The 66,335-nt window shown below is 50.4% G+C and overlaps 2 protein-coding genes across 3 annotated transcripts; both read left to right on the forward strand.

Annotated features, from left to right (window-relative positions):
• The first annotated feature begins 17,140 nt into the window (after positions 1–17,140).
• On the forward strand, positions 17,141–19,308 carry HPCAL4 (hippocalcin like 4). 2 transcript variants are annotated; one of them, XM_068965829.1, is made up of 3 exons: positions 17,141–17,302; positions 17,529–17,744; positions 19,111–19,308. In XM_068965829.1, the coding sequence occupies exons 1-3, from the start codon at positions 17,141–17,143 to the stop codon at positions 19,306–19,308; spliced, it is 576 nt and encodes a 191-aa protein (XP_068821930.1). The 2 variants fall into 2 exon arrangements, with proteins under 2 accessions (XP_068821930.1, XP_068821931.1); XM_068965830.1 differs by lacking the exon at positions 17,529–17,744.
• A 9,214-nt stretch (positions 19,309–28,522) lies between these two features.
• Positions 28,523–43,366, forward strand: NT5C1A (5'-nucleotidase, cytosolic IA). Its single transcript, XM_068966251.1, has 6 exons — positions 28,523–28,648; positions 36,051–36,218; positions 37,257–37,386; positions 38,823–38,945; positions 41,255–41,439; positions 43,001–43,366. The coding sequence occupies exons 1-6, from the start codon at positions 28,523–28,525 to the stop codon at positions 43,364–43,366; spliced, it is 1,098 nt and encodes a 365-aa protein (XP_068822352.1).
• Positions 43,367–66,335: the final 22,969 nt, after the last annotated feature.

Here is a 66,335-nt window from a genome sequence, read left to right on the forward strand (position 1 = left end):
CACTCACCCCCTTCCTTGTGATCGCTTCTCTGCTGTGAGTCTCAGGGAGGAGGGGGAAAGGAAAAAACAGGTTCCTCATGTGACTGCCCATGGTGAGTTTGGGCAGGCCTCTTCCTGTGGGTCATAACCGCCCTTTCCCTGCACAAGTAACCACACAGCAATTGCTGCACTTTCAGTGTACTACACCAAGGGTGATGTTCCAAACATCTAACAACCTCAGTGGCACAGGCACCAACCCACTGGAACAATTGCTGGCGAGTTGTCAGTTCTGAAAGCCCCCTTCTGTGTCAGGCCAGAGGCAGACAGGCAGGGCTGATTCCGCTTGGTGGTTCAAAAGTCCAGGGAGTCCTACTGGCGTTGGGGCAGGGTGGAAGGGGTGGCAGCTGGCACTTGAGAAAATGGCTATTTACCAACTGATGTGGAAATGTCTCAATATTTTAATGATTGATATATTGTTCTGGTAAATTTCAGCCTTGCCACCACTAACCCAACTCATTGACTATAGCCTCAGAGTCAGTAGTGACATCCCTACAGACTCTGCTGGTGAGAGATTTGACCCTAAACCATTCTCTTGGATATGGATGGACTCTTGAAACATAGTCACATTTTTCTGTTTACCTTTAGCTGGCAGCACACCAGGTTCTTCTCCAATAGTCCCAGCACGCCTACAGCTCCCAATCTTAAGTAGCCTTTTTATCTTGAACTTCAAGGTCTGCAGCAGGTGCTGTCCAATCTAATAACCACAATTTTTATGTGATTATGAGGTTTCCCTCATGGTTCAGCGGTAAAGAATCTGCCTCCAATGCAAGAGATCTGAGTTCCATCCCTGGGTCAGGAAGATCCCCTGGAGAAGGAAATGGAAACTTGCTTCAGTATTCTTACCTGGGAAATCCCATGGACAGAGGAGCCTGGCGGGCAACAGTCCATGGGGGTCACAAAAGAGTCGGACATGACTTAGTGAGTAAACAACAAATGACAATATGCGCTTATTTAAATTAAAATTAAATAAAAATGTTAAATTTATTTCTTCATTAGCACTAACCACATTTCAAGTACTCAACAGTCATGAGTGGCTAGAAGCTACCATATTGGATAAGCATGGAGGTATAACATGCTCATTGTCACGAAAAGTTCAGTGGATCAGTGCTGGACTGCAGGGTCTGTTTTCTGTAATTCCCGGGAATTGACCACTCTAGGGCACACTGTTTTCTCTCTCCAGCTGGCACTATCACGACATCATCTCTCCACAGTGCTTTTTCCTATATTGTCCTACCCCAGCCATGGCAGTAGTGACAGATGACACATTAATTATATTAATACCTTATGGGTCAGCTGAGACAGAACTGAGAAAGGGGTTGACTCCCCTTCCTGATTGTGTGAATTATAATAAATATGTATATTTTCTCTTTGGTGTCCCCCCCCACAGTTTCCAAAGCCCTTGGAATTTCCTAAATAGATAGAGAATGGCGTCTTTCATCGCGTTAACGAGGTGACTTTTAGCATCCACTTGGGTTACCTAAGGATGGAGCTGGTTGCCAGGGAAACCAACTTTTTGGTTGTAAGGCTGGAAGTTTCTGTCCCTCCCTGGAAGGGGAGGGGGCTGGAGGTTGAACTGATCACCAATTACAAAGTTGTTCAGTTGTCAAGTTGTGTCCAGTTCTTCGCAACCCCACGGACACCCAGCTTCCCTGTCTCTCACTATCTCCCAGAGCTTGCCCAAGGTCACGTCCACAATCCAAGCAACTCATCAGTGATGCCATCCAACCATCTCATCCTCTGTTGCCCTCTTCTCTTTTTGCCTTCAATTTTACCCAGAATCAGGGGCTTTTCCAATGAATCGGCTGTTCACATCAAGTGACCAAAGTATTGGAGTTTCAGCTTCAGCATCAGTCCTTCCAAAGAGTATTCAGGGTTGATTTCCTTTACGACTGACTGATTTGATCTCCTTGCTGTCCAAGGGACTCTCGAGAGCCTTCTCCAACACCACAGTTTGAAAGCATCAATTCTTTGGTGCTCTACCTTCGTTATTGTCCAGCTCTCACATCTGTGTATGGCTACTGGAAGGACTAGAGCCTTGACTATACAGACCTTTGTCAGCCAGGTGATGTCTTTGTTTTTTAATAAAAAGTTTAACACATATCTTCCCTGCCAAGAAGCAATCGTCTTCTAATTTCATGGCTGCAGTCACCAACTGCAGTGATTTTAGAGCCCAAGAAAAGGAAACCTGTTACTGCTTTCACCTTTCCCCCTTCTATTTGCCATGAAATGATGGGATTGGATGCCATGAAATGATGGGATTGGATGCCATGAAATGATGGGATTGGATGCCATGATCTTGGTTTTTTTAATATTGATCTTTAAATTGGCTTTAAAAAAATTAATTTGTTTATTTTAATTGGAGGCTACTTACTTTATACTATTGTGGTGGTTTTTGCCATACACTGACATGAATCAGTGTACATGTGTCCCCCATCCCGAACCTCCCTCCCGCCTCCCTCCCCATCCCATCCCCCTGGGTTGCCCCAGTGCACCGAATCTGAGTGCCCTATTTCATGCATCGAACTTGGACTGGTGATCTATTTCACATAATACACAAGTTTCAATGCTATTCTCTCAAATCATTCACTCTCCTCCTTCACCCTCATCAAGAGGCTCTTTAGCTCCTCTTTGCTTTCTGCCATTAGAGTGGTATCATTCGTGTATCTGAGGTTGTCGATATTTCTCCCAGCAATCTTGATTCCAGCTTGTAACTCATCCAGCCTGGCACTTCACATGATGCGCTCTGTGTATAAGTTAAATAAAGCTATTAAGGATGACAATAAATAGCCTTGTCGTACTCCTTTCTCAATCCTGTTCCATATGGGATGCTAACTGTTTCTTCTTGACCCGCATACAGGTTTCTTACATAGCTAATCATGTCTATATAATGAAGCCTCCATAAAAACCCCAAAAGGAGAGGGCTTGGAGAGCTTCCGGGTCAGTGAACAGCTGGAGGTACTGGGAGAGCGAGGCACCTGGACAGGACGTGGAAGTCCTGAGCCCTTCCCACATACCTTGCCCTGTGCATCTCTTCACCTGGTTGTTCATCTGTAACCTTTACCATGTCCTTTAATAAACGGGTAAACCTAAGTATTAATATTTCCCTGAGTTCTGTGTGGCACTAGCAGATTAATCTATCCCAAGGCAGAGATCATGGGAACTGCTGATTTGTAGCCAACTGGGCTAGAAATTGTGGGTGATCTGGGGATCTACTACTTGTGATTGGCATCTGAAGTAGGATGGGAGAAGTTGGTAAGACTGAGCCCTTAACCGTAGAATCTTTCAGCTTCTGTGTCCAGGTAGATAGCATCAGAATTGAGTTAAATTTTAAGACACCCTGCTGGTGTCACAGAGAATTGCTTTGGTGTGGGGACCAGAGAGTCAAAAGTGAAGTCTTCTGGGTGAGTGTGATAGTAATGTGAATGTAAAGGAGACACACAGTGGGGCTCCCCTTAGTAGTCTGTTGGCTGAGATTCCATACTTCCACTGCCAGGGATGTGGGTTCAATCCCTTGTTGGGGAACTAAGATCCTGCATACTGTGCAGTACAGCACCCCCCCCCCAATTTTTTAATTCCACAAAAAGGAGACACACAAGAAACAAAGACACAGGAGGCAGAAAACTGAGGTTCTGCCTTTATACTGAGGATATCCCAAAACTTCATGAGCTAATTTTTGGGATTCCCCCTCCAAGAACTATCAGAAAGGACTATATGAATAGATTCAAAAGGAATGAGGGGCAAGGGCAGTTTGTCTCCCTTCATCTTCATAATCATGGTCTGTTCAGGTCTCAGTCTTCTTTATAGAAACCTACTGGGAGAGCAGCGAGGTTCTCTGGCTAGTTTTGAAGTTGGGCATCTCTCAGCAAACACTGAGGAAGGTGGCTGAAACTAAGTACTAAGTTTTAGTACTTTGAATTTACAATACCAGCCACTTACCTGCTTGCTCTCTCTTTTCTAGTCTTACTATGCCCTCTTCTGTATAGCCAGGGGCTGGAAGCCTATAAATGACATTTCTCAGACTTCTTTATCGACTGGCTTCCCATACAATTCGGTTTAGTTAAGTTGCTCCGTTGTGACCAACTATTTGCGACCCCATGGACTGCAATACACCAGGTTTCCCATTACCAACTCCTGGAGCTTGCTCAAACTCAAGTCCATCGAGTCGGTGATGCCATCCAACAATCTCATCCTCTGTTGTCCCCTTCTCCTGACTTCAATCTTTCCCAGCATCGGGGTCTTTTCTAATGAGTCAGTTCTTTGCAGTAGGTAGCCAAAGTATTGGAGCTTCAGCTTCAGCATCAGTCCTTCCAATGAATAGGCAGGACTGATTTCCTTTAGGATTGACTGGTTTGATCTCCTTGCAGTCCAAGGGACTCTCAAGAGTCTTCTCTAACACCACAGTTCAAAAACATCAGTTCTTCAGTGCTCAGCTTCCTTTATGGTCCAATGCTCACATCCATACATGACCACTGGAAAAACCATAGCTTTGAATAGATGGACCTTTATTGGCAAAGTAATGTCTCTGCTTGCAGCAGCAAGTTGGTCATAGCTTTTCTTCCAAGGAGCAAATGTCTTTTCATTTCATGGCTGCAGTCACCATCTGCAGTGATTTTGGAGCCCAAGAAAATAAAGTCTGTCACTGTTTTCCATTGTTTCCCCATCTATTTGCCATGAAGTGATGGGACCGGATGCCATGATATTTTTGAATGTTGAGTTTTAAGCCAGATTTTTCACTCTCCTCTTTCACTTTCATCAGGAGGTTCTTTAGTTCCTCTTGTCTTTCTGCCATAGGATGGTGTCATCTGCATATCTGAGGTTATTGATATTTCTCCTGGCAATCTTGATTCTAGCTTGTGCTTCATTCAACCCAGCATTTTGCATGATGTTCTCTGCATAGAAGTTGAATAAGCAGGGCGACAATATACAGCCTTGACGTACTCCTTTCCCAGTTTGGAACCAGTCCAGTGTTCCATGTCCAGTTCTAACTGTTTCTTCTTGACCTGCATACACATTTTTCACAAGGCAGGTCAGGTGGTCTAGTATTCCCATCTCTTGAAAAATTGTCCACAGTTTGCTGTGATCCACACAATCAAAGGCTTTAGCGTTGTCAATGAAGCAGAAGTAGATGCTTTTCTGGAATTCTCTTGCCTTTTTTATGATCCAATGGATGTTGGCAATTTGATCTCTGGTTCCTCTGCCTTTTCTAAATCCAGCTTGAAAATCTGGAAGTTCTCAGTTTACATACTATTAAGCCCAGCCTGGAGAATTTTGAGCCTTACTTTGCTAGCGTGTGAGTTGAGTGCAGTTGTGTAGTAGTTTGAACATTCTTTGGCATTGCCTTTCTTTGGGATTGGAATGAAAACTGACCTAGTTTTGTGTGTTTTTATAGTTTAGGAACTTGGAACTGTTGTCCTTGGTAGGAACAGCCTCCTTCCCTACTCTGAATACACATGCTTTAGGAGGAATTACCTCCCAGTTCTAGGGGTGGATAAGTAACTCAGTCCTAGCCAAGGAGAGCACTGGATCCCCCTGTTTCCAAAAACTGATTCTGAGTTTAGCCTGGATCCCAAATCAGGCCAATGAGAACCAACCCAGGTGTTGACTGGCTGCTCTGCAAAAGAGAAACTCTTCTTTTCTGTAGGACTCCCCCGGAAAGGATGTTGGCTAAAGATGATAGCAGGTATCTTGCCTTTATATGGATCCCAAGAACCAAAATTGACACTGACACAGGAGAGCAAAGCCACGCCCTAGAAAGAGGTCAGATATTAATCACATTGCTTAAGCCTCTGAATCAAGTCACCCCCTGAAGTCCAATCTACTTGTAGAGTTTTCCCTTGCTAGAGCTACTTCATCCTATTTTTGCTTAGCCCACTGTGAGTTGGATTTTCTGTCTGTTGCAACCAAGAGTCACAACTGATAGAGAAATATGACAAACACACATGTACTTCCTGCAAGCAAACAAAAGTCACCTCTGGAGAACTTAAGTTTAAAAAAAAGAAAGAAAATAAATTTGAGGGAGGGATGTGAAATGGCTCACAGACCCAAAGGAGAAATAGAAGTAGGTCTTTGGAAGAAATGTGTACCAAAGTGGTTCTGAAGATTCAGATAGCAGTAATGAATTATAGCATCATCAAGGCACTGCTCTGGAATAAACCAGAGCTAATCATTTACCACCCTTGAGTCACTTCACTCAAGATTCAGATTAGTTTGAGAGGAACAGCGAGAGAGACTATTTAGCCTTATTTGAGTCTTATGACCAATCCTTGTCCATAGGAAGGCAGGACACTTAGACTGATAGTTCCACCAAGACTGTATACAATGGGGAAGGAGTGATTCCCCAAAGTGAAATCTGTTCTATGCACTTGGCATGTATTAACTCATTTTAATTCTTAGAGTATCCCTTTGGTATAGGTACTGTTACTATTATCCTTGTTTTACAGATGAGGAGATTGAGACGCAGATAAAGTAACCTGCCTGTGGTCACCTTGCTGGAAAGTGATAGATGCAAACCCAGGAAGCCTAGCCCCAGGGTCTATGCATTTGACCCACTACACCGTAGGGCTTCTCCAGCAGAAAATAAATGAGAGCAGGGCCATCAAAACACAAGGTCCCCTGTAGGTAATGCTCAAGGGAAAGAGTACGGTGAACTTCCACTCTCTTTCTATTATTTTTTAGCTACTGTGTATTAACAAGAGAAAAAAGATAATAGATTTCTATTTTTAAAATTAAAAAAAAAAAATCCTGCTTAGCCAATAGAGAAAAGGAAGGAGCCCAAAGCTGGTGATCTCACTCTCTCCAAGCCACTAAGAAGACTACGAAATATCTAGAACCCAGGGGAATTCCAGCTGTCACCAGGCTACACTGAGAAGGCTGAGGAAACCCAGGGAATCAGGAAGCGTTATTCATCATAAAGGCACCGTTTGGGACCAGCAACGGGAGGAATGCTAGCATTTCGGTAGAGCAAACTGAAGCGGCTGGCCACTGCCTACAAATGTCTGCTCTCACCGAAACCCTACTGGGCTCAGTTCTTCTGTACCCCCTTTTGGGGGTCTCCTACACAACCACACTGTTCCTCTTTCCCTTCAGGCTGCTCCGCCCTCCTCATTCTGCCGAGCCTCTTCCTTCAACATACCTCACAGGTGCTGCCAAGCCTGAGAACAGATCGGTCACAACGAAGCTCCAGAACTTAAACCTCAGTCCTCTGGCTCAGCCTTTAGCTGCAGAACAGTGGAAACAACAGCTCTGTTCTGAACACTCTCTTTTCCCAGGAACACAGCAGGTCTGTTAGTGGTTAACAGCATGCACTTTGGGGACTTCCCTAGTGATTCAGTGGCTAAGATTCCAAGCCCCCAGTGCAGGGGGCCTAGGTTCAATGCCTGGTCAGGGGACTAGGTCCACATGCTGCAACTAAAAGATACTGCATGCTGCAACAAAGATCAAAGATCCCACGTGCCACAACCAAGAGCCAATGCAGTCAAATAAATACATATTTTCATTTAAAAAAGAGTGTGTACTCTGGAGTGGACGGAGGTTGGAATCCCAGCTCGGTCACTAAATGGGCTGTGTTAAAATGGGCAAGTTCTCTAACATTTCTGAGCTGCCATTCACTGTTAAGAAATAAAATAATGATACCAGGACTGAAATTTATTCCCTACACACTGGTACAGCAGGTTGTTAAAATATCAATCTAAATTGATTGGTAAATGTTAGCCATAGCCTTGGGCCTCTATCTTCCTAGCTTCTCTTCTGCCTGCTCCCCTTGATCCAGTAACTAAAGTGTTCATTTTTGGAAGAACAGAGTCTTTGATCTAAAACTAAGGCCAGCATCCATTCTGACTGGTAATGCTTGTGCCTGAACTGGTTGTTAGATATTTTAAATGTCACCTTTGGCAGAAGTCATATTTGGGATGATACAGATAAAGGACTTGGCAGAGTGTCTGGTACATAGTGAAGCAACTCAGTCAATGTCAGTTGCTGTTGCTTTAAACATTGAATCTAAAGGGCAGAGGCAGGACCAAGATCAGGTCTCAAGTATCATAAGCTGGTGAAGATGGGTTATGACTGGCAGTTCAAGAACAGTCACAGGGCCTGTGATGATTCATGGGCAAGGCTGGGTGGATGTCCTGCCTGGTTTAAAGAGCCAGAGCAGGACCAATATATCCCGCTGGGCTTTGCCTTTCTAATGCCTTGGGGGAATCAGAAAAGAATATTCCAATCCAAAGCCCTTCCCATTGAGGATTTGAAGGATCTTAAAGAGAGACAATACTGTGTACTGGCTACAAGTGTGGACTCCGGAGCCAGACTGCTTGAATTTAAATCCCAGCTCTGCAGCTTACCAGTTATGAGAACTTGAGCTAGTTATTTAACTGTTAAATGCCTCAATCTATTAAAAGGGAGTGATAAAAGTACCTGCTCTGGTGTACTTTCCTGGCAGTCTAGTGGTTAAAACTGCCTTCCAATGCAGGGGTTGTAGGTTCCATCCCTAATCAGGGAGCTAAGATCTCACATGTCTCAGGGCCAAAAAACAGAAACATAAAATAGAAGCGATACTGTTAACAAATTCAATAAAGACGCAAAATAGTCCACATTAAAAAAAAAATCTTTAAAAAAATGTACCTGCTTCAAAGAGTTCTTATGAGAAATAAATTAGGCAATACATATAAAGTGTTAGAATAGTATTTGACACAAAGTAAGCTCTCTATCGGAGAAGGCAACGGCACCCTAATCCAGCACTCTTGCCTGGAGAATCCCATGGATGGAGGAGCCTGGTGGGCCGCAGTCCATGGGGTCACTAAGAGTCAGACACGACTGAGCGACTTCACTTTCACTTTTCACTTTCATGCATTGGAGAAGGAAATGGGAACCCACTCCAGTGTTCTTGCCTGGAGAATCCCAGGGATGGGGGAGCCTGGTGGGCTGCTGTCTATGGGGTCGCACAGAGTCGGACACGACTGAAGCGACTTAGCAGCAGCAGCAAGCTCTCTATATGTCATCTATTGTTAAGAAGCTTACAAGTGTCGCAGAGAGCAGTCAGATTCATGCCCACAAAATTCTGTCCAGAATGACAGTCTTTCTTCACCCTCCTAGTTGAAATTCTTCCCCTGCCTCCTGTGTCCCTGGGCCTCCTGGGTCAGCTCCCAATCTTACAGACTGAGGAAGGCACCAGAGAGAGAAGGGTCTTGCCCATGCTCATCTGTGGGCTCCCTGGCAGAGATGGAATTCCATCTGAGTTCCAGAGTCTGCTTCCAGCCATCTCATGCTGCTTCTCCCCGGTTGCTCATGCCTTGGGTTATGATACCTGTTAGCAGGAATGTGTTTTTGCTCTTCTTGGGGTTCCCAGGATCAGGTGCTCAGGACGTGACAGAGTCAGGGTTTTCAACACCTGTCTTTGGGGTGTCACTCAACTAAGGGGCCAGGGACGTGCCAGGTATGCTGTCATTCTGCTAGTAACCCAAAGAGAAGACAAAGCCTGCAGCTGGGAGGATGGGACAGCAAAACAGATTCAAGGGGGAACGGACGCTTCCTAAGGAAAAAGAGAGAACTCCACTGGCTCCTCCCCAGGGAGTCTGGCTCTGAAGTTTCTGGGATCAAGCCTCCACTCTTGGCAAGCTGATCCTCATCCCCTATGGCCCCTCCCACCTCAACGCCCTCAAAATTGGCAAAAAGCCCCTCCTCCCTTTCAGCCCCCTGTCCCCCAACATCCTCTCTCCGATTCAACCAATCCCCAGAAGCCCCGCCCTACTTTTGACAGATCCCTAGACGTCCCTCCCCCGCACGTGGCCCAACTGGAAGCTATCTGCTCCCCTTTCGCCCCCGATTTGGAGTTAAAAGGTTCCTTATAATCGCCTTGGGTTGGAAGCTCTCAGCTGCCAGTGCAGCTGGGGAGGGCGGCTGGGCTTGGCATTGGGGAGACCCCCAAATGAGGGGAGGAGGTGTTCCCAGGGCCCTGAAACCTTCCAGACCCGCTCAGTGTAAACCGCCTCGAGCTTGTGTCAACATCCGAGGCCAGAGACTGGCGGGGGCTGGGGACAGGCTCCGTCTACGGGACGGGAAGACGGGAGGGTGGGAAATGGAGGGGTTCATAGGGCTGGCAGAGAGATACCTCTCAGGGAGATCCCGTGAGGCCTCCTAGGACTCCGTGAGAAGTAACGAATGCCTGTGTGGGGGAAGGATCGAAATTCTAGCGTGGGGTTAGGTAGGGGCTGGGTACTTCGCCATCCTCGCCCACCTGCCATGGCTTGGGGGGAGTGAGTGTGTTGGGGGAGGCGATGAATGATGTGAAGGCGTGGGCTGCTGACCACCTCATCTCTTCCCTCCCCGCTCAGTTCCTCGTGGCCCTCCTCCGATTTTGGGTGGGATGTGCGGGGGAGGGGGATCACATCTTGTGACTCATCCCCTTTTCCATCCCCACCCTCGCTGGGCCCAAGAAGGAAAGGCTTAGAGCCTCTGCTGTGGTTCTTCCGTTCCCATAGCAACCGTGCGGTTGTTTTTGCGAATCCACTTCAGTCGTGGACACTTTTAACCTCAGACGATGGCCTGGGGTCTGAGTCTCGGGGCGGGATACAAGCGAAGGTACAGCCCTCCCCTTTTCCTCGCGACTCTGGGAAGGTCAGGGCGGGCGGGCGAGGCGCGCTCCTGTAGCGGGGCCTCACTGGCCACCCGGTCCCCACCTGAAACCCCGCCTGCCACTCCGCTTCAGCCGACCCAATCAACGCCCAACATGCCAGGGGTGAGGCGGGGCTTATGCAAATCGTGCCGCCTCCGAGAGACAGAGTGATCCAAGAGCTGGGAGGCGGCTTCGGCGCGGACCTTGGAGAACCTGGAGGCCGGCCCGCGAGCCCGTCTCGGTCCCCGCGACCCGCGGAGGCTCAGAGTCATCCAGCGACCCGGCGAGCGGCCTCAGGTAACGCGGGTAGGGCAGGGTGGAGGCACGTATCCCCTCCCCCTCCACTCTCCATTCCCTCGTCTCCTGCACCCTCGGATTCATCTCCCTGACCCCGGATTCCACCGTAGGCGGCAGCTTATGGGGGTCCCGCCCCTGGCCAGGGGACCCCCACTGCAGTCCTGGCCCCACAGGTCCCAGGGAAGGAGGCAAAGAAGCCTCCTTAACCCCAAAGCAACAACTGCTCTGGTCCCCAACACACACACACACACACACACACACACACACCACACGCACAGACACACACACACATCTGGGGATGTGGTGGTGCTGATGCTAGAGGAACCCATCCCCCTCCCCCATGGACAGTCAGCTCAGCCCCATGGCCACCTCCCACCTCCACTGACAGCCCCTAGCCACACCACAGAGCCCCTAGCCACACCACGCAGCCCCAGGAGCAGCTCACTGCACTTCATACCACAGTGTCCCTGTCCCGAAAGACAGCCTTCACCTCCACAGAGAGCCCACTCCCACTTCACACAGCCCCTCAGGCCGTCCCCACCTCCACCTCTCAAGCTGACAGAGCTCACAGCATACCTGGGGGCCACCCAGTTCTCCTCCTCATGACTCTCTCTCAGCAGGCCCCCCTCCCAATGGTATCAGTGAGAGACAGAGGCCCATCTTCCACCTCTTTCACCTGGCTTCAAGATAAACACCACCCCTCAGCAGACCACCCAGACCTGTCAGTCACTGCTGCCAAGGTCCCAGCCTCCTCCATTTCCCTCACCCCTCACAGCCAAAGCACCAGGTTTTCTCATTCCACCACTCAAATATTGTTCTAATTCGTACCCTCTCTGGCCTTCTTGCACCCAGCTGCTCCCTCTCCCGTCTCCCTTCTGCTCAGTGGGAATCGTGCCAAAGCTCCATGGACTGTATGGCTCCTTCCCTAAGGCAGCCTGAGTCTGGAGGGCAGAAGAACTTGCCTTTGCTGTTTGACCAAGTCAAACTTCCCTCTCTGATCCTTCATGAGATAAGAAACAGAGGGTGGATGGGCAGGACAGGGAGTGGATGTGATGAGATGATCTTGGACAACCTTCCAACACTGACGCACTCTGATTCTATGACTGATTATGAGAAAACAGGACCCTTTTTTTCTTTTCCTAAACCTTTAGGACATTTCAGAAAGGAGGTCTGAGGGGCTTTAGACCTCACCAAAAGGACATTGCTTCTTACCCAGGCCTGGGTATGGGCCTCCCCCTTCCTACACACTCTCCAGGCTCAGGCTCCTCCTTAGCAATTAGGAGTCCCTTCTTGACCAAGAGCCCACATGGCATGGGCAGCTCCAAGGTGGAGGTAGTCAACAAGCCCAGCTTTGGTTTGTCATCCCCTGCCACTCACTAATAAGGAGAAGGAGAAGACCTAGCTATTGCCGCCATGGCTGCTGCTTGAAGAGGAGCAAGGGGAGGAGAAGAAAAAAATCTCCTGCCCAGGGAGCTATTGTCACCATGGCAACAGTCTCAGCACCAGCTCCTCTGAAGCTTGGTGAGGGTGTGGGATTATTGCCTCCCTCAGTCCCTCCCACCCTCTCTGCCACCCTCCCATTTGGAGCCCACAACTCTGAGTTCTGCCCTCTGAAAGAAGCCTCTGAGCCCAGAGGCACAGTGTCTTCATGCATGGGGAAGTGCCAGCTTCTTCAGAGCTGGAGGCAGCCCTCAAGAGGAGCCTGCCTACGTTCAGCCAGGCCACAGCTCCAACAGAACATGCCCCCGCGGGTTCTGGCCTTCTTCCTGCTGATGGACTCCACTTGACCTTGGGTGAACTCTTCCTTTCCTCAGATCTAGGTTCTATTGTGTCTAAGTGGGTGCAATGGCAGGAGAACACAGATAAACAAAACAGCCTGATGCTGTTCCAAGGAGAAAGAAGGGGGCTCTGCCCCTTGAATATAATCCTCAAAGGGACATTCGTTGAACATCTCTGGGTTCCAGAGTAGGCCTCTGCAGGGTACTTCTGTCCTGCCAGAGAGGGCAGAATGGGAACCTGTGTGGGCAGCTACAAGAGGGAAAATGGGAGTGAGGGAAGATGACTTTTCTCACTGTCCGAGCTGCTCCCAAGCAGACAGGGTTATATTGGGAGAGGATAAGCGCTTTACCATGGAGCAAAATGTCTGGAGAAATGTTTCTGGCCCAGACAAGAGTGTAATGCAAAACTCTTCCCCAAATCAGGCTCCATTCTGGAATTCTAGAGCACCAGGTGAGGGTCCGAGAGCTCTGGAGTCTATACACCTGTCAGGGTCAACTCTGTGGCCTCAGAGGGTCTACTCATGCCCAGAATGCCAAGTCCAGGCTGCTGACTGTCCACTCTCCAGTCTGGGAGAGGCTGATCATAAGGAATTGGGCTTTAGTCAGCCCTGAAGGTTGATTGTGGCTGCATCAACCCAGAAGAGAAGGAAGGATTATGAACAACAATTGAAGTAGGTTCTGACTGAAGTATGTAGTTGTGAGGGGAGTAGTGGGAGGTAAGGCTAGACAGTTGACTCGAGACATGAGATTCTAGAGGGTTCTGGAGTTTGAGGGGACCCATGGGTATGGCAACCCTTACCCTATATTGTCAGTTCAGTTCAGTCATTCAGTCACGTCCGACTCTTTGCGACCCCATGAATCGCAGCACGCCAGGCCTCCCTGTCCATCACCATCTCCCAGAGTTCACTCAGATTCACGTCCATCGAGTCAGTGATGCCATCCAGCCATCTCATCCTCTGTCATCCCCTTCTCCTCCTGCCCCCAATCCCTCCCAGCATCAGAGTCTTTTCCAGTGAGTCAACTCTTCGCACGAGGCGGCCAAAGTACTGGAGTTTCAGCTTTAGCGTCATTCCTTCCAAAGAAATCCCAGGGTTGATCTCCTTCAGAATGGACTGGTTTGATCTCCTTGCAGTCCAAGGGACTCTCAAGAGTCTTACCCTATATTGTACCTCTGGGCAAAACTAGAAAAGACATTCTGTTGAACAGAGGAATCATAAGGAAAGCCCTGGCAAGCAGTGCCTCAGCTGGGTTTCAGCCCCTTTGGCTGTGCCCCTGGCCCTGACTATGCAGTGGCGAGGTGGGAGTTGGTGGGGAGAGGATGTGGTGTACATTCCAGGAGCACTTCAAAAGAAGGAACAATAGACCTTAGTAGCAAGTGGGACCTAGGGAAAAGGAAGAGGGGAAACTAAATGCAACTATGGTTGTATTCCCTCCCTGATCCCAGGGAGGGAAGGAAGGGTGATGGAGAGAGAAGGACCATCACAGATTGAGGGTGAATCTGGCTATAAGCTGTGCTGAGTCAGAGGCCCTGGTGGTCCACCCCAAGGGTGGATATTTCCTGGGTATCAGATAGTGTGACCTGGAGCCAGCAAAATGGTCCCATTGAGGCCAAGAGGCAGATCAGAGCCATAGATTTACTGTCTGTAGTGGACAAGAGGTGATTCAGAAAGGGCAGGTGGCAGGATTCAGTCCAGGCAGGTGGCATGGATTCAGCCTGGGTGTAACTCTGAGCCAGTTTTCTCCTCTCTCTGGGTTCCAGTTTTTCACTAACATAACGGGATGATCTTAAAAGCTTTGGCCTGCTGACCTAAGAGTGGTAGAAGGAATGAAGAGAGATAAAGCCTCCTTCATAGTCCCTGGTGGGCCAGGAATCAAATGGGGACTGAGAACAGGTATGGCCAGGAGACAGAAAATGGTGGGAAGGCAGCACAGAGCGGGGGAGAGAAAAGGGGCAGAAGGTGAGAGCCACATAGACTCCATCACACACACACACACACACACACGTGTGTGTGTGTGTGTGTGCCTTCTGGCAGATTTGCAGTCTTATACACTGACGTGCTCCCACCCACTCCTACTGCTTACGCAGACACTTGGGCACGTCTCACAGGAGACAGAGGGAGAGGCTCTGCCTCCCCCACCAGACAACACTACCTCTGCCTTCTCGAACTTTCTTGACCGTACCTGAGTCTTCAGTGTGCTTTGGAGGAGGGGGCAGCTGAGGATGGAGCCTGCCTCCTGCCCATGTGTGTTTCAGTTGTGCTTTTGATTCCGGTCCCAGGACAGCTGTGTGGGACCCCCTAGTTCCAAGTTCCTGAAGATGGCGCACCTCCCCCTCCCTGGCTTCCCCTGGGAGCGTGTAGGATTCATCATCCTCTGGGGGTGGGAGGCAGGCAAGGATGTTGCTGCCTCCACTGCTCCTTGATCTTCTTCATGGCCCTGGGGAGGGTCTGAGATCCAGAGGTATTCTATAACTCAGGACTCCCCAACTTCTGGGATCTGATGCCTGATGGTCTGAGGTGGAGCTGACATAGTAATGATAGAAATAAAGTGCACAATAAATGCAATGCGCTTGAATCATCCTGAAACCATCCCCACACCCTGTGGTCTGTGGAAAAATTGTCTTCCATGAAACAGGTCCTAGGTGCCAAAAAGGCTGGAGATCGTTGCTTGAAGTCATGAAGCAAGGAGAGAGGGCATGAAACTGACCAAACTCAGACCTGGCTGTCTAGGGTATTCCCAGCAGTAAGGATTAGAAGTCACACAGGCATGCACTGGGCTGTGGAAGCAGAATTCCTTCTGCCAGCCTGCGGGTGTCCTTTTCCAGAGTGTCTTCATGACAGGCTACCCTGCAGCTGGGGTCTGGCACTCTTCCAAAGAGACTCTGGATGGGTCAAATTCACCTCCCAGGTCATGTCCTGGGGAAGTCAGGCTCTAGCAGGACGTTCCCCCCCATGGAGGTCTGACAAGAATGTCAACTCAGCCTTCAGGGCCTGCCAGGGTCCTCACTCCAGCCAGGCTTACTCGGGAGAGTTTGTACCTCCCTCTGCAAGAACTTCCTCAGGCACAAGATACTTGAGGGGCTCATGGTCCCACTAGGGCCTGACTCTTCACCCTCCCCAAACCTGCATCTCAGAAATACCGCCTCTATCCATTCTATCCATTCAGCCCCGGTTCTGAGCATTGGCTGCAGTCCTCTGTCACTCTCAGCCCCGCATGCATTCAGTCCCCAGGTCCTGCCAGTGCCTCCTCCTAGCATCTCTCAGTCCATCCACATCCCTCTACCACCCCACCCTGTTGTCATCACCTCCCACCTGAACTCTGCAGCAGAGCTGCCCCTCCTCTCCCAACCCAGGTCATCTCGTACACTGTAGCCAAGGAAAAATCTGAAAAACACGTTCCTTCTTTCTGGGTCCCCAGCACCATATTGTAAACAATCTATAAGTATTTGTGTAATGAATGTGGTCTTTCCAGCCTTTGCTTTAAAACCACAGGAGCTTCTGTGCCCCACGCCAGACTCCTTGGCGTGGATTTAAGGTGCTTTATAATCAGCCACTTTGATCCAATTATGAGTTAGTGAAGTCTGGCTCATGTTGACTTTATCCCCATCATCAGCACAGGGCCTGGCACATGGTCAGCCTCAATAAATGCTCAGGGAATGAATGAACTAATGAAAAGGAGAATACAGTCAGGGTTATCAGGGTTACCAGCTAGGATTTCTGTTTGTACAGAGGAAGAAGGGAGAGAAGCTTCTTGCTCAGGTGGCCTGGAAGGTCTTGAGGAAGGACTTGGGAGACAGTGCCAGGGGAACACATGAGGAACCTGCCAGGTAGGAGAGGAGCTTGTAGCGGTGGGCAGAGGCTGAGTGCAGAGAGCTCTCAAGAGCAAGGAGAGGATTACGACTATTCTATGGGTGTAGGGAGCTATGGAAGGTGTAAAGAGGAGAGGAGAGAATGAAGACTGGGATTTGCAAACTGGTCAGTGAGAACGAGGAGAGTTGAGCCCTGGGAGGCTAGAGACCCTGGTTGCCAGGGGAGGAAAACTGCTGTGAGCAGAGGGGAGAGGCCTGCTTGGAGAGGAGGCCCTGTAATCGGGATGTAATAAGGGGAAAGCCCCCACTTTGTGTGGGGGGAAAGAGGGGAGCAGAGGAGAGGCAGGAGCTTCTATGGGAAGTAGTGTGGTGGAATGACAGAACCCATCTGTAGGAGGGGCGGTATCCACCATAAAGGTGGGAAGAGGACCCCTCCCCCCGCCCCGCTGTGGAAGGATGGGGTCCTGGCTGTGGGAATGTGGAGTTTGTTAGAGGAAGGGGCTGTGGTGGAGAAAGGGAACCCCGTCCTAGAGAGACTTGGCGGAAGGCTGCTGAGGTGACGGCCTTGCCCTGGACCAAACTGAGGGAGCCCTCTGTCCGCCAGGCCCTGCCATGGGGAAGACCAACAGCAAGCTGGCCCCAGAGGTCCTGGAAGACCTGGTTCAAAACACCGAGTTCAGTGAGCAGGAGCTTAAGCAGTGGTACAAGGGCTTCCTGAAGGACTGCCCCAGCGGCATCCTCAACCTGGAGGAGTTCCAGCAGCTCTACATCAAGGTAGGCGGAGCCCAGCACTCCGGGGGCGGGGCCAGACACTCTGGGGGGCGGGTCGGACGAGCGGGGGCGGGGCCAGACACTCTGGGGGGCGGGCCGGACGCGCGGGGGCGGGGCCAGACACTCTGGGGGGCGGGCCGGACGAGCGGGGGCGGGGCCAGGCAGCCAGCGGGTGGGCCGCGAGCGCGGGGCTGTCGCTGCGCCCCAGCCCCGCGTGTCCCCGCCTCAGTTCTTCCCCTACGGTGACGCCTCCAAGTTCGCGCAGCACGCTTTCCGCACCTTCGACAAGAACGGCGACGGCACCATCGACTTCCGGGAGTTCATTTGCGCCCTTTCGGTCACCTCCCGCGGTAGCTTCGAGCAGAAACTCAACTGGGCCTTTGAAATGTACGACCTGGACGGTGACGGGCGCATCACGCGTCTCGAGATGCTGGAGATCATTGAGGTGGGTTAGGAAGACACGCTTCCTGTCTACGCTGCGAGGGCCGTTCTCCAGCCACCCTCCCCGCTCAGGCCTCGGGAGCCCACCACTCCCCTCCTCCCTCCTGCCTCCTCCCAGGATCCGGCGGCTAGCCTTGGTTGGGTGTTCAGAGTAGGACCGGTCTTGTGCTAAGTACTTTACCCAACAAGTCTAGGCGGTACTGTTAGAAACCCCATTTTACGGTTGAGGAAATGTATCAGGTGACGGTTCTTGATCCCAAATCTAAGGAGTCTGACTCCAGAGTCCCAAGTTCTTAACTCAGTGTTCTTTCAACAAATGTACATTCTTTCAACAAGAGTCCAAGTTCTTAACTCATATTCTTTCAACAGTGACTGCCACTTGCCAGTCTCTGTTTAAAATTCTTGCTTTCATAGGACATTCCTTCTGGCAAGAAAATTAAAACAAAGTCTATGCTATGTCAGGCAGTAAGTATTAGAAAGAAGATAAGCAAAGCAAAGTAAGAGGAGAGGGCGTTGAAGGAAAAGTGATTTTGTGTAAGGTGAGATGTGAGGAGTAACCTGGAAAAATGAGGGAGCTAACTGCATTAGGTGTCAGAGGGAGGATCTCTGCATGTTGCTGCTGCTGCTGCTGCTGCTAAGTCGCTTCAGTCGTGTCCGACTCTGTGTGACCCCATATGGGGAAGAATAAATGCAAAGACCCCACTAGACTGGGTTTCCAGTGTGCAAGGAGTGGCCAGGAGCCCAGGGTGGTGGGACAGAAGTGAGCAAGGGGAGAGTGGTAGGAAGAGGTCAGATAGGTAGTCAGAAGACTGTTTCTTAGCATCATCATTTGGGATAGAGACTTGACTTTCTTCTAAGTGAGATGCGAAGCCCTTAAGGGGTTGGAGAACAGACTGAGCGGGTGGGAGGTCAGCAAAAGTAGGGAGAGACCAGTTGCGAGGCTTCCACAGCAGTCGGTCACAGGGGGATGGAGGCGACAGCCGTGGAGCAGTGGAAGTAGCAGGCAGCGGCTTGTTATTGGGCCTGTTCAGAGTTAGGGCTGACAAGGTTTGCTGTAAGGTTAGACATGGGTGTGAGCAAAGGAGGGCCGAGAATGGTGTGAGGCTTTTGGTCTGAACATCTAGAAGAATGAATTTGCTGTTCACTGAGACAGGGCCCGCTGGGGCAGAAGCAGGTTGGAGGTGAAGAGCTGGGTAGTAGACCCGTTTGGTGTGAGATGCTGAGTAAATAGCCAGTCTTAATGACTATACATCACCTTCCAGTATCCTCACACGGCCCCTTGTTCTCCAGGCCACCCCCGGGTCCCTTCATTCACCTCCAGTCCCCTGTCCCTGTGGTGAGCGTTCACACCTCCCTCCTTGCCCCAACAGGCTATTTACAAGATGGTGGGCACTGTGATCATGATGCGCATGAACCAGGATGGGCTCACGCCCCAGCAGCGTGTGGACAAGATCTTCAAGAAGATGGATCAAGATAAGGACGACCAGATTACACTGGAGGAGTTCAAGGAGGCGGCCAAGAGTGACCCATCTATTGTGCTGCTGCTGCAGTGTGACATGCAGAAGTAGAGGCTGGTGAGGGGCAGGGCCCCTGGCCAGGAAGGGCGTGGCCACCTCCCAACCCAGTGACCTCTCTGGCTGGCCCTTCCTTAGGGGGAGGGGGACTCCAGCCTCACTCTCTGGCCCACCCACCCCTCTGCCCAAGCCCTTGCTCTCCTCAGTCAAGATCCTTAAGGGACCACCTCACCCTGGAATAGAGAAGATCCTCAGGTATTTAATGGCCTAGCCCCAGCCCCAGTCTTGGCCCAGAACCAACATCTGCTGGGCATAGGGGAACTGGTTTTTGCCCCAAGGTACAGGGTGAAGGAGGGGAACTGGTTTTTGCCCCAAGGTACAGGGTGAAGGGAAGGGGGCTGGGTTCTGCTTTGAAATTCTGTTCTGGGATTGTGCTTTATAGGATGTGGTCCTACAGACCCCAGTTAAAGGGCCAAATTGGGTCTGTCCTTCACTGAGGACCCAGAACCCTTAAGGGTGGTCTGTGCCCTGCCCCCACAAATCTACCTGGCCCCTCCGGTCCCAGCCTTTGGAGTGTTCACTCAGTCCTTTCTTCAGCTAACATTTATTGAGCACCTATTCAAGGCCAGGCACCCCTAGGTGCTAAGGCTATGGTAGTTTACAAGACACATTCTGGCCCTCTGGCAGCTCACAGGGTAGTGGTCAGGGTCTCAGCCAGGGACACTGAGCTCAGGTGAGGAGAGGGCACAGTAAGGCTGGTTAGTTTGAGAGGAACAGTTAAATCCTTCTGCTCAGCTCCACACAGAGCTGCAGAAGGGATGGAAGGGAAAGTATTTGGAAATCTAGGAACCACGTCAGTGGGGATTTTAAGAAAAATTGAAACTGAGGTAATACTTATTTTCTAATACCCTTTAAAAGGACTAAACTCATGTTATTAGTTGAGGATATTAAAACATACTTTATATTACTTGGTTTCTTGTAAAACGATTAAATGAATATAGAAAGTGCTAATTTTCAGGGGGTGAAAAAGAGCTGAGAAAAAAAGAGAGGAAAATATCACCCAACTTACCAGATGACACGTTTTTTTATCAGGCTAAATCCTTAACTGTCACTGTCAGCAGCTTCTGCTGCTTCCTTTTAAATGATCTTTTTTTCAATTCAGTGAGCAACTCTCTACTGTGCACTTAATGCTGATTCGGAGCTGACTTCAGTAACAGAGAACATAAGGCTTGCCAAGAGTGAGACAAGTGTAGTTCCCACATCTGGATTTGGTCTAGTTTAAGGATGGGCTTTGTTCTTTCACTGCTCCAGAAGCAGAAGGAGCTAGAAGAAGACCAGCCGGCCACTGTTTAGGCTGCCAGGCTGCGTTTATGGATTAAATGCCTAAAAATGTGCCGGGCATGCTCCATCTGAAAGGCTTTTTCTAACTCCCAATCCTGAATCTGCCAGGTAATTTGTCATCTTCCAAGTATACTGGCTTTGCTTTTCAGTGTCTGCTTTCCAATTTTGGATCAGTGAGCTCTACAGCTGCATGCTTTGACTGCCGGAAAATTAATCTTGCTTCATCAAGTCTTTCACTTTACTTTCTCCTGTACTTATAATCAGAAATTAGCTTTGATGTGCAGTGACAGTGGATTTCCTCTTGAACTGCTGGTGAAAACAGTCTAGTTCCCAGGTGCTGTCAACCCAATGTGGGAGCCGGGAATGATTGCTGGGTTGGGGAGTACAAGGGTATACCTTCAGGAAAGGGGTGCAGCGTACCTCTTTCTTCTGAGTCCTCCCTCTCTGCAGATGGAGACTCTTGGGGAAGCTGACATTTTCCCTCAAACTCTCCTAGACCTTCCTTCCTGCTGCCCTTGGAGACAGCAAGTCCACTGAGTTGTCACCCTCTTTTCATCCTTCTGCCTATGACCAGCCACATGGTCAGGCTGGGGAATTCACATCCTTGGGCAGTAACCAGCAAGTTTTTATCCAGTAATGCCTCAAGGGATGTTCCATTACTCTCAGGAGCTGGCCATTAAGTCTGTTCTATGCTGTCAGTCAGCACCAGAGATACATAGGACTCTACAGCCCAGCTCAGCTTAGACTTCCAGTGGGAGACTTTTTACAAAGTGGGGTTCCTATTCCCCAAATGTTAACTCTAACCTAATTCACAATCACACAGAACTTCATGCTTTAAATCTTGCCATTGACCCCATCTCATTCTATCCTCACAGCCTAGGGAAATAGGATTCTTCATTCCATTTCTCCACGCTAGGAAGCTGAGGCACAGAGTGGAGTTCTAGTGCCCGAGTACAGTCAGGAGGTGGCACAGTGCCCGGACTTGAGCCCAGGGCTCTATGAGGGTCTCTTCCCTTCATAGCCTCTTCCCTGCTCATTCCTCTCACCCTGAGTGGTACAGAGGTTGACTGTAAAGAAAACTAAGTTGGTTTTGATCCTTTACAAGCTTCCTGCTACGAAGTGTCTGAGGCTGTGGTCTTCCAAAAAGAAATAGGAGCTTGATTGAAGCCCCCACATTTTCAAACATCTTATTTTCTATTTCTGGGCAGCTCTGCTAACAGGTCAGTGCTGTCTTAGGAGGCATCTGACTCAACCTTGGAAGCACCTTGCAGTGTCTTTACTATCTTGCTCCCTAAGGGAACTGTTTTTTTTCTCTCTCTCTTTCTTTCTTTCTAACTGGTGGGAAAATCCTACTCATGAAAGCATGTTTAATCACTCCAAGCTTCTGGACACATACCATGGGTGATATTTGCTGTTCAGGTCAAAGGTTCTCAGCCATCTCAGCAGGGTGAACACATAATGTCAGGCTGGGAACTGAGACCCCCATCTTGCTCATGGGAGGAGCCACAGGCAGGCCAGGCTTTGCTGCCACATGCTCCTGGATGTCCTGGGGACTGTGTGCTTGGGAATTCCTGTGGTAGAGCACCAGCCCTGCCTTGAGAAGAGAGGCAGTCCTCCTATCCCTGCCCCAGCAAAGAAGGACTTGCCGCAGAGTTCGCAGGGTATGAAGTATGACTTGCATAGACACGAAAATATATGGACAGTTAAAATGCTGATACATCCAAACTCTCCCTTGAAGTTCTGTATCTTTTTGCAGCAGCTCTGTGAATTGCAAGGTCCTCAATCTGCCTTCTAACTGTCTTCTGCCCTCATTCATCCTTTTGGGCTAACTGATGAGCCCCTTATTTCTTCTCTCTAAAAATCATCACTGGGACTTCGTGGTGATCCAGTGCTTACGAGTCCATGCTCTGACTGCCAAGGATCCGAGTTCAGTCCCTGGTTGGGGAACTAAAATCCCACAAACCAAGTGACTCAGCCAATATATACATATATCATTATAAAGGGGAACTTCAGATGTCCACTCTAGTCTTTTGAGTTGTAGTCAAGATTATATGATTTACCTTTAAATCAGAAGTTAAGAAAAAGGAAGCCCATAAGCAAAGGCACTGAAGTGTTTCCTGACAATAGCACAGTCCCTCGAGGAAGAAATTCATCCTACTGCAGAGCAAGAGAGAAGGAGGAGAGGGGAGAGAAAGGAAAGAGAGAAGAGGCTGGGCAGGGGAGTAAGCTGACCCTGTAAATACTTTTATACAAAAATTTACTAAAACAACAAGTATTTCCCGAAGATCCACCCTGGGTGAGGCTTTGTGCTGACTTTGGAGATCACTGTGGGGGCAAGAACACATTGCTTACATATTTTATTCATCAGTTTTGAAAAAAACGTCATTTGAAGCTGCAATTGAAAAGTCTCAGAAAAATGTGGAATTTTCTTTCCAAAACTTTCAGGGTTTTCTTTTACTTTTTCCAGAGGGTGGGAGCAGGACTGGGCCTCCCAGGGCATCTGGCCCTGCTTGCTTTGGTGGAGGCCTGGAGAAGTAGGGGGGGGGGGCTGGGTGGCAGAAGGGGGCCCTCCCAACCCGTTCTCCAGCGTGGCCCCCTCTCTCCTGATGGCTGCTCCTGTTGTGCCTGCAGTGACTGTCCTCACTGTTCAACCCTGTGCTGTGCGGTGTATTTTTTTTTTTTTCCACTGACATTGAATAAAAAGTGTGACCGTGCTGGGGGCCTCTTCTCTTCCCCCAGTGGAGACAGGGCTGGGGGGAGGAGAAAAGGGGAGAAAGGACCTGAGGGAGCTCACACAATGGGGGAACCTCGGCATCCTCCTTGGGGCAGAGGTCCTTGTTCCAGGTTACAGGGGACAGAGACCCACTCAAGCTAGTTCACAGCAAGGGGTGAGCAGATAACAAGGGACTCTAAAGATGGAAATTCAAGACTGGCTGGGCCTCAAGAGAACAGGCGCTGTCAGTGGGACCTCTGCCCTCTCATCTCTGGGCCTTCAGGGTTCTTATCCCTTTGGCAATATTCGCGTCTATACTCTTTTCTTTAGTTTCTCTTAAGACCCCCTTGGTTTCCCTGCACAAAGTGGCTGCTTCTTCAACTCTGTATCCAGACTCACCAATGACTGACAGCTCCCTTCTCTGTCTCTTAATTCAGTTTTCAAGCAAGGGAATCTGATTGGTTCAGCTTCGCTTTTCCTGGGAGCCCTTGGTCCATTCATCAGCGCCAGACCAGATGCTGATTTGGGGGGTGTGGGGGCAGGAATACTCTCCCCAAAAGGGAGCTAGTGGCAGCAAGCCTTGGACTCAGTTTCTCCCTCTGTCCAATGGAAGACATGGTAAGAGCCCACCTGAGTTAGTGGGCAGTTAGTGGATAGAGGGCAGTGGGGAGAAAGGCCAAGAGTCAGGATTACAATTAGTCTACCTGGTGCTCTTTGCACACGTTAGGAAAAGGTGCCCCTTTGAATGTAGCAATCCCATAAGCATGCAGCTAGGCCAGTAGATGGCACATTTGAGCTAATGAGAACGATTACCCCTTTCATGCCCCAGTTCACAGCTTGGCAAGGGGCACACAGCCTGGATCTCAGCCCCTGCTTGCCCCCCTGGTCCAGGGTGTTGTGTAGCGCAGACACTGTTCCACCATCCACAGGAGCCCAGAGTCCTGAGAACCGCTTACGCTGACCCAGAGGTGGTGGGGTGGTGATGGGAGTTGGTGGCAAAGTGTTTATCTCAGAACATGCCCCCCTCAACAGCCAGAGAAGCACTGTTCCCTACAGGGAGTGGGGGCCAGTGAGGGGGGAGCGGTCAGCTGAAGGTTTCTCCTCCCGAAACGCTCAATTACTTTTACAAAGGTTTTCTCAAGGACGCTTGGAGGGGGCCAGCTCCCTTGACAGGAAGCAATTAGGACAGAGGAGGGAGGCTGACCTGGCCTCAGGGCAACAGAACCTAAGGAGGTGACTCAGAGGCCTGAGAACTGGGGGAGCTGCTGTTTCCAGCTGAAGCCACACCAGAGGGAGGGAGAGCCCTGTTCCTGCCTGGTTTGAGGGCACAGGTCGGTCCACCTCCTGCTTTCACATTTGCCTTCTGCGCCATCTGGCCCTGAAGATCTGGAGTGTTCCTCCTAAAGCACGGATCTGACCACATCAGCTCTCCAAGCCCTGCTTCTTCCTCTGGTATAATAAGCTCCTTCAAAGTCCCCTCCGCCCTGTCACCTGCTGACCTCAGAAGCCAGCTCTGCCCCCTACCACCCCTCCTGCACATGAATCACTGTGAATTGCCTTCCATTTCCCTAAGGGCTCTCTTAGGCTTCTGTGCTTCTGGGCAAGCCACTGCCCCTCCCTGGGCCACCCATGTCCCCATCTCAGTGATCTCCTCTGTGAAGCCCTCCCAGCTCTCAAGCAACTGGCTCCTCGTGTCCACACAGTCCGTCATAGTCACCAAACAGCTTCCCATGCGATTCCCTGCCGGCTGAGCTGAACGCACACTTACGAGTCTGTTTTTAAAAAATTTTTAAAGGAAATGAAGACTCAGAGAATGGATGGTAAGGCCAGGACTTAAACTCAGATCTCTTAACTTCAAGGCCACTGTTTATCATGCATTCTCATCCGTGGGGAGTGAATCCAAATCTGAATGTGAAAACAGCAGTAACAGACCTCAAGTTCTGTGCTTCAGAGGAGGCAGAGTCTTCCCTGGAAGGCCAGGAGGTAGAGGAGGGGTAGGGGAGGAGGACAGGTGAAGGATGAAGCTCCTGTTCATCAAGAGAGCAGGAGGTGGTGTCCACCCCTGGTCTTGCTAAAGACCAGTCCACACGGGAGCAGTTAGGTAGAATCCTGAGTCCTCCCTAGATGGGCTTTTCCTGTGCTTTCACCTGCCGCAGGGAAAGATGGGTTCTCGGCTCACATTGTCCCAAATTAATAACTCTGGAGAAGACAGAGGCAAATTTCCCAGCAACTGGATATAAGAGTATAGGAGAGTGAGTGATGCAGCTGAGGTCATGTGCCCATCCTGGCTCAATCACTGTGTCCAGGGAAATAGGGTTCTCTCATTGGGCAGGTCTACATCACATGCCTATTCCTGTGACCAGGGAGGCAGGGCCTGTTACTAGAAGAAGAGAGTGGGAAAGGATGCTAGTCAGCAAATCCAATAGCCACCAACTTCTGAGGAGCATTTGTAGAAGTGATGTGGAGAATCTCACGGAAATTTAGAGGTGGGCACTATAGCCAGGCTTCAAGCTAGGACTTGGGAAACTGTCAGGACCAGAAGTAGCTCCCTCTCAGGGAAGCATGGTTTCTCTTTCATGGAGTCTCTGCACATTGCTTCCATCTTTATATCCTGGTGGGCTCAATCTGCTCACAAGAGTTTTTGCCTCCTCTTTGCTTTATGTTGCACATAACTACAGCTTGCTAAGGCCCATCTAGGTCTCTTAGAAGCCAACTATATTTTGTAGTATTCTTAGCTGCTTTTCTTATGGTTGACTGTCCAGCCTCTGTTTCCCAGTTCCCAGTTCCTGAGGAAGAGAAATCTGATTGGCCCAGATCTTTCCTTTCAACTCAGGCTACACAGGTCAAAGGTCACTAGACAGCAAGGGGATGGTTTGCCTTTGCATCAGGTACTCACTGCCAGCCAAATAATGAATATACATTCTCCTCCTCCATGAGGCACCTGAGAATAATGGACCCCTTCCTAGAATTTCATTATTTATTGTTGTGTAGCAAGATACCTCAAAACTTAATGCTGGGAACAACAAAAATGTATCATTTTTCGTGACTCTGTGTGTTGGCTGGGCTCAGCTGGGAGGTTTTGTTGCTTCACATGCTGTTGGCTGGGGTCACTCATCCCACAGCATCCCGCTAGGAGATGGGCTGTGACTGGAACTGTTAAGGTGGTCTCATTCATATGTCTGCAGCTGACAGCTGCCTGAGAAATCACTGGCTTCTGATCCTCCAGGGCCTCACTGCTTCTGCATGTGACCTTTCCAGATTTCTTTACACTGTAACTGGCTCCCAAGAGGGCATAAAGAAGATCTGCGAGGCCTCTTAAAGCTTAAGCTTGGAAACCGTACATAACTTCTACAGCACTCTATCAGTCAAAGCAAGACACTAGGTCGACTCAGATTCAGTGCCACTTCTGGAAGGGAGGAATGTTCAAGTCACACTGCCGAAGGGCAAGAGGATGGGAGAGAGTTTGGGGCCGTTTAATCTACCATGGGGGAAATAATCTACCATGAGTGGAGAAAGACAACTCTAAACATACTTCCCTCAATCTTACAATGTCTTGTTATGATTACAGTAAGTCCCCTACATACAGACCTTCAAGTTATGAACAAAGATGTGAATGTACAATCACCTGTCCAATCGTGTCAGCTAGTTCATGTGTCTGGTGTATATTGTCACATGGGTGCCTCCTGTACAAGTGGTTGTGCTTTTGTGTACTTTATAGCCGTGTATAGAGCACAATAGTCCAGTATCTCTAGTTCAAGCCCAGAATGGCCGGAAGCAAGCATAAAAACAGTGGTGATGTAGCTGGTACTGCTGTACTTTTCAAAGTACTCTACTGTAAGATTAAAAATATTTCTTTCTTTTTTTTGGTTTGTTTTATATGTATTATTTATGTGAAATATATTATAAGCATATTATAGTACAGTGCTATATAGCCGATTGTGTTAGTTGGGCACCTAGGCTAACTTTGTTGGACTTACAAACAGATTGAACTTACAAATGTATTGGAACGAAATTCGTTTGTATGCAGGGGACTTACTGTATTTCCCCCTTCCTCCCATGCAGTTTGGTTGGTTCCTCCCAGGTCGTAATGGAGGGTGGGCAGACCCCTGCATTCTGTACCCCATCCCAGTCATACTTCCTCCAAGCTAAGCCAGTATTTTTCTCCTGCTGCCCCCATCCACCTTTGCACTCTTTTAGGCACACACAGAGATGTCCCTTGTTCGCTTCCTAACCCGTGCCTTGGAATGAGTGGCATCAGTGTCTACACCTGGGGCTCTGCACCAAGGAGGACAATGCTCTAGAACTCCAGGACAGTGTTCCAAGACTCTTGGATTCCTAGGCTTCTTTTCTATCCTTCCATCTCATCACTTTAAGGCCTGTAACTAACCAAGCTCAGCCGGTGGGACCTGGGAGGGTGCGCCCCCTGCTGGCCATCTATGTGTGGTCTGGGTTCCCAGCCCCGCCAAGAGGAACCTGGTGTTGCCACCGACTTCAAGGGTCCCTCCGCCTTGTTGGGGAGAAGCTGACGGGCTGGGCTCTCCAATGTGGCCCCCGCTAGAAGCAGGTTCCTCCTCTAGCAGGAACTGTCCATCCTGCTGGATGGAGCTGTCCATCCACCACCTCCTCTCCCTCCGCGAAATTGACTAGGATCCGAGGAGACATCGCTCAGGGTTCCAGGGTCCTGGCATCAGAGAGGAAAGACGGTGGGGGCGTGGGGAGGGGAGGGGGCAATAGCTTTTTAATTTTGGGGGGAGGGGGCTAGAATTTAATTTTCTCCTTTGTGGATCACCACCCTGGGTTTAAAAAAAAAAAAAGTAGTCAGGCTTCCCTTTCTTTCGGTGCCGTTGACCGCCTGCGAAGAACAGGATCCCCGCAATCCCGAAACCTCAGCAGCCCGAAGGCCTGGTTTCAGGCTCAGTCCTGCGAGCCGAAGGGTCTGAACCCCCATTAGGCGGTGGGGCGGTCGGGGAAGGAGAGCGCAGTGTCCCAAAATATAACTCCACCAGCAACAGCAGCTACACACCGACTGCCGACTGGTCGGGTTGAGCACCCAGCGCACTGCCCTCCCTCCTGCCGGCCCGCACGCGCACTCTCCCCGCGGCTGCCCGCCCTCTTCTCACGCCCGGGACGCGCCTCCCTCCCTCCCGCAGCCCAGTCCCGCCGGCTCCACTCTCCGCAGCCGCCTGCTTCGGCCAGGCCGGGTCAGAGCTGAGCATGGAACCCGGTGAGCCCCGGGAGCCCCGCGAGCTCGGGCCGGGAGCAGAGACTGCCGCGGCCCCGCACTGGGAGGAAGCCAAGACTTTCTATGACAACCTCGCGCCCCAGAAGAAACCCAAATCGGTAAGACCAGGGCATGGGTATGGGGCAGGGCAGCGTGAGGGTCACTCTAGGAGGGGTCGCCAGCCCTTCGGGAGGGACCCGTGGTGCCCCTCCGAGAAGGGACGCAGTTCCTCATCACCAGCATATGCCAGGCCGTTGGCATAGGCTCCGTTTTATTTTGAGAGCTCTGGTCGGGTGTTTTTTTATCTCGGAACTCCGGTTCCACGCCAGGATCCTCCTCCCCCATGCTGTCATCAGGGCCCAGCTCCGGGCCTCGGCCCAGCCAGGGGCACGGGGACAGCACTTGTTGGTAAAGCCGGTCAGTGGCAACTGCAGAAGCGCCGAGGCTCAGGTAACCGGACTCTGTAAACCCGGCTCCTTGCTGTGCGCTCCGGTTTCTGCCATCCTGCGCACAGGGCTCCGGCTCGGCTCGGGGTGCCAGGCTCCCTGGGTTTTAAAAGAAGGGAGCTGCCCTGGAATCTGTGCTCTGAGCTTAGGGCTCTGCATCCCTGGCTCTGGGGTCCCAGCGCTGGACTGTGCCCCATCTCCGGGCTCTGCTCCCCTCACAGGGTAGCCCTCGCTGGGATCAGCGTTTCTGCTACCTAGGTGGTCGCCTCAGCCCTCCAGGACTCACACAGAGGAGTCTCCTCTCCCCTTGGTTCCTGGGCCTTGCTCACTCCAACTTCCCCGATATCAGAGCTTGGAAAGGGGATGGAGGATGGAAGCTAGCTCAGAGCATCCTCCAAAGAGCTACAAACTGACTTTAAAGCACCCTGCTGCTTCCCTCCAAAGACCCCTCCCATGAGGCCCACCTTGTCAACAGTCATTCCCTGCTGCACCTCCAGTCCTGCTCAGCAGTGCGGACTGAGAGAAGGATTAGGCTGAGTCCCTGCCCCAGGAGCTCACAGAGACCCTAGATATGATGAATGCCCAGGTGAAATCCTTAGCAGCGGGAGCATAAGGGAGGCAGTGACCCCCGCCAACTCAGGAAGTCTTGTAGAGGTGGCTTGGTTTGAGCTGATCTTAAAGCCTGAGTAGGTGGACCCTCCCAGACAGGGAAACAGGATGAGCAAAAGACACATGGTCGATGTCTTTGAAACTGAGTGAGAAAATAAAATGCAGGATCTTTAGGAAAGGAGTTGGGAAGATGCCAGAGACCCACAGAGGGTCTTGAGTGCCACATTAAAAAGTCCAGATCTTATTCAGTGCGGTTAGAGGTCTTAAAATTAGGCTCCATGAAGACCCATGTTTCAGAGTGTCTGCTCACAGATGAAGTCAATTCATTTTCTTTCTTCCTCAAACTATGTTTTACAAAAGTAAAAATATGTGATCAAACTCAGCTCACTCAAACGTGTTGTTGGACATTTTAGCACCTTGGAGACTGCCAGTGTGTTACCTTATGCTACGGGTTGATTATCTCTTTTAGCAAACCTCACAATAAAGCTTTTATGGTGATCTGTTTTAACAGAAGAGTATCGTGAGATTGCTGACAACTGTGGTTGAGTTTTCTGAGGCTTGTAGTTTAAAATAGAACAAAACAAAAAAGCCTTTTTTACCATTCGCAGCCACTTATTGGTATGAATCAGGACTTTCTCAATGCTGTGCAAAAACCAGCAAATTGAGACATAAACAAACTGACTAGATGATGAAGTTTAAATTCTCACTGGTCTCCTGTATTCATTGGTGGACATTAAATATAAATTTACCACGAACATCTGAATACGTAATACATTTGAATTCATGTGTGTGAAAGTGAAAGTCACTCAGTCGTGTCCGACTCTTTGTGACCCCATGGACTGTACCATGAAATTCTCCAGGCCAGAATACTGGAGTGGGTAGCCTTTCTCTCCTCCAGAGGATCTTCCAAATCCAGGTCTCCCACATTGCAGGTGGATTCTTTACCAGCTGAGCCACCAGGGAAGCCCAAGAATACTGGAGTGGGTAGCCTACCCCTTCTCCAGGGGGTCTTCCTGACCCAGGAATTGAACCGGGGCCTCCTGCATTTCAAGCAGATTCTTTATCAACTGAGCTATCAGGGAAGCCCTATTGAATTCATAGTATGAATTTATACCAATACAATATGGTACTACATGGTTTACATGTTGGAGCTCCCCCCAAAAAAGTTTATTTGCATCAAATGTCAACCTACTTTTTAAACAAGTATGAAGACCATTATGGAGCTACCACAGGACTTTTCAACAAGGGATTAACTTGATTCGTTTTCATTTTAGCAAGGTCGCTTTGCTAAAGTGAGGCTGTGTTTGTGGATGGCTTGGAGAGGGTGTGCCTGGTAACAGGCAGAGCAGTGAAGAGGCTGGTTCCTGCCTGGGGAGGAAGCTGGACTAATGTCACAGCCTGAGGGATGGAAAGAAGGGGCTGGAGACTAGGGTGGTGAGTGGGGCTCCCCAGTCCGTTTCCTCTGGGAGCTCAGGCCCAGTCGTCACGTCTCAGTCAGTCCCTGGGCCTTGTTCTCTGGGAGGCAAGGAGACTGGCGGCTTCCCGGCCCCTACTCCTTCCTGTGGGAACCCCTCCGCCCACTGGCTATTTTGGGGGCTTTGGGCCCCCTGGGCCCCATGCTGGTCTGGCCTAGACTTATTCTCATCCCCCCACTCCTGAGTGAGTTAACCCTGAAGGTCTATATGAGGCCCTCACCTCAAGAGGTCAGAGGACTTCCTCAGTCCAGACCTGTCTTGTTCCCCTCTCCTCCAGCAGTTCTTCTGCCTCTAAGTCCTAGAAACAGCAGTTTGTGGCCGTGTTCCTATCTTGGGCCCAGCAGGCAAAATCCCAGGGTCTCAATGAGAGCTCCTCGGGCAGACAGGTGGGGCCAGGTTGCCCTGCATGATGCCTCAATCCTTGTCCCTGAAGCAGGAGTAACCAACCGGTCCCCCAACACCACTCCAGTGAAAGACAGAGAGAGCTGGAGGGACCTGGCTTCTTGGAGTCCAGAGCTCCTAAACTGAGACCTTGGTCTGGCGTAGAGGGTCTTTCTGATTCACGGTTCAGTCCAGTGTCTGGACTTCTTCCTGATTTCTGGCGGAACTGCCCCTAGGTGCACCTGATGGCATGTGACAGGGTGGCTTCCCTCTGCAGCGAGGTCCAAGGACATCTCTAGGTGCTTGGCTTCGCCCTAGCTCCGAGCAGCCCCTTTCCCCTGTTCTTTCAGCTCTCCCTGGAGCCCGGACAGGCTGTTCCTCTCTCCCAGCTGGGATCTGAATTTCCCACAGCAGCTAAGGCCCTCTAGGCCCTTAGACTCCTCCTCACTTGTACAGAGTCAGAGCAGGCTAAGCAGGAGAGCAGGGTACCATCCTGGGACTCTCCATTTTGGGGGTAAAGAGTCCTACCCTTAGAAACCTCCATCTGAAGGCATAGTGCCCCTCACCAGTTCCCCCAGATCTGGAAAGGGAAGGCAGCGGGGTAGGGAAGCATCCAGGACAGTGGAGGTAGCAGGGGTTGGGGTCTTCCAGGAGTGATGGAGGAGGGGAGTAGAGGGGGGTGGTGCTGGTGTGTGGACAGAGGCCAGAGGCTTAGGATCTTACCCTGGCTCTGCCGTGGCTTTGCTGGATGACCTCGAGTAATACTCTGCCCGTCTCTGGGCCTCTTTCCCCATCTGTCAAAGAAGGAAGTGGAGACTCCTGGGACTGAGGCAGCTGGGATCTTTTTCTTGCAATGGCCAGAGGTGGGATGCGATGGGATCTGGGCAGGTCAGCCGGAGAAGACCCAGGACACAGCAGTCTGGCAGGGACTGTGGGACAGAAAGTGAGGAGCGAGACCTTGGCTGGCTGCCTGGGCTGGAGCGGCGGCTTGGGAACCTGCCTGAAGGGGCTGGGAGGGCAGCTGGCTCTCTGTCCTTGAAGGGGTGATGGGCCTGTCCCTGGGGCAGTAAGTCCAGGGGGGTGAGGCAAGCTCAGCTCCTGCCTTGAAGGCCAGCAGACCTTCTGGGTTTATGAGAGCAGGTCTCCCTACCCACCCAACTGTACCCTTACAGTCCCAGGCCATCCCTCTATTACCCCTTTTCTTTAATTTTTACCTTCCTTCCTTGAAGGCTCACAGTGGCTAAGGGGGTTGGGAGGTACCCAGCCCAAGGACACACACAGACACTGGGGGTGGCTGGCAGCTGGCAGAGTTACTGGGCTGAGCCCCAGACGACGGCCACCTGTCGTGCCAACACCTTAGACTCACCCTGCCGGCCCCACACACTGTCTTGACTGGGGTAAAAGTCAAATGCAAACTGAGGTCTGCCTCATGAGTCTGGGGACTCTGGTCTTCTGTTCCTACTTTGAGGTTCTACAGCTTCACTAGCCACTATGGCTACTTAAGTTTAAACTGATTACAATTAGATGCAATTAAAAATTCAGTTCCTCCTCCTCACTGGCTGCGTTCCAGCCACATGGACGGCGCTGGACGTTTCCATTTTCACAGAGAGGCCTGTTGGACACTGTCCCTCTAAAGGAAGCATGGACCTCTGCCTTGGGGACAGATCATAAGCCCCCTGGGGGCGGGGTCACATCTGTATGGTCCCCCGCACAGTGCCTGTCACATAGTCATCACTCAGTGTTGTCAGCTGATTGGGAGCCAGGCTTGACTCCAGAGGGAGAAAATGGGATTGATAGCGTGGCTGCTAGGGCGGTTAGGAGCAGGCCACAGTGCAAGGTCCGTTTATGAGCCTTGCCCCCAACTGAGTCCCTGCTTCCTCATCTGTCAAATGGGAACCGTGGTCCCAGGATTGCTCAGGTCACAGAGATGTGGTGGGACTCTCTAGACAACTGTGAGTCCCTTGGGGACCTGCATTCTCATCCTCCCCAGGGATTATGCAGGGTCCAGCTGCTGCCTGTGGTGGCATTCACTTCTCCCTATTCCACTGGAGGTGCTGAAGGAGTTCTGAGACCCTCATGGGCCCCTGAAAGAAGGCCTTCTGGCATCTCGCACCTGCCTACTCTTCTGGGCTCAGCTGCACTCTGCCCCCCTGCACAGGGCTCTGCTCACCTTTGTGAAGGCACGGCGTGTGTTCACAGCTCCTCATGCCTTCCTCCACCCCACTCCTCCTTCCAGGCTCTGCTGAGACACCACCTCTCCCATAGCAGCTTCCTCTGAACTTTGCTTTCACCTGGTTCTAGCATTCATTTCAGGCCCTTTTGCACCTCTGTTTACCCATCTTTCTCCCCCACCAGCTTCTGACTCTCAGGGCAGGAGCCGAGTCTCTACCAGGATCATCCTCAGGCAGAGCCCAGGTGCTTGGCACAAAGAAACAATAATAAATGTTTGTCAAGCCCGCATCAACTCAAACAGTATTCTCTGAGCATCTACTATGTTTCAAGCAATTTGAACAGATAAGGGCACCGCAATGGAGTTTCTGGTTCATGTTAAATTTGTTATGGCAAATACTGTCTTTCATTAAAATAAATTGCTCAAAAGTTCAGAGACTATAAATATTTATTGAGCACCTACTATATGCTAAGCACAGTTTGGAGGACTAGAGATACAATAAATGAACACGATAACTCTGGTTCTGGCTCCCTCAGAACGTAAGCATGGTTCCTGTTTCTAGAACTCTGGCTAGAAATGGAAATAGTTAAATAAGCAATTGCGCTTCCCTGGTGGCTCAGTGGTAAAGAATCCACCTGCCAATGAGAGAGACTCCAGTTGGTCCCTGGGGTCAGGAAGAGCCCCTCAAGCAGGAAATGGTAACCCACTCCAGTATTCTTGCCTGGGAAACCCCATGGACACAGGAGTCTTGTGGATTACAGTCCTTGGGGTCGCAAAAGAGCCAGACACGACCTAACAACTAAACAACAACAGCAAATAAGCAATTGTCTATATTAACATATATACATATATGGTTGTTATCAGGGGTTTATTGAAAATATTACAGCAGAGCAGAAAGATTCAAACGGCTCCACACGGTGTTTTGAAATTCATCCCAACTGTGGGCTGAGTGACCGGCAGATTGGACAGACTACCAAAGTCCAAGAGATTCAGCATTTCCTTAGTGTCAAGCATCTACATCAATGAATTATACTAAAAGGAAAAAATTTACTAAATTTGCTAAAAAGGAAATCGGTAGGAAATGTTGCAAGCCCATTATTAGGGATAAGGGACAGTTTTGTAAAGATGACATGTAGTTTGAGACCTGAGGGTTGAGTAGAAGCTGGGTGGATGTGGAGTCAGGGAAAGAACAAATCAGGCAGAGGAAACATCCAGTGTAAAAGTTCAGAGAAGGGGTTGGGGAAGATGTGCTCAGACATGAGAAAGGTCAGATAGAGCAAAGCAGGGTAATGAGAAGGTAAGAGAGGAGACAGAGGTAGGAGTCTGTCATGAAGGGCTTCCTACTCCATGCTCAAGTCTGCTGATCAGAGTGTGAGAAGAATTTGATGCCAGTGGGTGCCTGTGTGCTAAGTCACTTCATTTGTGTCTGACTCTTTGCGACTCTATGGACTGTAGCCCTCCAGGCTCCTCTGTCCATGGGGTTCTCCAGGCAAGAATACCGGAGTGGGTTGCCATGCCCTCCTCCAGGGGATCTTCCCGACCCAGGGACTGAACCTGCATCTCTTACATCTTCTGCATCGGCAGGCAGGTTCTTAACCACACAGAGGGCACTACTAAGGGGCTGGGCATGATCAGACCTGAATTTGAGAAAAGTCCCGTGACAACAATATGGACCACATATTGGAGGGAATAAGAGATGGTGATGGCCCATGGTAGGGAAGACAGGAAGAAGTGGATGGATTCTAGTAGAGTGGGTAGGTTTTGGTGACTGATTGAAGGGAGAAGGGAGCAGAGGAAGAGGGAAGACTTGAGGTTGACTTCTGGGCTCTGGGCTGGGGGATGAGCGGTGGGTGGTGCGGAGCACTGAGATGAGGAAGAGGCGAGGGGGTGAGGTTGAGGGTGGACAGATTGCTGTCCCTGGGAACTCAGCCTTGGGCATGATGAGTTTGAGTGTTTGTTAGTCAGCTGGGCAGTTAGAAGTAACAGTCTGGAGCTCAGGAGAAAGATCTAGGCCGGAGACAGGTTTTCTTCTATAACTGTCATGCTTCTGGGCGCCCTTTCCCGCCAGGGGCATGTAGGTTCCATTTTATAACGGGAACCTCCTGAAGGCCATCTTCAGCATTAATCATGCTTTAGCTACTTACACTGTATTCATTTTTCTGCCGTGTCAAGCTGGGCAGCTAGACCGCAAACTCCCCGAGGACATGTGCCTCCCACCAGATTGTCCTCCTCCTTGGGGAGCCGTCGTCTCCCCCCCAGTCCCCAGCTGGGTCCTTCACTGAGGGGATCCTGATCTACGTCTGTCCCTGCCCAAGACTGGGCTCCTTAGGGCAGAGGCCGGGCCTGGGATCTCTCCCTGCCCCAGTTCCCAGAAAGGCTGGTACCTGAGACCTGCCTCAGGGAAGTCTGAGGGTCGACCCCTTCTCCTGCATCCCTGCAGCCCAAACCCCAGAATGCCGTCACCATTGCTGTGTCCTCCCGAGCCCTGTTCCGCATGGACGAGGAGCAGCGGATCTACACGGAGCAGGGCGTGGAGGAATACGTGCGCTACCAGCTGGAACACGAGAACGAGCCCTTCAGTCCTGGACCAGCCTTCCCCTTCGTGAAGGTGAGGGGCAGTCCCACCACTGGCCATACAAAGCCTTCGTGGGCATTAGCTAAAAGCCCTCCCATGGGAGTTGGGGTTGGTAGATTACATTTAGGATGGATAAACAAGGTCCTACTATATAGCACAGGGAGCTATATTCAACATCCTGTAATAAACCATAATAGAAAAAATATGAAAAAAGGAATGTATAAAAAAGTATATTCTGCTGCAAATCTTGTTATAATTTCAGACATAGTATTCATCCAAGGAAACTGTTGTTGTTATTTTAATCTTTATTTGTTCGGCTACACCGGGTCTTAACTGTAGCATGTGAACACTTACTTGTCACATGTGGGATCTAGTTTCCTGACCAGGGATCAAATCTGGGCCTCCCTGCGTTGGGAGCCCAGAGTCTTAGCCAGTGGACCACCAGGGAAGTCCCCCAAAGAACACTGTCTTTTATTACAGATTAACTATTTAGAGAGGAACCTAATAATGTAACTGAAAAATACCTTGATCTAATACACTGAACTATTTTATATTTTTTATTTATGATTTATCTACCAAATTTGCTTTCATTTATTTAAAGAAGTCTTTATTACTTCTTATTTAAAAAAAAAGAAAAGCACTCCCATAGGGGTTTGAGTAAAGGAAAAGGGTCCCCTCTGGGTAGTGCTACCCCATAGGAGCGTCACTTGGCAAGGGGACAGCCACTGTGGGAAGAAGAGTCCTCCCCATCCCCTGAACAAACACAGCCCCACTCCAGGTAACCAGCTTAGTGCGTGGAACCTGAGCTGAATTTCGACGTCCACTCACCCTTTTAGTGAGGCGTCGAAATCTAATAATTAATATTATTGAGTGGGCAATAATCAACCCATACAAGGACAGAGATTAGGAGGTGATAGTCAATGTCCACTGACCTGACCTCGAGCCCAGCCCCTGACTCCCCCCCCCTCCCAGCCCTGGATCCCAGCCCACCCCACATCCCCAACCCTGGCTACTAACACCGGGCATCAGTCCCTGGGGAGTCTGAGCCCTAGGACCCACTTTCCCGTCCAGGCTCTGGAGGCTGTGAACAGGCGGCTGCGGGAGCTGTACCCTGAGAGCGAGGACCTCTTCGACATCGTCCTGGTGACCAACAACCACGCTCAAGTGGGCGTCCGTCTCATCAACAGCATCAACCACTATGGTGAGCAGACAGCTTCGGCCATGACATGCTCCCTAGAGGACCCCCAGGGCTGGCATCACAGCTCTGCAGGGTGCAGGTATGCCCACCAGAGTCTTAAGCCCCGTGGGGTTCTGGTAAATAGGCTCTTTCAAAAGACAAAACAACCCCTCCCCTAACGCGGATCATAGCGTTGCCATTTTCAGGGTGTTAATACTCCCATCGTGGCTGATGTCAAGCTATCCATAACTGAACAATCTAACTGGCTCCAAAAGTCCCTGAATGTTTGACATTTGGCCCTTGTAAGCTGGTACGAGCCAGCTCCAGCACATCCTTGCACAGGCCCCACTCCCTTCGCGATCCAATTGGATATTTGCTGCCTCTGTGTCTCAGTTTCTCCTTGCAGTGGGGCTGACAGGTCTTACAGGAATGCTGGGAGAGGCAGGTGCAGTCGTCAGAGTGAAGGGACTTTGTGTCTTAGTCCAAACTCTTGATTGAAAGTAATGGACCCTCTGGAGCCAGCCTTAGCTCAAGAGAATGATTCTTACTAGGTTATTGGAGTGCCTCTTGGAACCACAGGGAAGGAAGTAAAATTGAGCCCAAGGGGCCTGAATCCAAGTACTGGTAATCTCTCCAGGGCTCTTTTTCTCTCTGGACCACAGAAGCCCTGATTTCTGCTTCTCTCAGCAAGTCCATTCTTTTTTTCCTTTGTTGTCTCTTTTTTCTCTTTCTCCAAACCATGTTTCTTGAATATGGCCCAAATTTACAAGTTTACGAGTCCTTGTTTTCAGCAATCAAGAGAACCAGTTGGCATTGTTTTAATCCTAATTTCAAACTGTTGGAAGCAGGGGTGATATTAAAAATATTTACCCACTTTGTGACACAAGCTCTGAGGAGTCAGGATGGACACCACCCGTGGTGCTGAGGCAGGGTCCTGAAAGACCCCTGCTGTGCCCTTCCATGGTGGACCGTCCTGTGTGAGGGGCTGGGGCAATGATGGGGTAACTCCGTGGGTTGAGAGCAGCAGCTGTTGACTGACAAGCAAAGTTTTACAGCCTGCACAGACGTGGGTACCAGGTGACTATCAGCCCAGGCTGGAAGAGGATCTGACTGGCCCAGCTTGAAGCAGGTGCCTACCCCAATACAGTCAACTACGATCAGGAAGGATCGACCACAAGCCATATGGCTGGGGACCTGCCTTTGTAGCACTGTGGTTCCCTGACAAGGGGATGTTACTGTGAGCCAGGCAGCCCCTTCAGAGATGTGGTCATCCCCATTTCATGGATGAAGGATGTGGGGAGCTCAAAGAGGGGGAACGCTGGCCTAAAATCACTCAGAGAATCACTGTGCTGCCCCACCACCACTCAGAACCATTGGCATCCATTGGACACGGAGGGACCACTCTGAGGTGCTGAGGGTTGACCCAGACATCACCTGGCTCCTCTCTACCTCCTCCCCAGACCTGTTCATCGAGAGGTTCTGCATGACAGGCGGCAACAGCCCCATCTGCTACCTCAAGGCCTATCACACCAACCTCTACCTGTCGGCTGATGCAGAAAAAGTGCAGGAAGCCATTGACGAGGGTGAGTCAAGCTGGAGAAGGAGAGTGTGGGGGATCTGTCAAAGAGGAGTGTGGGGAGCCAGCGTCAGAGATGGGCAGCCTGGTCCTCTGAGCAGGCGCTAGGGGTTGCTATGGTAACTGGAAGGGCAGTACCTCCCTTAATTCCTATGGCCTGTCCTGTAAACCTGCCCTACCATGTTAAGGGTGCTTTTACTTATCCACATCACCCAGCTGTCAGTTTCTGTGGGAACCCTCTTTGCAGCCCAGAAAGCTATTCCCTTCTAAAAAAATCCTCCAGATCAGCAGGAGTTCTGATTTCTGTGTGACCATGGGCAGCCTCTATCCCTCTCTGGGCCAGTGAGGAAGGAGATCAGCACTTTTCCAGCAGAGTGTAGAGCAAAGTGAGTCAGTTATACATATATTCGTTCTTTTTTGACATTCTTTTCTCATATAGTTCTCACAGAATGTTGAATAGAGTTCCCTGTGCTATACCATAGGTCCTTGTTGGCGCTCTGTCTTATATATAGTACTGTGAGTATGCTCATCCCAAGCTTGATTTACCTCTGCCACCAACATTTCCCCTCTGGCAGCCAAAAGTTTGCTTTGCAGCCAACAATGTGTTCACTTACCTCTTCCTCTCTCATGCTGTCTCCTGCCTAGAAGCCTGGCCTCTCTCCCTGCTAAGGCCTATTCACCTGAGCTGCTTGGGGCTCCAAGAGGCTTTCTTTAAGCCCAAAGCAGAACCCATTTTCCTAGACAGATGTCACACCCTCTGGTTGGGACCTTGGCACTGTCCTGCCTGAGTCCCTCTATATGTCTTTAAGTTAAACCCAGGCTGGGGAGCAGGGCATAGTCAGGAGGGAGGCCCTGCTCAAGATCAGATGATTCTGGTTCAGGCTGGCTCTGGCACTGGCAAAGCTGAGAAGGAACCTGGCCTGATGTCCAGGGCCTGAGCTTGCTTATAGCATCCTCAGGCTTAGTGAAGGTGAGGTGACGCTGGCATTTCTCACTCCTCCCAGAGCTCTGCCTCTGCCCAGGCCTATGGACTCTAGATCCCCAAAGAGCAGGGCTGACGTGGCCTTTGGAGAGGTAAAGAATCGAGGATGGGCTGAGCACACTGCCCAGGTCTCCAGCCTCCTGAAACTGCTCTCTGTCATCCAGTGAGCTCTAGTCTGGAGCTAGGGTTCGCAACAGGCATACTGGACCCCATGGAGAAGTCCAGAGTCTGTACGCAGAGTCACATGTTATTAGTGCTGCCTCCCACGGCCACCCATGTTACCCCAGGGAAACTTTAAAGACCAGGCAGCCCTAGGTAGGGCATGTAGGGGTGGTTTACCTGCTAAGTCGTGTCCTATTCTTGCAACCCCGTGGATTGTAGCCTGCCAGGCTCCTCTGTCCATGGGATTTCCCAAGCAAGAATATTGGCATGGGTTGCCATTTGCTTTTCCAAGGGGTCTTCCTGACCCAGGGATCAAACCAAGGTCTCCTGCGTTGCAGGCAGATTGTTTACCATCTGAGCCACCAGGCAGTAGGGCATACCTGGCTGCAGACTAGGGGGTGCCCACAGCGCCCCCACCCCAGACTGAAGCCTGGGATCCTTGGACAGAGCTGAGGCATCCTTAACTTTATCAGGGTCTAGAGAGGGTGAGGGACTTGCAGGAACCCATAGTAAGAGAGTAGCTGAGGCCCAGCCAGGGTCAGGAGTCCTTCCTGTACATGAGGGGCCTGTGAGGAGCCCCAGGAAGGACAGTGGTGGCTTGGGGGGCCCTGCCTTCTGCTCAGGACTGATGTTCAACTGTCCATACCAGTATGGCCTTGCTAAAGTATCGAAAGGCCCCATACTGATTGATAAAGATTAATAACTCCTGCCCTGTGCCTGCCAAGTGCCCTCCTGTTTGCTGGGAGCCCCTCCCCACCAGACGTTCCCTCAAAGCAGCAACTAAAGGGGAAACCCTGGCTTAGGCTGGGGTCCTCAGAGCCCTACTCAGAGATAAAGCCACTGTCCATTCTTTTTTTCTCTTGGCCTCACTTCATGTAGCATGTGGGATCTTAGTTCCTCAACTGAGGATCAAACCTGCGTCCCTTACATTGGAAGCGCAGAGTCTTAACCACTGGACTGATAGGAAACTCCCTCCACCATTCACTCTTACTGGCCTGTTTTGTAATATTCTGAATATTGTTCCTCCTTTGCTGGGCCCTGAGTCCTGGGTGAGGCAGATGGGGCAAGGATAGGGTGAGATAGCCCTCTCCTGGCCCCGCAGACAGCTGAGGCAGGTGTCGGGGCGCCTATTACCTAGACGAGGGGGAACAGTCTTGCCTGTCTCCATGCAGGGATTGCAGCGGCCACCATCTTCAGCCCCAGCAGGGACGTGGCTGTGTCCCAGAGTCAGCTGCGCGTGGCCTTCGACGGGGACGCTGTGCTTTTCTCGGACGAGTCAGAGCGCATTGTGAAGGCCCATGGGCTGGACAGGTTCTTTGAGCATGAGAAGGCCCACGAGAACAAGCCTTTGGCCCAGGTGCTCCACACACTCCTCGGAACCCCTGGGTGGAGTAAGGAAGCCCCCCAGAACCTGCCCTTGGCTGGAACCTCCAGCCCAGAGCCAAACCCCAGGCTCATCCCAGAATCCAGCCAGGGGCCCTCCCCAGGCCTCCAGCGCTCCTTTCTCTCACCTTGACCCCTGGCTCCCCTCAGAGAGCTTCTACCTCTTCTCTGAGCCCCCACCCCTCTCATGACATTCCTAACCCCTCTTTGAAGCCCCCATTCTCTCTTGAAGCTGCTCTCTGAAGTCCATGCCTCTTTGCAGCTCATTTATGAGGTCCCCATCCCTTCCCTAGAGCCCCCATCCTCCTGCTAAATTCCCATCCCCTCTCTGAAGGCCTCTATCTTCTTCTGGGTCTCCATCCCTTCTCTAAAGTCCCCATCTCTCTCTGAATGCCTCACCCTCTCTCTCTGAAGCTGCCCTTCCCTCTCTGAGATTCCCCCACCTCTCTGAGCGGGGTCCCGTCCTCTCAAGAAGCCCCCGATCCCCTCACTGGAGGAAAGGAAGAGCCTGACAAAGGTCCCTCCTCGGGGCAGGTAGATCCAGCTGGTGTGGGGTCTGGGGCAGCCCATCTGCTCTGGGTCATACCACCCCTTCTCACTTTCGGTCTTCCATCCATTGGCCAGGGGCTCGGAGATCCTCACTCACCCTCAAACTACTCAGAGTCTCCCTGAGAGCAGAACATGACCTAGAGCTGATGGAAATCCCCTGGGGTTGGAACTACTGGGATTCGCCAGCCCATGGGGAGCTCCTGTCTATGCTTTTAACAAAAATCTGGGTGCTCAATTACACCAAAGTCCCTCTCTCCAGGAGCTCAGCTGGCTGTAGCTATGACCCCTGAGTATTCATTTCACTTCCTTCCTTGTTGGTTCCTTCCTAAATCCTTAGGAATCCAGAGCAGGACAGTTTTTTGTTGTTGTTGTTTTTGTTTTTTTAATATACTAAGTGGGAGGCAGAGCCCCAGGAGACCTCTGCTTTCCCCAGGTCACCCAGCAAGTGAGGGGTCTCCGAGATTAGAAGCACACCTTTCCTGATCCTTTCCCTGACCCTATGAAACTGGAACATGACCCTGTGAGCCACACATGTGCCCCAGGAGCAGGGCAATACTGGGCAGTGACACACTGGTCGGTCTGTCCCAGTAGTCTGCAACCAGAATCCATTCTGTTTGAAGGGTGCCCATGCCATAGTTACTAAATATTTTTAATCTCCTCCCTGCTGATGAGCACAAAAGCCACACTTACAGAGCTGTAGGACAGACACCCATATACCTGGTGGGCTGCTGTAGTAGCAGGGGCCCAGGTATGTTTTTTCAGTCACAGCAGTGTGGACACCTAGAATGCCATGGGTACCTACAAACCCAACTGATGCACGCAGTGGCCCGAGCAGGCAGGGCGGAACTGAGAGATTAATAGGGATCCTGCAAAACACTCCAACCACAAACAGCAAGATCTTAGTGCTGTAGGGAGGAGCCCAGCTGGTGAGGGGGCAAGTGTTTGGAAGATGGGTAAGCTCACAGTGTTCCTTTGCCTTCTTGTAGGGCCCCTTAAAGGGCTTCCTGGAGGCACTGGGGAGACTGCAAAAGAAGTTCTACTCCAAGGGCCTGCGACTGGAGTGCCCAATTCGCACCTACTTGGTGACAGCCCGCAGTGCAGCCAGCTCGGGGGCCCGGGCTCTCAAGACCCTGCGCAGCTGGGGCCTAGAGACGGATGAGGCCCTGTTCCTTGCAGGAGCACCCAAGGGCCCCCTTCTGGAGAAGATCCGCCCGCATATCTTCTTTGACGACCAGATGTTCCACGTGGCTGGGGCTCAGGAGATGGGTACGGTGGCCGCCCATGTGCCTTATGGCGTGGCTCAGACATCCCGGCGGACCTCACCTACGAAGCAGGCCCCCCCTGCGCAGTAGCTGAGCCAGCAGCCTCGCTGACTCACAGGCATGGTTCCCTGTCATACACGTCGCCTGATGGACCCTTCTGGTTCCTCACCTCTCTGCTCTTCTGCATGTCTGTCCTCATCCCTGGGAGTGAGGAACCTGTAGGAAACTGCAGACAGGGCCAGCATCTTCACCAGCCCTCCTTTTAGACAAACACTGTGCCATGATCCTGGCTCAGAAAGTAAGACTGTGCAGAGTAGCTGGGTTTCAGGGGGAAGTTGATGAGACTGAGGGTGGGAGAGTCAGAGCAGCCAGGATGCCTCAAGGGGGGCTTCTGAAACTAGCTCAGTGTAGTACAAAGAGATGGAATCTGGCTTCTAAGCTCTGTCTTGGCAAGTTAAGTGTATGACTTTAAGTTCCCTTGCAAGGGACTCTAGGATGAGGTGACCTCCCCCCGAGGTGCGCTGGTGAACACTCCGTCCTTGCAGTAGCCCCTGCAGCCTCTTTGTCACCATTTCCTGGGGGAGAATGCTCACTGCTTGATGAGTCAGTTTCCGCATCTTCTAGGTGGTCTTCAAACTCTCCTTTAGCTGAAGAAGCTTGGTTTTTATGAGATTGCCCTCTTCGATGGAAGCATTGTGTGCCAGGGCTGCTCTTGATATACATGGCACTTTTGTACAAGTTATAGAAGGACGAGGTCTTTGGAATGAATTATGAAAGGAGAACTGTTCCTGTGAACTGACCCAGACCACAGTGGGGTTCACAGCTTGGTTAGCAGGATATAGGCTGGATTTCAGCCCCTGCTGGCTCCTGAGCCCAGAGGCCTTTGTCAAATGGGCAAGATATGCCCAATCAACCACAACCACTTCCCTACAGTTTTACACATTTGGGAACCACTGGACTAGATGGCCTGTCTGCTTCCTGCAATCCTGTTGAGTCATCAAGGGTCCGCAGCCAGGCGCAAGAATTTGTGGAAGGAGTGAATTTAACCTGCATGCAAACTCTGCTATGGCCAGCAGGGGGCACTGCCTGATCAGTGCTTCCTTTGCTTTTGTTTTCTAGCCAAATTTAATTTGTTCCTCCCTGCCAACTCTCTCATCTCAGTCTTTACTCCCTCCGTGATTGTATCCTGCTTTGCTGCCAAGCAGCCCTGTTTGTGGAGGAAGAAGTGGAGAACTAGTGTTCACCATTGTGAGCTCAAACGCTAGGAAGAAAGCTCAGTGACTGAAGTGGGAGGTCATCCAGGATTAGCCCGAGGGAAGCCCTGCCTGGGGTGATGTAGAAAGTGTGAAGAGGTCTGGTTTGGGTTGTGACTGATTAGTGAGGAAGGAGCTGAAATGTGCACTAGCAAGCTTCTCCAGCGACGGGATTCTGAGTGGAAGTGGTGAGCTCTTTGGCTCTAAAGATGCTGTGCAAGAGACTCCAGGGTGAGGTGACTGGTGAATTTGCAGGAACCCCTGCAGCCCCTTTGTCACCACTTGCAGGGGAGAACTCTCATTGCTTGATGAGTCAGCCTCTTCCTTTGCTGACAAGCCTGGCTCTCTCTGGAGAGGAGGTGGGAGCGCCAACGATTAATCCCACAGGAAGATCCAAAGGGGTAAGCAGACATCAGTGGCGGGGACTGATTGTCTAGCTCCCCAGGGGGATTCCCAGCTGTGAGCAACCACTTTATGAGGCAAGCCACAGGTGCTATTGGAGGTGTATGCAGGGGAGCTGGAATGCTTCTGGGGGCAGGGAAAGGAGTGATGGGCAATGTGGAGCCTGTCCTTTGTCCTTATGAGGACTCAGCCCAGGGTCCGAATGGCCCAGGTTCTGGGCAGTGTAGGGCATAGTAGCAGAGTCAGAAAAATAACCCAGGAGGGATAACAAAGTGAGAAGACTGAGCTGGCTCTGGAAATGAGCAGCGGTTTGTGTGAGAAGAGTCCTGGGCTCAGCTGTCCCTCTCAGTGCTGGAGCAGCCAGGAGTCTGACTGTGTGGAGGAAGGGTAAGGCTGTGCCGCAGATGGGGAGTGGAGGGGTGCTGAGGCAACTCTGCTGACGCCTTATTGGGGAATGGGCAAGTGATAAAGGTGTCCTTGCACGAGGTCATTCCCAGCCACAGCCAGGATCCTTCCAGGCCTCCGGTCAGAAGACCTGGTTGGGAGCTCTTTCCTCTGCCGAAGCTCAGCCCAGCCAGAGATACTGCGAGGCCTGAGGACGACCTCGAGGAGATGAAAAGGAAGTGAGGGAAGGAGCTCAGCCCCAGTCACCCTTGCTCTTGGCCAAACCACACCAAGGCCTTCTGCCTCGCCTCCCTCTGGGGTCAGAATCACCGCTTAGATAAGCCTCCAGGGCTCTCAGAGCCAGCCGGTAGCCAAAAGAAGCCTGAGAGGCTGGGCACAGCCGAGGCTCACTGCCTGGACTAGGCTGAGTGACCAGGGTGGACACGTGCACTTCGGGGGCAGCACCAGATGTCACCTAATTAAGATACACCCCAGGGACTCTGAGACCAAGAGGTCTTGCCTCTAGGACCTCGTGATTACAGGGCTGATTCTTCCAGGGCTCTCAGGAAGCAGGAAGATATGATGTGGAAAGCAGCAAGATAAGGTGCGCTAAAAGTTATCTGTTTCATTGGAGCACTGTTAATAGACTTGGATAGCCCTGGGCAATGAGAGACACGAGGGTCCAAATTCTATAATTGAAACCATAAATGAGCATTTCAGGCCTGGAAAAGAGCTTTCAGTGGCTGCAATAAAAGGCCAGAAGTCCCAGGGGCAAGCTGAAGCAGCTGCCAGACACACCTTCTGATTGTTTCAAGTGGTGAGGAGGTGTGCTGGGGAGAAGATTATTTATTGTGTCAGCAGGCAAATTAAAAGTGAACGTGAAAGAGGAGAGTGAAAAAAGCTGGCTTAAAACTCAAGATTCAAAAACAAAAATCCAGTCCCATTCCAAAATCGGTGTCCGGTCCCATCACTTCATGGCAAATAAATGGGGAAACAATGGAAACAGTGGCAGACTTTATTTTCTTGGGCTCCAAAATCACTGGAGATGGTGATTGCAGCCATGAAATTAAAAGACGTTTGCTCCTTGGAAGAAAAGCTATGACCAACCTAGACAGCATATTAAAAAGCAGGGACATTACTTTGCCAACAACGGTCCATCTAGCCAAAGCTATGGTTTTTCCAGTGGTGATGTATGGATGTGAGAGTTGGACCATAAAGAAAGCTGAGTGCCGAAGAATTGATGCTTTTGAACTGTCGTGTTGGACAAGACTCTTGAGAGTCCCTTGGACTGCAAGGAGATCCAACCAGTCCATCCTAAAGGAAATCAACCCTGTATATTCATTGGAAGAACTGATACTGAAGCTGAAACTCCAATACTTTGGCCACCTGATGCAAAGAGCTGATTCACTGAAAAAGACCCTGATGCTGGGCAAAATTGAAGGCAGGAGTAGAAGGGGATGACAGAGGATGAGATGGTTTGATGGCGTCACTGACTCGATGGACATGTATTTGAGCAAGCTCTGGGAGTTGGTGATGGACAGGGAAGCCTGGTGTGCTGCAGTCCATGGGGTTGCAAAGACTCAGACACGACTGAGCGACTGAAATGAACTGAGGCAAATTAAAAAGCCATACAAGCACCGGAGCCCCTGGCCCAGCCAGGGACAGCAGCGATGGAGCAGAGAGGACACAGCTTCTAACCAAAAGCATGGCGCTCCTGCAGAACATGTCCCAGGAGATACTTACCAACCAAGTCCCAGACCCAGTGGAAACTGCCACTTAGTTAAAACAGAAGCCCTGTTACTACGCACTGAGACTTCCAAAGTCACTGCAAAACAGTCCTCTCCATTTTCTGAGAACCCAGTCAGAGCGATGGGGATATAGCAGAAGATGCCAGAGGAGTTGAAATCATAAAGAAGTCTAAATCCAAGGTGGATTCAGCATTATAATGATATTCAGCTGGTGTGCACCAGTCCAGCCAAACTGGTGCTTATAATACTGAAATGCCTCCATAACAGTTATAAATAGCATTGTCCTGAGCCCCTGAGTGCCCCCTCCCCGTTGCCTCAGCTGCCCTGGCCTCTCTGTCTTCTCACATTTCGGCAAAAAGGGGCTGTGGGAGCCTGTGCCAGCATGACGGGTGGCCAGTGTCCACTCTGGTGGTCTCCCGGCTCTGCTGGCTTAGAAAGGTAAAGTGAGTTGTCCAAAGTCACACAGCTGGGAAGTGGCAGCAGGACTCAAGCTCATGTCTGTCTGATGCTGGGAATCAGGCTCTCAACTCTTCTGCCAAATGGCCCATCCACGTGCTTAGATGTGACGCTTCTTAACACCGGACAGTCTGTTGAACGTATTGACTCCCCTGCCTGGCAAAATGACATAATAGACTTGAGTGGGTACATCTTTGTTGCAGCTTCCCAAACAGCGAAGAAGAATTTAAGCTAGAATCAAACATTTGCAGACTTTCTGAAGCACCTCCAGACACCCCCATGTTCTGTGGAACTCCGCATGTTTGGGCTGATGCTGGGTTTGGCAAACTGTGGCACCTTGGGCCAAATCTAGCCCACCTGTTTTTCCTTTTAATGATTTTTTCTTATGTCTGGCTGTGCAGGGCCTCAGCTGCTGCGTAGGCTTTTCTCTAGCTGCGGCAAGCAGGGGCTACTTTTTAGTTGTGGTGTGCGGACTTCTCCTTGTTGTGGCTTCTCTTGTTGCGGAGCAGAGGCTCTAGGGTGCGTGCAGCCTTCAGTAGTTGCAGCGCATGGGCTTAGCAGTTGTGGCTCCAGGCTCCAGGGGGGCCTTTGGCAAGTGCCTCAACTTTCCTGGGATTATTTTCTCCCCTCAGTTGCATCTGACTCTTTTTTATCACCCCATGGACTGTAACCCGCTAGGATCCTCTGTCCATGAGATTTCCCAGGCAAGAACAGTGGGGTGGGTTGCCATTTCTTTCTCCACCTACCACCTGTTTTTGTAAAGAAATTTTATTGGAATATAGCCATGCCCGTTTGTTTACATATGTCTTCAGCATTTGAACTACAGCAAGAGAGTTGAATTGCTTCAACAGAAACCAAGGAACTGAAAATTTTCCTCTGGATCTTTGTGGAAAGAGTTTGCTGACCCCTGAGTTAAGGCAAACATCCCTGGCCTACTCCTCGTGGGAGAGACCAGCTTACATCCACCTAAGCATTCAGAGGTAGAGGCTGGCTAGGTTGCAGAGGGGGGCAGCATGAGTGGGTTCTGTGCCCATCTGCAGTCATCATCGGGGGTTGTAGGCATTGAGAATCTTGATGCTAAACACTGTAGGCCCTTAGCATCTGAAGGCTGAAGATTTCAAGGTCTGTTTTCAAGTGCCATGGCACATAGTAATTTGGAATTTCGATGCACACATATGATTTGATTGCTGGGTGAGGGGCAGGGAACAGGACCCCTGGCTAAAGCTGAGCCCAGCTGGCTGGCTAGTATCTGCTCAGCACAGCTGTGTGGTTCTCAGCTCATGAGTGCCCCTGAGGAGTTTCTTGAGAAGTGATAAGTGCTGGTAGATAGATGGGCCTTAGGTAAATATTAGTTTGGGATAAAGTGAAGTGCCCCCTGTTGACTTAAGGACCTTGATCTAACGAGTCATCCACATGCTGTCTGTGGAAGCAAGAAATAGCTCTTCACAAAGAGGATTCCAGGGAGAATTTCAGCTGGCTCAGAAGTTACTGATCAAGTAAGATAAAACTCAGGTGAAAGCTGGAATGACAGTTTTCTTGTGGTTGTGAGAGGGTCACAGACATACATACCCTCATGCTGGAATTGTAGGTCAGGAGAAATCTGGAGATTTAGGGAACGGCAAGTGGTGCTTACTGCCATGGTTGCTGGCACTGTGCCACAGTAGAAGGATACCCTTCAGTGCTAAATGCAGACCTGGCTTCAGAAGCCTTCTCAACCCAGCATTCTAGGCAGCCACCACTGGTGAGCTGGAGTTGACACAAAAGATTAAAAACCTGTTTTGCCATCCCTATTGGTGGTGGATATTGCTCTCCAGGGGGGTGTGCAAGGCCCTGAATGTTTGTTCTCTGATGCTGTGCTGCAGCTCTGAGGATGCCAGGGTCTCACCTGGCTAGGTGAGAGGAGGGAGGCGGGGAGAGGACGGAGAATGGCATCCTGTGTTGGCAGCTTCCTTAGAAGGGGTGCCTGAGGACTTCCCTGGTGGTCCAATGGTTGAGAATCTGCCTGCCAATGAAGGGGACACAGGTTCGATCCTTGGTCTGGGAAGATTCCACATGCTGTGGGTCACCTAAGCCCATGCGCCAGAACTACTGAGCCTGCGCTCTAAGGCCTGCGGGCGGCAGCTACTGAGCTTGCATGCCCTAGAGCTGTGCTCTGCAACAAGAGGAGCCACCGCGATAAGAAGCCGGCGCATCACAACTAGAGAGTATCCCCCACTCCCCACAACTAGAGAAGACCTGGTGCAGCCAAAATTGAAATAAAGTAATTTTTAAAAAATAAAAGAAGAGGTGCCTGAGAAGCAGTGTCTCAGGTTTCACTGTCTTCAAGCAAAGTACAAATGCCCATCCTACCAGTAGGGGGCACTGCAGGCCAACACTCTGCTGCTGGCTGTAGTTTTCTGGTTTTCTTTGCTGATTACTTTTCTCTCCTTCCTTGTCACTTGGTGCTGTGCTGGACTCCTGCAAGTAGCTTAGTCAAAAAGGACTTTGGGTGCTTTGAAGATGTTCGTTGAACATACCTTTGTGATTAGCTGCTCTTACCAACAACCACTGTGATGGTGTGTATGGACACACTCATATGCACGTGCAACAGGACAAAAACAGCACATGTGCATGCTTTTTGTACATGTTGTGGTTTTGTGGGTTTGTATAATGTTTTGTGGGTGTGTGTAATGGGGCAGATAACTCTGCTAATGACTGAATGTGTGTGTGTGTGTGTGTGTGTGTGTGTGTGTGTGTGTGTGTGTGTGTGTGTACAGGATGGTTATCTCTGTTAACCAAGGGTCCTGGGTATACTGATGGCCAGCCCTGCTTCCTGGGACTAGTCCTGGCTCTTCCTGTCATCTCATGGGCGTTTGCACATGTGCAGCGTGGGGCCCTCTGAGGCCAGGCCCCTTATCTATTTCTCCAGCTTCTATTCTCTGGCCAACAAGGTCTTGGCTCCTCACCCTCTGCCTCCCACCCTTCATCCCTGCAGCCTTAGAGACAAAGTGGTAGAATCACTCCTGAATGCACCTGTCTCACCATCTACATTTATTTCTTCCCTTCTCTTGACAGTCCCGAGGCCAGCATGTACAGTCGGGTAGATTGTGGACTGCACAAATGCAGATGGAGCCATTCACACTGTGAGTGATACCTCCTAGGCATCTATAAAAGCTGCTAACAGTACCCAGCTCCCCTGGTCATCTCATGGCCATAGCTAGGAAAGCTGCCTTCTTCCCTGCCCTCCTGGTCCAGCCTGGCCTAGACTGGGACTGTCCTCCACTTGGGTGTTCTGGTCTGATCCAGAAGGGACTTACCCTTGGCCTTGATCAGGAAGTATCTGATGGGTCATCCCCCAAGAGGGCTTTGGATTCAGTTTATGAAACTGAAATATGGCTGGCAACTTTTCAGTCACAAACCAAAACTCTGCAGACAGAAGCCCTGACTTCCACACTCCTGGGTTGCAGGTGAAAACATCTTCATGGGGCAACTGTTAAGATGGGTCTGCTATGGAATTAGGGTAGAAGCCTCAAGGCTGGGCATGTAGCTTCATCAGATAGAAAATGATGAGGTCACTATAGACTGGACGTCTGGGCCAGGCCACAGACTCTGATGCCTCCAAGGGCCAGGCAGGAGACATGAATGAGCAAGAGGATTAAGCAAGGACTGTAGCAAAATGGGGAACACAGATACTGTCGTCTGACACGGTTGCTGCTGTGTGGGAATGTGGGCTGCTGTTGCCAAATATTCCTCCCCATTTTCCAAGAGAAGCTAGAAATTTGGACTTTTAAATGTTGGCAGCTATTATGAATTTAGAAAACACTGTGCGTGCCAAATAAAACACATCTTACAGGCCAAATCCGGCCTTTGAGTTTCCAGTTTGCACCCTCTGACCCAGGCTTGGTGAATTGGGTTTTTCAGAAACGAGTAATTAAGAGTATGAAGATATAATACTCAGACTCACAGAGCTTTTGATCTTTAAGAGACCCTGGAGATAACCTGGTTCATACCTTTGTGTGTTTTAAACTGTGTACATATAAACTCCTGTATTAACAGTACACACATCTCTGGGCTTCCCAGGTGGCGCTAGTGGTAAAGAACCCGTCTACCAATGCAGGAGACATAAGAGACACAGGTTCGATCTCTGGGTCAGGAAGATCCCGTGGAGGAGGACATGGCAAACCACTCCAGTATTCTTGCCTGGAGAATCCCACGGACAGAGGAGCCTGGCAGGCTCCACTCCATAGGGTCACACAGAGTCGGACACAACTGAAGCAACTTAGCTTGCACACACACATATCCTTACGTTCTAGTAGAAGTGTTAGTTGTCCAGTCGTGTCCAGCTCTGTGACCCTATGGACTGTAGCCTGCTCGGCGCCTCTGTCCATGGAATTCACCAGGCAAGCCTACTGGAATGGGTTGCTATTTCCTACAAGGATCGAACCCAGGTCTCCTGCATTGCAGGCAAGTTCTTTACCATTCAAGCCACCAGGGAAGCCCATATCCTTAAGCTCTAATTTCTACTCACCAACATCTTGGTACCCCAGTTTAGAAGAAGATTTAAAATGAAACCTCTACACATAGTGGGCTTGTGTCTACCTGTCAGAAGCCCTATTTTATACCATTTGTTTTATGATAGGTCTACTTCAGTCTTTTGCAAACATGGGCTGCCCTGGCCATCCTTATAACCTGGCTTGTCTCGGTTACTTTCCATGGTAGACCTGTAAGTGCCTCCTTAAACAGGTGGAGCCTGTGTTTCGTCATCTGTGGGACTTCCCTGGCCTGGGGGTGAGACCGCTGGCACTTTTCCCGGCATGGCCCCTCTGTGGTCTGCCCTCAGCCCTCTGCAGGCCCCAGCCCTGTCTGGCTCTGTAGCGTTTACCCAGTCATGCAAGAAAGGGTGCTCTGTGCTTGCTGGCGTGGGCTCCTCTCACTGCTCATGCTTGTCCTACTCCTAGTGTTACAGTCTGGCCTTCTGCTCCTTAAAAGCCATTCAAATAAATAGAGGACTTTTAAAATAAACTTACGTTGCCTGCTTGTCGCCCCCTCACAGTTGTTCTCACCAACTGGCTCAGGGTCCCTTCAAGGAATGCCAATAGAGGGACTCCCCTGGTGATCCGGTGGTAAAGAATCCGCCTTCCAATGTAGGGGACGCAGGTTCGACCCCTGATCAGGATCTAAGATTCCACATGCTGCTCGGAGCAACGAAGCCGGCACACCACAGCTAGAGGGCCTGCACTCTGCAAGGAAGACCCAGTGCAGCCAACGCTTTTAAAAGATTAAACAAGGAAATGCCAGTGAGGATCCATGGAGTGAGCAGGCCTGGTATCTGTTCCATCCTTGAGTATCAGTGCCTTTCCATGGACTCTCCCCACCCACTTGAATGCCAGCTTCTGGGGAGATGGTGTGAGCCCATCAGAAGGCCAGCTTCCTCCAGCAGTGCTCTCGGTGTGGACCCAATATCCCCATCTGAAACTACCAAGTGGCAGGGAGGGGACGGAGTGGGAGGAAGAAGAGGAGCTAAGAGAGCATGTGAGCTGCAGAAGGAAGGGAGGGACTCAGATTCCAGCCTTGGCCCCCACGTCATCTGTCCTCCAGCACCTCTGCCCCGCCCACAGCCCACCCAACCTAGGGTACCTCTCTTCCACTCCATCCACCACCTTCATTTCTGCTGCACTCGCCTTTACAACTCTGTCTGTGGAGGCCCTGTCCAGGCTAATCTCAAACACAACTTTCTCAGCTAGGCTCCCTCAAAACTCTGTGTGTCGAGGGACCGATCACTTCCTCCCTTGAACAGTATTTAGGTCCACGCTTCTTTCCCCCATAGCCCAACAGAGCATCTTCAGCTTCGGTTTTGGGATCTCCAGCCTGAGTAGCTGTCAATCAACATGCCCATGGCTGAACTCAGGGCTGATGGGACTGGGCCAGCTGTTTGCAGCCGAGGTTGTTTCTGAACTGGTTGTAAAGTATTTTGACTATCTCTTCTCAAAAGGAAACCAAAGGCACGAGAATCTTATGGCAGATTAGTTTATCTGTTGCTATGTAACAAATTACCCCAGTACTTAGCTGCTTAACACAACAAACATTTGTTATCTCACAGTGTCCATGCGGCAGGAATTTCGGAGTAGCCCAGCTGCATGGTTCTTGCTCAGAGTGTCTCGTGAGGTTGTTATTGAGCCATCAACCAGGCTGCCATCATCTGAAGGCTTGACTGGGGATGGAGAAGTGAAGTGAAGTGAAGTTGCTCAGTCGTGTCTGACTCTTTGCGACCCATGGACTGTAGCCCACCAAGCTCTTCTGTCCATGGGATTCTCCAGACAAGAATACTGGAGTGGGTTGCCATTTCCTTCTCCAGGGGATCTTCCCGACCCAGGGATCGAACCCAGGTCTCCCACATTGCAGGCAGACGCTTTAACCTCTGCACCACCAGGGAAGCTGGAGGAAATGCTCAAAAGATAACACACTTGTATGGCTATTGGCAGGTGCTCGCAATCCCTTGCCACAGTGCCTGAGTGTTCTCACAACATAGCTGTTTGCTTCCCCTAGAGTAATCCAAGAGAGAGTAAAGCAAATCTGCTCTTAAAAACTACCTTTTGGGACTTCTCTGATGGTCCAGTGGTTAAGAATCTGCCTTCCAATGTAGGGAGTATGGGTTCAATCCCTGATCGGGGAACTAAGATCCCGCATGCCACAGGCGACTAAGCCCACGCGCCCTCGTGCCCATGTTCCACAGGTCAGCACGCTGCAATGAAGACCAGGCACATCCCCAAATTTAAAAAGCTGTATTTTATGACCTCGCCTCAGAAGTGACATAGTATCACTTCTACCATAGTCTACTGATCACAAAGACCAACTTGATCCAGTGTGAGAAAGGTTCACACAACGGTGTGAAACACTTGGGAGTGGAGATAATCGGGCTTTCTGAAGCTGACTTTCTTGTGTTACTATACCCTCTTCAGCCTAGAATAACTAGGGGCCTCTGTGTTTATCATAGCTATTTTCTTGCCTCTGGCTAAAACTAGACACAAATTTTTTAAAAAATAATAAATTTTAAAAAGGAAACTAAAAAAAAAAAATTGACTAGACCCAAATGTGCTTCCTCAATTCTCCAACCTGAAGTCCCCACTTCCCACCCACCCCCCCACCCAGTCACCAGGGATAAGGTCCTTCTTTATAACTCCTGCCCAGCAGACTCATTCAGGAGCCCTGGGGTAACCTACTTAGGAACGTCATGGAAACTCTGTGTTCTGAGATGTCTCGGTCTCACTGTGAAGTTTTTACAGTGTCCATGAGGCTAGTGGTACTGGAGCTGCTCACACCGGTTTGTACCCAATGGACCATATCTAAGGTGAGTGGAAGGGCAGGGGTGGGGAGGGGCTGGCCCTTTCCTGCTAGGACCTTGGATGAATAGACTCAACCCTCTGGTGCCAGAACTGAATCTTCTATTTTCTGACATGATCTTAGACTAGATTTGGGAGCCAAAGCCCCACAACATGGTTGAGATGGAAGTGTGGCTTAGAACAGAAAGAGGAGGAGCAATGGACCGAGAAATCAGGGACACGCTTCTTTCTCCTCCTCTGTTCTTTCCCTTTTCCGCTTGCGAAGCTCTTCTGAGACCTGAGAGCTTTGTGTATTCTTTTTTTGTCTTTTTTCTTACCGGTGGTCAGTTTCACTTGCTCATAAATTATTTTTTAAAAACTTTATAAACAGATCAGTCAAGAAATAAAATCACAAATTCACATCTTAACAGTGAACAGAATAGACTCTGTTCTAAATACTTAATCCAGGGACTTTTCTGGTGGTCCAACGTTAAGACTCTGTGCTTCCACTGCAGGGGACACAGGTTCAATCCCTGGTCAGGGAACTAAGATTTCACATGCTGTGTGGTGTGACTGAAAAATTAAACAAGCACTTAATCCAAATCAATTCATTTCATCCTCACAATAATCATATGAAGCAGTTACTATTTTTATCCTAATTTTACAGATGAGGAAACTAGGGCTCAGAGAAGTAAGTTAACTCACTAGAGGTCCATAGTTAGTCAGTTGCAGAGCTTGATTTAAATTCAAGTTGTCTGGCTCCAAACTGCATATCTTAAGTGCTATACTATACTGATTCTCGTGTACATTTTAAGATTAAACACACATAAAAAAACTTTGAGCTTACACTGTTAGTTTGAGATATGCCTCAGAGGTAGTACAAATAATTTTGGGCCATTTGGATTACTCTAGGAGAAAAGTTTGAGGAGTGGTCTTTTCACAGGCACCTCTGTAAGAAGCTGAGCCGTCTTTCCAAAGACAAAACTACTGGTTCCCCTTGCCCCGTTGTTTTTGGAGCTGGCAGGAGAGGCATGGCTGAGCTATTCCATCCACATCTTGAAAAAAGTGAAAACCCCGTCTTAGAGACAGAAAGCAACTTGTCCAAGGACATATGTCTGTGATGCCGGGCTGTTGCTCCAAATTCAGTGTTTTTCTCTCTGAAACCCTGTAATTTCACCTGAATTTTCATTCTTTCATTCATCTGTCGAAATCCCCCTTAGAAGCCTTGTGAAGATCCAAGTGGTTTAAAGCTCACTCCTATGCTATGGTAGCAAAGCCATTGCCCAGGCATGCGAACTTGTCACCTGCTTGTTGGGCTGGGTGACCTTGCAGAGCACATAGCCTCTGCAGCTGCCAGGAGGGTACACAACTTGCAGGTGCCCTCAAGAGAACTGGCTGGGAACGCAAACTGGTACAGCCACTATGGAGAACAGTGTGGAGATTCCTTGAAAAAAAAAAACAACTGGAGATAGAACTGCCTTATGACCCAGCAATCCCACTGCTAGGCATACACACCAAGGAAAACAGAATTGAAAGAGATACATGTACCCTAATGTTCATCACAGCACTGTTTACAATAGCTAGGACATGGAAGCAACCTAGATGTCATCGGCAGATAAATGGATAAGAAAGCTATGGTACATATACACAATGGAGTATTACTCAACTATTAAAAAGAATGCATTTGAATCAGTTCTAATGAGGTGGATGAAACTGGAGCTTATTATACAGAGTGAAGTAAGTCAGAAAGAAAAACACCAATACAGTATATTAATGCATATATTTGGAATTTAGAAAGATGGTAACAAAGATCCTATATGCAAGACAGCGAAAGACACACAAATATAAAGAACAGACTTTTGGACTCTGTGGGAGAAGGCGAGGGTGGGATGGTTTGAGAGAATAGCATTGAAACATGTGTATTACCATATGTGAAACAGATCACTAGTCCAGGTTCAATGCATGAGACAGGGCGCTCAGGGCTGGTGCACTGGGATGACCCTGAGGTATGGGATGGGAAGGGAGGTGGGAGGGGGGTTCAGGATGGGGAACACATGTACACCCATGGCTGATTCATGTCAATGTAGGGCATAAACCACTACAATATTGTAAAGTAATTAGCCTCCAATTAAATAAACTGATTTTAAAAAAGAGAGAGAACTGGCTGCAAGGAGTGTCTTTAACTCCTTCAGCTACTGTCTCTGTAGATCTGCCTAGAGGGTGTGTTTCCCAGGCCATGCTCGGTCAGTTACTGGGCCCAATAAGAAGACAAGAACCAGGCTACATGGGGCTCCTCTAATGGATGGTCTTTGGCCTGGTCCTGACCAAGACTTTCTCAAAACTGCATTGCAGTCTAGGGCTCTTCCTCCCCAATCCTCCTTCTTGCTCCCTCCCCTTCACAGGTGTCAGACCTCCATCATGGTCAGAAGGCTCTCCCTGCTTCCTCATGCTCCCTCCCTCTTTCCTTAAGAGTGATTTCCTCAATGTCTCCTGCACCTCCAATTCATCTTAGTGTGTGTTTCTTGGGTTCTAGGACCTAGAAGACTTGAATGATATACCCTCTCTAGGCCATAGGCCCTACAACCCATCTGCCCCTCAACATAGCTCATGTCCAATGGCCTTAAATTCTCCATCATTGCTGAGTGGTGGAATAGAAGTGAGACTTCCCTGTCACCACCAGGGGACATAGTGGAATTCAATGGTAGCCATAGCCAGAAGTGAGAAACAGCTGCTTTCCACATCAGGGGTTCCCACCCTACCCGTATTCTGCCTCAACCCCACCCACTTCCCAACCTCCAGACCCTCTGTCTGGAGGAAATTTCAGGGTAGAGAAAAGGGTCTCAGGGCTTTGGACTAGAGTAAGAGCCCTGAGTTCCTTTTTTAAAAAAATTATTTATTTTTTTTGGCGGTGCTGCACGGCATGTGGGATCTTAGTTCCCCAACCAGGGATCGAACCCTTGTCCCCTGCAATGAAAGCACAGATTCCTAACCGCTGAACCACCAGGGAAAGTGAAAGTCACTTAGTCATGTCTGACTCTTTGTGACTGCATGGACTATACAGTCCATGGAATTTTCCAGGCCAGAATACTGGAATGGGTAGCCATTCTCTTCTCCAGGGAATCTTCCCAATCCAGAGATCGAACCCAGGTCTCCCACATTGCAGGTGGATTTTTTACTAGCCTAGACACGAGGGAAGCCCTAGAATTCTGGAATGGGTAGCCTATTGCTTCTCCAGTGGATCTCCTGACCCAGAAATTGAATGGAGGTCTCCTACCTTGCAAGCTCATTCTTTACCAGTTGAGATACCAGGGAAGCCTGAACCACCAGGGAAGTTCTTTTTTTTAAAAAATTGATTTTTATTAGAGTATAGTTGCTTTGAGCTTCCCAGGTGGCACTAGCGGTAAAGAACCCTGCCTGCCAGTGCAGAAGACCTAAGAGACACGTGTTGATCTCTGCGTCAGGAAGATTCCCTAGAGGAGGGCATGGCAATCCACTCCAGTACTTTCGCCTGAAGAATCCCATGAACAAAAGAGCCTTGCAGGCTACAGTCCATGGGGTTGCAAAGAGTGGGATGTGACTGCAGCGACAAAGCACACACAGACAGTTGCTTCACAATGTTGTGTTAGTTTCTGCTGCACAGCAAGGAGCCCTGAGCTTTAATCCTGTCCCTATTGCTGAGTTCCCTTCTCTGGGCTTCAGTTTTCCCCATCTGTACAACGTGACTTTGGTTTGACTGGCCTGGGTAGGGGAAGGGGGATATAAGGGGGTCTGGGTTTAAGAAATGCCTTGGCAGCTCGTGATGACTAAGCTAATCCTTCTGCTTGTTAGGACTTCCCAGGTGGACCAACTGGTAAAGAATCCACCTGCCAATGCAGGAGATGCCAGAGATGTGGGTTCGATCCCTGGATTGGAAAGATCGCCTGAAGAAGGGCATGGCAACCCACTCTGGTATTCTTGCCTGGAAAATCCCGTGGACAGAAGAACCTGGTAGGCCACAGCCCGTGGGGTCACAAAGAGTCAGACATGACTGTGAGAGTGCACACACACTCACTTCTGCTGTTAAGATCAGACCAGACAGTACAGGTTGGAAGCTCTGCCTGACGGCATCAAGGGAGGCCAGGCCTAGAACCATGCCTGACTGTGGCCTGGTCCCACAGGTTGCCGAATGCTGTGCCTGGACTCCTGGGGGTGGCCATCGACCCCGGGAAGGATAGCTCCCTGAGGAGCCACGGTCAGGAAAGGTGAGCAGACAGTAGTGATACGAGGAGGTCAGGCTGCCGTAGGGGGACCACGGAAGTACAAGGAGGCAGTACCAGCACCCAAAGGAGGATGGACAGGCCTCTAAGAGGGGAACTTTTGTGCTGGGCTTTGGAGGCAGAGGACTTCCCTAGTGGCTCAGATGGTAAAGAATCTACCTGGAATGCAGGAGACCCAGGTTCTATCCCCGAGTCGGGACAGATCCCCTAGAGTAGGAAACGGCAATCCACTCCACTATTCTTGCCTGGAGAACTCTGTGGACAGAGGAGCCTGGTGGGCTATAATCTACAGGATTTCACGGAGTCGGACACAACTGACCGACTAACACAGTTACATTTGAAGGAGGAATAGAATTGCCCAGATAGAAAAGGGAAAGCCTTTCAAAATGGACAGAATACAAAGACTCAGAGGCATGAACCTATGTTATTTATGTGTCCTAAAACAGAAATGGCAGGGCTGGGGTGGAGGTCAGAGAAGCGCAGAAAGAGTGAGCTGTGCCCATAAAGGACCTGCAGTAAGGCTGGGGATTTTACAGCCTTTATATTGCCCTTAGATGGCTTAGCTCCATTTTACAGATGAGAAAACTGAGACCTCCCCAGAGACGGTGAGGGGCTTTGACAAGAATGCTCTGGGCAGTGTCAAGACCAGATCAGGCTTGGGAGCCAGAGGCCAAGTGGTCCTCTCCTTGTTGGGTGGGCAGTACCAGGGACCAGGCTCTCCCCTACCCCTCATGGCCATTTGACTTCAGGGAGCAGGGTGTCCTCAGCCCCTCCCCTTCCCCCACTCCCCATGTCCTTGTCCCACTGATGTCATGTACACATGGAAGAGAAATCTGTGGAGATTCCAGAAAGGCCAGAGCGTGGGAACCCGGACAGATGCTGCTGGCGCCGCCCCAGCAGCAGAGCGTCTGGATGCTGCCTAAGGGGCTCTGGGATGCGTCCGGGGCCTCCGGGTTCCTCTGTTACAGGCCAACCCCCAGGGCTTGAGAAATCTAGGAGAGCCCTGATCACCTGGCCCCGGGTGGCCTATGTGGAGCTTTGTGCTGCCAGCACACAGGTGTGGCAGTGTGTGGGCATCAAGACAGTGGGCTAGGCTAGTTGCTCTCAGGGGTCCCAAGCTTAGCCTGCTAAGACCCCTATGAATTCTGCAGCCCAGGGATTGGGAAGGGAACCAAAGCAGTACTGTCCATCACTCCCCTGGACAGGGAGCTAGGAGAGAGTGTGTGTGTGTGTGTGTGTGTTGTAGGCAGACAAACAGACATAGACAGATGGCCCCAGTCCCCACCCTGCCGGCCCCAGGGGTGGCTGTGCACCGCCTGTTCCGCACATGTGGCTCCCAGCAGCTGCACATTCCATCAGTGACCAGCTGTGGCGGCAGCTGGGGAGGTAGGGAGTGAGCACTGATGGGTCCCAGGGGAGCAGGGGAGGAGGGCAAAGGGAGGACAGGAAGGGCCTGGGAGGAGCAGGAGTCAGGGAGGCGGAGAGGCAAGGAGGCTCAGTTTGTTCTCAGGAGGGAATACTGAGTAGAAAAGCAGTGATGGGGAATGCTTGACATCTGGGTAGGAGGCCTTGGCAGTGCAGACCTTGGCAAAGAGAGCCTGGGGGAGTTCCAGGGTAGGCTAGGTTCCAGGTGTTCTAGGTGTTGGCACACAAGTGGACCAACTCGAGTGTAAGGAGAAAGACTGTGCAGTTGGATACATAGGTCTGGGCTCAGAAAAAAAGGTGTGCATTAGAGATTAAAAATTAGGGAACCGGGGCTTCCCTGGTGGTCCAGTGGCTAAGACTCCAAGCTCCCAATACAGGGGGTCAGGGTTTAATTACTGGTTAGGGAACTAGACCCCCCATGCTAGAACTAAAAGATCCAGCATGCCGCCACTAATACCAGGTGCAGCCCAACAGGAAAAGAATCGGGGAATGGTTGGCTTATAAGAGGTAAAGGCATGGGAGGAGATGAATCACCTAGAGAGAAAGTACATGGAGACAGAGGCTGAGCCCAAATGCTAACATTACCAAGTACTCCTTCTAAACAATAGGCATGGTGCTATGCATCTCACTTCATCTAATTCTTACAAGTCTATGGAATGAGTAGCTTAGTTATCATCCCATTTTACAGATGAGAAAACCACGGGAAATTCTTTCTTATTCCAGCTCACCTCTTGCCTCACTGTGTGGCCGCAAGGGGTGTTCTGTCCCTCTTTGGGTCTCAGCGTCCACAGACCCATAGAGAGGGGCAAGGGCCTGCAGCGAGAGGGCTGAGTGCGCCCAGGTGCTCCAGCCAATCCTCGCAGACCCTCGACCAGGACTGTGCCTGTTGTAACTCTGCTGTTTTCCTGGAGACGGAGTCCTGCCTCCTCCACAGAGAAGGTAGAGGCCTTCGGGAGCCCGCAGCTCCCTCCCCATCGCTTGTCACTCACTAATATTTACCAAACACTTATTACGTGCCAAACACTGCTTTGTTAGGAGAGGATGAGGAGCAAACAGTTCGGTTTTTGCCTTTATGTCCCAGAGACAGATATAAGTTATCACATGATTAATAACTACCAATGGCTGCCCAGGGGCTTCCCAGGTGGCGCTAGTGGTAAGGAACCGCCTGACAATGCAGGAGAGGCGGGTTTGATCCCTGGGTCGGGAAGATCTCCTGCAGGAGGGCATGGCAACCCATTCCAGTACTGTTGCCTGGAGAATCCCACAGACAGAAGAGCCCGGCTACAGTCCATAGGGCTGCTAAGAGTCAGACACAACTGAAGCGACTCAGCACCCCCACACAATGGCTGTCCAGAGCATCTCTATGACAACCACCCTCTCCTCTAGGACTCCCAACACCTCTGTCACTCTGCAGTTAGGTGCTCAGTGTCTGGCCCAGCAAAGGGCTCTGAAACCCCATTCCAACATATGGCCCACATGCAATCTAACCATTGGCACCAAGCCGTGTTTGTCTAGTTATTGGACTACCAGCCCTAGGAGAAGAAGGGGGCTGACCTAATGTGGGCTCAGGGATTGAGAAAGTATCATTGGAGGTGAGACCTCCCCCGGAAAATCTCTCCTGCTCACTCTGTTCTGGGGTGGGGGGACAGGGGAAGTGGAGAGGGTGAAGGTTCCCCCTCTGCCTCCCTCCCTTTGGCCTGAGGCTAGTTACTGCTGCTGGGCTCACCTTTCTGCCTCCCTGACTCCTCTCCATCAGCAAGCAGATTCCTAAGGACCTGCAGCCACTGGTGTTGCCTGTGGTACCCTCTCTCATTGACGTGCCCCTTCTACAAACCTGTGTCTGCCTTCTCCACAGACACTTCTGGATCCCTGGGGGTATGACCCTTGCCTCTGCTTCCTTCATTCACGTCAAGGCCTCTGTGACCTCGTGTTTGCCCGTGTCTTCCTCTTCGAGCCCCTGGTCTGGTTCCTGACCCTCTCTCACCTCGGCCCCAGGTGTTCTATTCTTATTCAATTTTCCTCCTCCACCCCCAGAGTTTTCTCTGGGTATAGTTCACAGGGATCTAGGTTAAGTTCCCTTCCTCCTTGCTCTGCACTAGCTCTTTGAGACACCCCATGTACCCTGGAGCTTCAGCTGAGAGTCCCCAAATCTCTGTTCCAGCCCAGACATCTCCCCGCGTTCTCCTCCTGGGTGTTCCCCATGGGTCACACAAGCAGAGCGGCCACAGTGCACTTACCTGCTCGTGTGTTTCTCTTTGGTGCCTGTCACCTTCACCCACTCAGTCATCCAGACAGGAGCCCAGCACCATGCGGATTTGTTTCACACTTTTTCCCTTCTAAACCAGAACCTATTGCCTGGACTTTTGTACGAGGCTTCTGATTGGTCCTCCACAGTCCAGGGCATGAATCTGGTGCCAGCCTACCTGGGTGGAGTCCCAACGTTACCATTTACTAGCTGTGTGATCTTGGATTAATTACTCAGCTCTCCTATGTCTCAGTACAATGGGATTAAAATAGAGTAAAAATAGTAACTTCTGTCATAGGGTTGTTGTGAAGTTTAAATGGGCTTCCCCGGGCTCAGTAGGTAAAGAATCTGCCTGCGATGCAGGAGACATAGGAGAGGTGGGTTCGATCCCTGGGTCAGGAAGATCCCCTGAAGGAGGAAATGGCATCCCACTCCAGTATTCTTGCCTGAAAAATCCCGTGGACAGGGGAGCTTGGTGGGTCCAGAGGGTTGCAAAGAGTTGGACACAACTGAGCAACCAAGAATACATGTGAGGTTGAAACGAGTTAGTACATGTCAAATAGTACAGTGCTTGATACATGATGCAGTAAAAGCACAATAAAATTTTATTTTGGCATTGGTATTATGATCATTTATTTATTTTACAAGTTTATTTGTAATATTTATTTATTTGACTGCATCAGAGCTTTATTTGGCCGCATCAGAGCTCAGCTGTGGCATGCAAGATCTTCACTGTGGCCTGCAGGATCTTTTTTTTTTTTTAGTTGCTGCATTCAAACTCTTAGTTGCAGCATGTGGGATTTAGTTCCCTGAGCTGTGCTGTGCTGTCGATTCAGTCATGTCTGACTCTTTGCGACCCTGTGGACTGTAGCCCGCCAGGCTCCTCTGTCCACAGGATTCCCCAGGCAAGAATACTGGAGTGAGTTGCGGCGCGCTCCTCCAGGGGATCTTCCCAATCCAGGGATCCAACCCACTTGTCTTGTGTCTCCTGCATTGGCAGGGAGGTTCTTTATCACTAGCACCAGGGGTCAAACACAGGCCCCTTGCACTGGGAGTGCGGAGTCTTAGCTATCAGACCACCAGGGATGTCCCTCACAACAATTTTAAATGGTTACTATGCACTAGACACTTTACTAGGCACTAAGGGACATGATAATGAACAACACAAATGATTTCTACCCCCAAGAACTTCACAGTCAAGGTGGAATGGATTCCTGTTGCTCGATCCATGCCCTACTCACTTCCATCTTAAAATAAAACAAAAGCAAAAATAAACAAACCCAGATTCCACGTCTGCCTCCAGTTATTATCCTAGCTTACCTTCCCATCATAGTCAAGCATCTCAAATGAGTTTATTCTGCCCTCAAATATTTATTGCACATCTACCTAATGCCTGGCATTGTACTAGGTGCTGGAGAATCAGCAGGGAACAGGAGAGACAAGTGTCAACCCTCAATGAGTTTATCTTGTGGTGGAAGACACAGATGATAAATAAATATATCAACCTATCAGTGGTAAAGAGTCCACTTGCTAATGTAGGAGATGGCAGATTTGATTCCTGGGTCAGGAAAATCCCCTGGAGAAGGAAATGGCAACTCACTCCAGTATTCTTGCCTGGGAAATTTCATGGACAAAGGAGCTTGGCAGGCTACAGTCCATGAGATCGCAAAGAGACGGACACAACCGACTAAACAACAACAATGAGCTTAATAGATGTTGTAAAGTAAAATTGTGTGAGGCAGGGGGCACAAAGTGATCCGAGGATGTGTGGCCATTTTAGACAGGCGGTCAGGAAAGTCTTCTCTAAGGATGTAACATATGAACAAAGACCCGAATAAAGTGAGATGATGAGTCCGAGGCAGTTGGGGGAAGAGGAGTCTGGGAAGATGGAACAACCAGTTGGAAGTCCTGCAGCAACCATAGGCAGATGTCAGCAGAAGGGCACAGAGGCTCTAGTGCCTGGCTGAACAGGAAAGGGGCAGAGCCCAGGGTCTGGGATGGCCTCACGCCCAGTAACGCCCTGCCGGTCCTGAGAGTTACTGGGGCTGCTTTCTCTCCCTCGCAGAGGGGCCCTAGTCTCACATGTCTCCCTGTGTAGAGGCCACGGTAAGCCGCTGGCATTTTATTCTGAATGTCATGGGAAGCTTACGGATGGTTTTGAGCAGGAAGTGATGTGATCTGACGTTTTAAATGATCATGACCGAGTGCTTGAAACACTCTCTGGCTCCTGTGACCCCCACCCTTGGCTCTCCTCCACCTCCCGGCTGTTTCTTCTCAGCCTCCTCTGGCAGCTCTTTTTCTTCTACTCAGCCTCTAAATCTTGGGGGTTTCTCTAGACCAGTGGTTTTCAGTGGGTGGGGGGGGTGGGGTAGGGTGCAGGATTTCTTGCCCAGGAGACATTTGGTATTATCCGGGGACGGGAGAGCCTGGTGGGCTGCTGTCTCTGGGGTTGCACAGTGTCGGAGACGACTGAAGCGACTTAGCAGCAGCAGCAGCAGCAGCAGACATTTTTAACTGTTATGACCTGGGCAGGTACTGCTGGTATGGAGCAAATAGACCAGGGATTCTACTAAACATTCTAAAGTGCACGGAACAGCCCCAGGGAATAAAGAATTTTCCAGCCCAAAATGTCAAGTGGGACTGAGGTCAAGAAACCCTGTCCTAGGGACTTCCTTGGTGGCCCAGTGGCTAAGACTCTGCACTCCCAATGCAGGGGGCCTGGGTTCAACCCCTGGTCAGGGAACTTGATTCCCACATGCCACAACTAAGAGTTTGCATGCCTCTACTAAAGATCCCACGTGGTGCACAAAGACAGAAGATCCTGAGTGCCACAGCTGAGACCCAGTGCACCCAAAAGAATAAAGATTTTTTAAAAAGAAAGAAAACCTGTACTAGATTAGCACTGTCCAATGGAAACAGAACGGGGAGCAGCATATACAATTAAAATTTTTTCCAGCAGCCATATTAAAAAAAAAAACTAAAAAGACATGTTAATTTTTAATGTTTTATTTAATCCAATATGTTTAAAAGATGATAAAATCTCAACATGTTATGGCTGCAAACCTCTTTTGAAGTTTCCATTCCACTAGTGGGTCCCCGTGGAAGCTATGTGAGCGCCGAGGACATCTGGAGGAAGAGGGTCCACAGGTGCGGCTGGTGTGACCATCAGGGTCTCCCGAGGAAGCCCAGGCTGACAGTTTTGACTGTGCCCGCCAGCTGTGTTATCTGTGTGTCTGCATGTTTGGGTCTGTGTACTTGTGCTTAGTCGCTCAGTCACGCGCAACTCTTTGCACCCCTTTGGACTGTAGCCCACCAGGCTACTCTGGCCACGGCATTTTTCAGGCAAGAATACTGGAGTGGGTTGCCATTTCCTCCTCCAGGGGATCTTCCTGACCCAGGTATCCAACCCACGTCTCCTGTGTCTCCTGCACTGCGGGCGGATTCTTTACCCATTGAGCCATCAAGGAAGCCTGTGTCTGTGTACCTGGCCACGGGAAAACGTCTGTGGTCATGTGTGGAAGGGGGCATGGGACTGTTTCATCCCCCCACCATAATCAAGTGCCCCCAGGCAGGTCTTGCTGAGGGAGTGAAA

This window comes from Capricornis sumatraensis, chromosome 2, assembly GCF_032405125.1.
Source record: "Capricornis sumatraensis isolate serow.1 chromosome 2, serow.2, whole genome shotgun sequence".
In the NCBI taxonomy this organism is placed as follows: Eukaryota; Metazoa; Chordata; class Mammalia; order Artiodactyla; family Bovidae; genus Capricornis; species Capricornis sumatraensis.

Bases quoted from the DNA above. Each gene is read 5' to 3' on its own strand.
- NT5C1A (XM_068966251.1), top strand. From the start codon at position 28,523: ATGGAACCCGGTGAGCCCCGGGAGCCCCGCGAGCTCGGGCCGGGAGCA. The intron at 38,946-41,254 runs GTGAGTCAAGCT...GTCTCCATGCAG, and splicing joins GCAGGAAGCCATTGACGAGG to GGATTGCAGCGGCCACCATC. The intron at 41,440-43,000 runs GTGCTCCACACA...GCCTTCTTGTAG, and splicing joins AGAACAAGCCTTTGGCCCAG to GGCCCCTTAAAGGGCTTCCT.
- HPCAL4 (XM_068965829.1), top strand. From the start codon at position 17,141: ATGGGGAAGACCAACAGCAAGCTGGCCCCAGAGGTCCTGGAAGACCTG. The intron at 17,303-17,528 runs GTAGGCGGAGCC...TCCCCGCCTCAG, and splicing joins TCCAGCAGCTCTACATCAAG to TTCTTCCCCTACGGTGACGC. The intron at 17,745-19,110 runs GTGGGTTAGGAA...TTGCCCCAACAG, and splicing joins AGATGCTGGAGATCATTGAG to GCTATTTACAAGATGGTGGG.